General features: G+C 43.7%; 4 protein-coding genes across 8 annotated transcripts in view; 1 reads left to right on the top strand and 3 right to left on the bottom strand.

The window, feature by feature from the left end:
• Window positions 1-13,789, bottom strand: part of LOC311139885 (mitochondrial inner membrane protease ATP23 homolog) — a 22,398-nt gene extending 8,609 nt beyond the window's left edge. Inside the window, exons 1-2 of the mRNA XM_084174880.1 lie at window positions 13,542-13,789; window positions 13,207-13,252 (exon numbers count right to left, since the gene is read on the bottom strand). Of these exons, the coding sequence (XP_084031006.1) occupies window positions 13,207-13,252; window positions 13,542-13,692 (197 nt within the window). The 5' untranslated portion in view covers window positions 13,693-13,789. The remainder of the gene's footprint in view (window positions 1-13,206; window positions 13,253-13,541) is intronic.
• Window positions 12,817-23,601, top strand: LOC311139883 (RNA polymerase II-associated protein 3-like). Of its 4 annotated transcripts, none has more exons than XM_084174876.1 (17): window positions 12,817-13,311; window positions 18,332-18,487; window positions 18,585-18,728; window positions 18,894-19,013; window positions 19,399-19,526; window positions 19,624-19,745; window positions 19,889-19,959; window positions 20,044-20,178; window positions 20,373-20,500; window positions 20,580-20,701; window positions 20,886-20,956; window positions 21,063-21,155; window positions 21,260-21,495; window positions 21,638-21,833; window positions 22,184-22,281; window positions 22,369-22,469; window positions 22,576-23,601. In XM_084174876.1, exons 1-17 carry the CDS (start codon window positions 13,291-13,293, stop codon window positions 22,659-22,661), a joined length of 2,028 nt encoding a protein of 675 aa, XP_084031002.1. In that variant the 5' UTR covers window positions 12,817-13,290; the 3' UTR covers window positions 22,662-23,601. The 4 variants fall into 4 exon arrangements, with proteins under 4 accessions (XP_084031002.1, XP_084031003.1, XP_084031004.1 ...); XM_084174877.1 differs by lacking the exon at window positions 12,817-13,311 and adding an exon at window positions 17,830-17,966; XM_084174878.1 differs by lacking the exon at window positions 12,817-13,311 and adding an exon at window positions 17,833-17,878.
• A 36,196-nt stretch (window positions 23,602-59,797) lies between these two features.
• LOC311139780 (hemagglutinin/amebocyte aggregation factor-like) lies at window positions 59,798-62,682 on the bottom strand. Its single transcript, XM_084174728.1, has 5 exons — window positions 62,603-62,682; window positions 62,320-62,398; window positions 61,768-61,956; window positions 60,202-60,354; window positions 59,798-59,926 (listed from the first exon to the last, which is right to left on the bottom strand). The coding sequence occupies exons 1-5, from the start codon at window positions 62,658-62,660 to the stop codon at window positions 59,881-59,883; spliced, it is 525 nt and encodes a 174-aa protein (XP_084030854.1). The 5' UTR covers window positions 62,661-62,682; the 3' UTR covers window positions 59,798-59,880.
• Window positions 62,683-63,798: 1,116 nt separating this feature from the next.
• Window positions 63,799-69,214, bottom strand: LOC311140577 (mitogen-activated protein kinase 12-like). Of its 2 annotated transcripts, none has more exons than XM_084175695.1 (12): window positions 68,899-69,214; window positions 68,048-68,177; window positions 67,256-67,314; window positions 67,045-67,156; window positions 66,454-66,483; window positions 66,253-66,300; window positions 65,810-65,924; window positions 65,466-65,537; window positions 65,130-65,209; window positions 64,926-65,004; window positions 64,579-64,752; window positions 63,799-64,014 (listed from the first exon to the last, which is right to left on the bottom strand). In XM_084175695.1, the coding sequence occupies exons 1-12, from the start codon at window positions 69,015-69,017 to the stop codon at window positions 63,938-63,940; spliced, it is 1,095 nt and encodes a 364-aa protein (XP_084031821.1). In that variant the 5' UTR covers window positions 69,018-69,214; the 3' UTR covers window positions 63,799-63,937. The 2 variants fall into 2 exon arrangements, with proteins under 2 accessions (XP_084031821.1, XP_084031822.1); XM_084175696.1 differs by lacking the exon at window positions 68,899-69,214 and adding an exon at window positions 68,420-68,877.
• Between the last annotated feature and the right edge of the window lie 2,115 nt (window positions 69,215-71,329).

The raw sequence follows: 71,329 nt of genomic DNA, 5'->3' as shown, positions 1-71,329 counted from the left end.
CCTGATGTTGACATGACCATTCTTGATGCAATAAGGGCTAAGGACTTTGGAGAGCCTTCTCTGGTGGTTGAGGCCCATCTGCGGCAGGACTGGGGTCCCTACTTGTGCATCTTCACAGATGGATCAAAGGATCCAGGCAGTGGGAGAGCAGGGTTTGGGATACATGTTCCCCGGTTTCGGATACACCGGGGAGGCGGCTGTCTGATGGAGTTTCAGTCTTCTCTGCTGAAATGCTAGCACTAGTGTGGGCATTGGGATGGGTGGAAGAAGTGGGGCCTAAAAGGGTAATTTTGTGATCAGACTGCTGCTAGCCTGGTTGCGCTGAGAGAAGGGAAGTCAAAGGCACACCCAGACCTGATAATAGAGCTGTTGAAGTTTCTTTATAGGGTGGGGTAGAAAGGGTGTAAGGTAGGTTTTCTGTGGGTCCCAGCTCATGTTGGGGTAGGGGGAAATGACGCAGCAGATATGGTGGCGAAGGCCGCTTTGAGGAGGGAGGAGGTAGATGTGGTGGTCCCGTTAGGGGGGGATGGAATGTAGGAGCATCATAGCAAAGGGGTTGACCCAGGAGAGGCAACGTGAGTGGGAGAGAGAAGAGCGGGGTAGGCAGTTTTTCTCTATCCAGAATTCTGTAAGGAAGGGCAGTAGATATCTTGGGAAGGAAAGGAGGGATGGGGTTCTGTTGACAAGGCTGAGGTTGGGGCATTGTGGATTGGAAAATGGGTTATTGTTAGTCAGAGGTGGGTAGTAACGAGTTACATTTACTCCGTTACATTTACTTTATCAAATCAAATCAAATTTTATTGGTCACATGCGCCGAATACAACAGGTGCAGACATTACAGTGAAATGCTTACTTACAGCCCTTAACCAACAGTGCATTTATTTTAAACAAAAAAAGTAAGAATAAAACAACAACAAAAAAAGTGTTGAGAAAAAAAGAGCAGAAGTAAAATAAAGTGACAGTAGGGAGGCTATATATACAGGGGGGTACCGTTGCAGAGTCAATGTGCGGGGGCACCGGCTAGTTGAGGTAGTTGAGGTAATATGTACATGTGGGTAGAGTTAAAGTGACTATGCATAAATACTTAACAGAGTAGCAGCAGCGTAAAAAGGATGGGGTGGGGGGGCAGTGCAAATAGTCCGGGTAGCCATGATTAGCTGTTCAGGAGTCTTATGGCTTCGGGGTAGAAGCTGTTGAGAAGTCTTTTGGACCTAGACTTGGCACTCCGGTACCGCTTGCCGTGCGGTAGCAGAGAGAACAGTCTATGATTAGGGTGGCTGGAGTCTTTGACAATTTTGAGGGCCTTCCTCTGACACCGCCTGGTATAGAGGTCCTGGATGGCAGGAAGCTTTGCCCCAGTGATGTACTGGGCCGTACGCACTACCCTCTGTAGTGCCTTGCGGTCAGAGGCCAAGCAGTTGCCATACCAGGCGGTGATGCAACCAGTCAGGATGCTCTCGATGGTGCAGCTGTAGAATTTGGTGAAGTTTTTGAAAAAATTATACTTCTAGGAGTAGTTTTAAATCACTATACTTTTTACTTTTACTTGAGTAGATTTGTGAAGAAGAAACTGTACTCTTTCTCCGTTACATTAGGCTACAATGAGGTCGTTACTTTTCTTTTTACCTCTTTGGTATTCTACGCGGCATTGTCTTTATCCCCCCGCATACGCATTATTGTAATGTTTTATTTTGACAGAGAGAGAGAGACTTCCGCTAAGGCTCTACCACGTGACTGTGTTTCACCAATCAAACGTAGTTGTGCAGTCTCGTCACGTTACCATACTCAATCTCAGCGGCGGGACGGGTTAGCTTTACAGTCGTAGCAACACAAAAATGGCAGAATTAGCCGTCGGCAATGCAGACACAGACGAGGAACACCCGCACCCCTGGCCTCATATTGAAAGCATGTTTACCTTAGTAAAAGTGCAAAAGAGCAGCTACATTATGCGGTGTCTTCTGTGTCTACCAAAACAAACAGACATTTCAGCATTCAAGAACTCAACATCTAACTTGAGGAAACATGTAGCAGTAAGTTTCCAAAATTCGTTTTTTTTTGCTGTGGATAGGCGAATGTTTGTTTTTTAGGTTACATATGTTTTAAACATTTTCTATATATATATATCCAAATTTGATGTGATAATAAGTCTCTTTTAATGTCTTGATCTCCCTGTAGCCTCACAGATTATTAATTTTTTTCCACAGAGGGTTCTCCCCAACAAACTGGCAAAGTACACAGACTTACTAGAGAACCACAGAAAGCATAAGTCCTCCTCTTCCAGTGATACTCTTGTGAAAAATGAAAAAATCACAGCCTTCGCTGCCCCAGGGCGGGTAACAATCAATTTCAATCAATTTTATTTTATATAGCCCTTCTTACATCAGCTAATATCTCGAAGTGCTGTACAGAAACCCAGCCTAAAACCCCAAACAGCTAGTAATGCAGGTGTAGAAGCACGGTGGCTAGGAAAAACTCCCTAGAAAGGCGAAAACCTAGGAAGAAACCTAGAGAGGAACCAGGCTATGAGGGGTGGCCAGTCCTCTTCTGGCTGTGCCGGGTGGAGATTATAACAGAACCATGCCAAGATGTTCAAAAATGTTCATAAGTGACAAGCATGGTCAAATAATAATCAGGAATAAATCTCAGTTGGCTTTTCATAGCCGATCATTAAGAGTTGAAAACAGCAGGTCTGGGACAGGTAGGGGTTCCATAACCGCAGGCAGAACAGTTTAAACTGGAATAGCAGCAAGGCCAGGCGGACTGGGGACAGCAAGGAGTCACCACGGCCGGTAGTCCCGACGTATGGTCCTAGGGCTCAGGTCTCTCAGTTGGCTTTTCATAGCCGATCATTAAGAGTTGAAAACAGCAGGTCTGGGACAGGTAGGGGTTTCGTAGCCGCAGGCAGAACAGTTGAAACTGGAATAGCAGCAAGGCCAGGCGGACTGGGGACAGCAAGGTGTCATCATGCCCGGTAGTCCTGACGTATGGTCCTAGGGCTCAGGTTCTCAGAGAGAAAGAGAGAACGAGAGAATTAGAGAGAGCATACTTAAATTCACACAGGACACTGGATAAGACAGGAGAAGTACTCCAGGTATAACCAACTAACCCCAGCCCCCCGACACATAAACTACTGCAGCATAAATACTGGAGGCTGAGACAGGAGCGGTCCGGAGACACTGTGGCCCCATCCGAAGAAACCCCCGGACAGGGCCAAACAAAGCACAGCCCCCGCACCACTAGAGGGATATCCCCAACCACCAACTTACAATCCTGAGACAAGGCCGAGTATAGCCCACAGAGGTCTCCACCACAGCACAAACCAAGGGGGGGGCGCCAACCCAGACAGGAAGATCACGTCAGTAACTCAACCCACTCAAGTGACGCACCCCTCCCAGGGACGGCATGAAAGAGCACCAGCAAGCCAGTGACTCAGCCCCTGCAACAGGGTTAGAGGCAGAGAACCCCAGTGGAGAGGGGAACCGGCCTGGCAGAGACAGCAAGGGCTGTTCGTTGCTCCAGCCTTTCCGTTCACCTTCACACTCCTGGGCCAGACTACACTCAATCATATGACCTACTGAAGAGATAAGTCTTCAGTAAAGACTTAAAGGTTGAGACCGAGTCTGCGTCTCTCACATGGGTAGGCAGACTGTTCCATAAAAATGGAGATCTATAGGAGAAAGCCCTGCCTCCCGCTGTTTGCTTAGAAATTCTAGGGACAATTAGGAGGCCTGCGTCTTGTGACCGTAGCGTACGTATTGGTATGTACGGCAGGACCAACTCGGAAAGATAGGTAGGAGCAAGCCCATGTAACGCTTTATAGGTTAACAGTAAAACCTTGAAATCAGCCCTTGCCTTAACAGGAAGCCAGTGTAGGGAAGCTAGCACTGGAGTAATATGATCAAATTTCTTGGTTCTAGTCAGGATTCTAGCAGCCGTATTTAGCACTAACTGAAGTTTATTTAGTGCTTTATCCGGGTAGCCGGAAAATAGAGCATTGCAGTAGTCTAACCTAGAAGTAACAAATGCATGGATTAATTTTTCTGCATCATTTTTGGACAGAAAATTTCTGATTTTTGCAATGTTACGTAGATGGAAAAAAGCTGTCCTTGAAACAGTCTTGATATGTTCGTCAAAAGAGAGATCAGGGTCAAGAGTAACGCCTAGGTCCTTCACAGTTTTATTTGAGACGACTTTACAACCATCAAGATGAATTGTCAGATTTAACAGAAGATCTCTTTGTTTCTTGGGACCTAGAACAAGCATCTCTGTTTTGTCCGAGTTTAAAAGTAAAAAGTTTTCAGCCATCCACTTCCTTATGTCTGAAACACAGGCTTCTAGCGAGGGCAATTTTGGGGCTTCACCATGCTTCATTGAAATGTACAGCTGTGTGTCATCCGCATAGCAGTGAAAGTTAACATTATGTTTTCGAATAACATCCCCAAGAGGTAAAATATATAGTGAAAACAATAGTGGTCCTAAAACGGAACCTTGAGGAACACCGAAATGTACAGTTGATTTGTCGGAGGACAGACCATTCACAGAGACAAACTGATATCTTTCCGACAGGTAGGATCTAAACCAGGCCAGAACTTGTCCGTGTAGACCAATTTGGGTTTCCAGTCTCTCCAAAAGAATGTGGTGATCGATGGTGTCAAAGGCAGCACTAAGGTCTAGTAGCACGAGGACAGATGCAGAGCCTCGGTCTGACGCCATTAAAAGGTCATTTACCACCTTCACAAGTGCAGTCTCAGTGCTATGATGGGGTCTAAAACCAGACTGAAGCATTTCGTATACATTGTTTGTCTTCAGAAAGGCAGTGAGTTGCTGCGCAACAGCTTTTTCTAAAATTTTTGAGAGGAATGGAAGATTCGATATAGGCCGATAGTTTTTTATATTTTCCGGGTCAAGGTTTGGCTTTTTCAAGAGAGGCTTTATCACTGCCACTTTTAGTGAGTTTGGTACACATCCGGTGGATAGAGAGCTGTTTATTATGTTCAACATAGGAGGGCCAAGCACAGGAAGCAGCTCCTTCAGCAGTTTAGTAGGAATAGGATCCAGTATGCAGCTTGAAGGTTTAGAGGCCATGATTATTTTCATCATTGTGTCAAGAGATATAGTACTAAAACACTTAAGTGTCTCTCCCGATCCCAGGCCCTCGCAGAGCTGTGCAGATCCAGGACAGCTAAGCCCTGGAGGAATACGCAGATTCAAAGAGGAGTCCGTAATTTGCTTTCTAATGGTCATGATCTTTTCCTCAAAGAAGTTCATGAATTTATCACTGCTGAAGTGAAAGCCATCCTCTCTTGGGGAATGCTGCTTTTTAGTTAGCTTTGCAACAGTATCAAAAAGAAATTTTGGATTGTTCTTATTTTCCTCGATTAAGTTGGAAAAGTAGGATGATCGAGCAGCAGTGAGGGCTCTTCGGTACTGCACGGTACTGTCTTTCCAAGCTAGTCGGAAGACTTCCAGTTTGGTGTGGCGCCATTTCCGTTCCAATTTCCTGGAAGCTTGCTTCAAAGCTCGGGTATTTTCTGTATACCAGGGAGCTAGTTTCTTATGACAAATGTTTTTCGTTTTTAGGGGTGCAACTGCATCTAGGGTATTGCGCAAGGTTAAATTGAGTTCCTCAGTTAAGTGGTTAACTGATTTTTGTCCTCTGACGTCCTTGGGTAGGCAGAAGGAGTCTGGAAGGGCATCAATGAATTTTTGTGTTGTCTGAGAATTTATAGCACGACTTTTGATGCTCCTTGGTTGGGGTCTGAGCAGATTATTTGTTGCGATTGCAAACGTAATAAAATGGTGGTCCGATAGTCCAGGATTTTGTGGAAAAACATTAAGATCTACAACATTTATTCCATGGGACAAAACTAGGTCCAGAGTATGACTGTGGCAGTGAGTAGGTCCAGAGACATGTTGGACAAAACCCACTGAGTCGATAATGGCTCCGAAAGACTTTTGGAGTGGGTCTGTGGACTTCTCCATGTGAATATTAAAATCACCAAAAATTAGAATATGATCTGCTATGACTACAAGGTCTGATAGGAATTCAGGAAACTCAGAGAGGAACGCTGTATATGGCCCAGGAGGCCTGTAAACAGTAGCTATAAAAAGTGATTGAGTAGGCTGCATAGATTTCATGACTAGAAGCTCAAAAGATGAAAACGCCATTTTTTTTTTGTAAATTGAAATTTGCTATCGTAAATGTTAGCAACACCTCCGCCTTTGCGGGATGCACGGGGAATATGGTCACTAGTGTAACCAGGAGGTGAGGCCTCATTTAACACAGCAAATTCATCAGGCTTAAGCCATGTTTCAGTCAGGCCAATCACATCAAGATTATGATCAGTGATTAGTTCATTGACTATGACTGCCTTTGAAGTGAGGGATCTAACATTAAGTAACCCTATTTTGAGATGTGAGGTATCACGATCTCTTTCAATAATGGCAGGAATGGAGGAGGTCTTTATCCTAATAAGATTGCTAGGGTGAACACCGCCATGTTTAGTTTTGCCCAACCTAGGTCGAGGCACAGACACAGTCTCAATGGGTATGGCTGAGCTGACTACACTGACTGTGCTATTGGCAGACTCCACTAAGCTGGCAGGTTGGCTAACAGCCTGCTGCCTGGCCTGCACCCTATTTCACTGTGGGGCTAGAGGAGTTAGAGCCCTATCTATGTTGGTAGATAAGAGGAGAGCACCCCTCCAGCTAGGATGGAGTCCGTCACTCCTCAGCAGGTCAGGCTTGGTCCTGTTTGTGGGTGAGTCCCAGAAAGAGGGCCAATTATCCACAAATGTTATCTTTTGGGAGGGGCAGAAAACAGTTTTCAACCAGCGATTAAGTGCTGAGACTCTGCTGTAGAGCTCGTCACTTCCCCTAACTGGGAGGGGGCCAGAGACAATTACTTGATGCCGACACATCTTTCTAGCTGATTTACACGCTGAAGCTATGTTGCACTTGGTGACCTCTGACTGTTTCATCCTAACATCGTTGGTGCCGACGTGGATAACAATATCTCTATACTCTCTACACTCGCCAGTTTTAGCTTTAGCCAGCACCATCTTTAGATTAGCCTTAACGTCGGTAGCCCTGCCCCCTGGTAAACAGTGTATGATCGCTGGGTGATTCGTTTTAAGTCTAATACTGCGGGTAATGGAGTCGCCAATGACTAGGGTTTTCAATTTGTCAGAGCTAATGGTGGGAGCCTTCGGAGTCTCAGACCCCGTAACGGGAGGAGTAGAGACTAGAGAAGACTCAGACTCAGACTCCGACTCGCTACATAATGGGGAAAACCGGTTGAAGGTTTCTGTCGGCTGAATGAGCGACACCGGTTGAGCATTCCAACAGTATTTCCCTCCAGAAGCCATGAGAAAGTTGTCCGGCTGCGGGGACTGTGCGGGGGGGATTTATACTAACGTTACTGTCTGTACTTACTGGTGGCACAGACGCTGTTTCTTCCTTTCCTACACTGATATTACCCTTGCCTAACGATTGCGTCTGAAGCTGGGCTTGTAGCACAGCTATTCTCGCCGTAAGGCGATCGTTCTCCTGTATATTATGAGTACAGCGACTGCAATTAGAAGACATCATGTTAATGTTACTACTTAGCTTCGGCTGTTGAAGATGTTGATGAACCATGTCCAGATAAAGCGTCCGGAGTGAAAAAGTTGAATAAGGGAAAAAAGTTGCGATGGAAAAAAGGAAAATAACGTAAAGTTGGCAGCTAAAACGCACAGGAAAATGACTCTTCTGTCTCGGGATAAACGTCCGGGGTGAAAAAGTTTAACGAAAAAAGATGAGTGAGGACAAAACTAAAAAGTAACACAAGCAACGCTTGACAAACTGGTGCTAAATTTTGTATGTGAGGCCAACCAACCATTTTCTGTGGTTGAGACGCCATCCTTCAAGACTTTGATAGAAACCTTGCATCCTCATACAGTAATGACAAGGAAAACGTTATGCACAAGAATACAAGAAGCTGCAAAACACAAGAAGAGCATAATCATCAAAAATCTGAGTGCTGTGAACTATGTTGCTACCACAACAGACTGCTGGTCTGCCAGACAACGTAGCTACTTAGGTGTCACCTGTCACTGGATAGACAACACCTCACTGGAGAGGCACTGCGCTGCATTGGCTTGTAGACCTGTCAAAGGCTCGCACACGTTTCATGTCCTTGCTGCTGCATTAGAGGAAATACATTCGGAGTACCACATCAGGGAAAAAGTGACCAGGACGACAACAGACAGTGGCTCAAACTTCCTGAAGGCCTTTCGATTATATGGTGAGGAGAAAAAGGAGGAAGCCATCAATGTACAAGAGGAGAGTGACTCCACCCTTGATGATGCAACAGAAGATCAGAGTGAGTCAGAGGTGGAGTGTCAAGATGTGTCTGCTATTCTGGATGACAACACAGGCCTTGAGTACCAACTTCCAAGGCACCAAAAGTGTGCATGCCATCTCCTCAATCTTATATCCACAGTTGATGCCACTGCTGCAGCAGGAGCTGCAAACGAAACCTACAAGAGGCTGTCTCGGTCTGCTTTTGCAAAATGTCATGCTCTTTGGAATAAAACCAGCAGGTCAACCATGGCTCATGAAACAGTGGAACGTGAATGCAAGCTGCAGTTTCTCCGACCCAATCAGACACGCTGGAGCTCCCTGTTCCTCGCTGTAGAAAGGATTGTGCGCATTCACCGAGAGCAAGGAGAACAAGCAATTCGCAATGTCTGCACAGCATTAAAGATAAAGATGTAAGTTGACAAAATGTATATTTTGTTTTAAAAGAATAATAAAAATAAATAAGCCTTGCTGATTAATGGGTGAATCCACTTGTCTCAAGTAACTAAGTTTTCTTTGCATGGTGGTGTGACAATTGTGGATGACTTGAATGAAATAATTTAACTAATTTTTATTTATTTGTGTATTTAACATGTACAATGCATAATAAAGACATTGTACCAGAAATAGCTATAAGTAATTTTTTTATCGTTAATCCAGCTGAAATTGGGTTTTTGGTCCAGTATGCTGCTGTGATGAAGCCTGTTGCCATTGCCCTTAATATCCTCCAAGGGGAATCGTCTGTGCATATGGGCCTCCTGCTGCCAACACTTTACCAGTTGCGGGACAAGCTGAAGAGGTTGGAGTCAACTTGCAAAATGTGTACACCTCTTGTTCACGCCCTGCAGCAAGGGATCCAGAAACGTTTTGGAGACGTCATGAAAGAGCCTGAGCTGATTGCAGCAGCAATACTCCTACCAAGATTTAGAACATCCTGGACCACAGAGGAGAACATCTTAAATGCTGGTAAATATACTTGTTTATCAATTCAAATGTGAACCAGTAGACATTGACCTACAGTGGGGAGAACAAGTATTTGATACACTGCCGATTTTGCAGGTTTTCCTACTTACAAAGCATGGAGAGGTCTGTAATTTTTATCATAGGTACACTTCAACTGTGAGAGACAGAATCTAAAACAAAAATCCAGAAAATCACATTGTATGATTTTTAAGTAATTAATTTGCATTTTATTGCATGACATAATTATTTGATCACCTACCAACCAGTAAGATTTCCGGCTCTCACAGACCTGTTAGTTTTTCTTTAAGAAGCCCTCCTGTTCTCCACTCATTACCTGTATTAACTGCACCTGTTTGAACTCGTTACCTGTATAAAAGACACCTGTCCACACACTCAATCAAACAGACTCCAACCTCTCCACAATGGCCAAGACCAGAGAGCTGTGTAAGGACATCAGGGATAAAAGTGTAGACCTGCACAAGGCTGGGATGGGCTACAGGACAATAGGCAAGCAGCTTGGTGAGAAGGCAACAACTGTTGACGCAATTATTAGAAAATGGAAGAAGTTCAAGATGACGGTCAATCACCCTCGGTCTGGGGCTCCATGCAAGATCTCACCTCGTGGGGCATCAATGATCATGAGGAAGGTGAGGGATCAGCCCAGAACTATACGGCAGGACCTGGTCAATGACCTGAAGAGAGCTGGGACCACAGTCTCAAAGAAAACCATTAGTAACACACTACGCCGTCATGGATTAAAATCCTGCAGCGCACGCAAGGTCCCCCTGCTCAAGCCAGCGCATGTCCAGGCCCGTCTGAAGTTTGCCAATGACCATCTGGATGATCCAGAGGAGGAATGGGAGAAGGTCATGTGGTCTGATGAGACAAAAATATAGCTTTTTGGTCTAAACTCCACTCGCCGTGTTTGGAGGAAGAAGAAGGATGAGTACAACCCCAAGAACACCATCCCAACCGTGAAGCATGGCGGTGGAAACATCATTCTTTGGGGATGCTTTTCTGCAAAGGGGACAGGACGACTGCACCGTATTGAGGGGAGGATGGATGGGGCCATGTATTGCGAGATCTTGGCCAACAACCTCCTTCCCTCAGTAAGAACATTAAAGATGGGTCGTGGCTGGGTCTTCCAGCATGACAACGACCCGAAACATACAGCCAGGGCAACTAAGGAGTGGCTCCGTAAGAAGCATCTCAAGGTCCTGGAGTGGCCTAGCCAGTCTCCAGACCTGAACCCAATAGAAAATCTTTGGAGGGAGCTGAAAGTGCGTATTGCTCAGCGACAGCCCCGAAACCTGAAGGATCTGGAGAAGGTCTGTATGGAGGAGTGGGCCAAAATCCCTGCTGCAGTGTGTGCAAACCAGGTCAAGACCTACAGGAAACGTATGATCTCTGTAATTGCAAACAAAGGTTTCTGTACCAAATATTAAGTTCTGTTTTTCTGATGTATCAAATACTTATGTCATGCAATAAAATGCAAATGAATTACTTAAAAATCATACAATGTGATTTTCTGGATTTTTGTTTTAGATACCGTTTCTCACAGTTGAAGTGTACCTATGATAAAAATTACAGACCTCTCCATGCTTTGTAAGTAGGAAAACCTGCAAAATCGGCAGTGTATCAAATACTTGTTCTCCCCATTGTATATAACTCTGTATAATATTACTGTAATTTAGGATTATAGTGTGTCAGTGACAAACCACAGGGTGGCAATATAGTTAGAAGCTCAGGTAGCTTTTAATGTCAAACATCAGCAGCTTGACAGCCTATACAGTAGAAGGGTAAGAATAATGTGCAGACTTAATTCGTTTGAAAAACGATTTATCTTGCCCTAAAACCCACACGCCTTGACTACATCACAAATCACCTCGACACCGACTTGGATGATGTCACCAGCGCAAACAGCGGCCTCTCTGATGAAGACGACTTCTTTGCGTCCATGGAGTTGGGAAAATCACAAGTAGGAGAGCTGGAGAGGTACCTTTCATGTCTGTCCCCTGCAGGTATGGATCTACTCCACACCTTTCCTCGCATCAAGAAGCTGTCACTCAAAGTCAACACAGGTCTTCCTGCATCTGCAGCCTGTGAGAGACTTTTCAGTCATGCAGGACTCCTGTTCACTGCTAAACGATCACAGCTTCACAGCAAGAACCTTGAGAGCCAGCTACTGTTAAAGCTTAATAGTGACATCACTGAGTGATTCTTTGGTGAAATAGTTTGTTTCTGCATGTTTTGACACACACACACACTCCCAGTGGGGCCTTCAATATAAAAGGGTTTTCATGTTACTGTGCCAAAGAGTTCCTGGAGTGTTGACTGAAGTCAACCAGTCAAAGGGCCAGTGTCAACCTAAAGGTTAGAATATTGCCATATATGTTGTCTGTCTGTGGGAGTCTAGATGGGGGAAGCTGCTCCTCTCTCAGCTGCTTTTGAGCAAAGCGTTTAATCCACTTAACTCTGTAATGGCTGTGCTAGAGAGCGCAGAGCTATTAATGTATAACTCCATTGTAAAGACACAGACATACATGCTTTATGCTGCTTATCTTGGGGGGGGGGGGGGGGGGGGGGGGGGACAAGTGTGACTTTTTTTTGCTGACTTTTCTTGTTAGATATTGGAGCTGGAAGTAAACATAATGCCCCATCTACAACTACATCACTCTCCTCTGATGCCTTTTAGAGAACATGCATTCAGCTTAATTTGTGTTCTGGGATACTAGGCCTGCAATATTGTTTTATTTGGCCATCTATCATGGACTAGTGCTTTTTCAGTTGATGTGTACTGCTGCTCTTTTCCTCTGCTCAGTGAGATGTGCAGTGTGGCCTAATCACAGATCAGAGTATTAATTTCTAGGCACACAGAAAAAGGGCTGTTGCTTGCCATGCAATACAAAGGTACTGAGTAGGCCTAATCAACACCTATTGATTATTTTATGTTGACCGCTTCCTTCTGGTGTGCAGTTTTCTGTTCAGCATGCCTGGTATGAAATGTTTGTGTTTCCTTCTGTTGTTCTGTCACTGTGGAGACACTGTGGAGACACACACACAGTTTATGGGCTGCCTCGTTCTAGTTCTGCCTGGTAAAAAAAGTATAAAGGTTTGGAAATGTGTGTTACTTGTGCTTATTTATTTTTTATTATTATTTTATTTTTTAAGTACTTGAATTTACCTGAATTATTTTAATTTAAGCTATTTTGTAATTCATTTTAGTTTATTTTATTGATTGGATGAACTATAATTTGCCTAAAGATGATTATTTTGTATTTTTGTCTGTCTGATTGTTGTCTTGTGTTAAAAAAATTAACTCAAGTAACTCAACAGTTACTCAGTACTTGAGTAGTTTTTTCACCAAGTACTTTTTTACTCTTACTCAAGTAATTATTTGGATGACTACTTTTTACTTTTACTTGAGTCATATTATTCTGAAGTAACAGTACTTTTACTTGAGTACAATTTTTGGCTACTCTACCCACCTCTGTTGTTAGTGGGGAAACACCCAGATGGGAAGTGTGAGGAACGTGGGGAGGTAGACTGTACTACTGTGAAGCATGTTCTGTTATATTGCAGACAGTATGATGAGGATAGGAGGGTATTTTTCTGTGAGCTGACTGAGTTGGGAGTAACCACATTTTCGCTTGTAACTATTTTGGCCTCAAATGACAGGCAGCGCGAAATAGCAAGGAAGCTGTTGTGGTTTCTTTATTCCTCCGGCTTGCACCTAGGATATTTAGATAATTATGTGTGGATCTCACTCTCCAGCCTGAGAAAGGCAACAATACGCATTACAGGGTCTAGTCTGCCAGAAACTGATAGGAAGAAGAAGATTTATGGCAGCTGACAGCTGTGTTGAGTTGTGATTGATGAACATAGTGGCTGGCTGACACTTACCATCCTGAGCTTTTCATGGCTCCAAGGAGAAGCTTTGCATATGGACCTGAAATGGAGACAGACTGAGATTAGGCCTAACCGGTCATGCACAATGACAGCAATCAGGTAACACTCATTCAACAGTTAACGTTATAGCTGACTGGCTTACTCATGACAGTCTCTTTACTATTCAACGATAGCTAGCTAGCTAAGCTTGCTAGAAACATGGCCATGACGTATATGACAAATGTAAACATGGCATCAATGGTTACACGGTCATTTAGCTAACTATTGCAATTCGATATTTTTTGGAGGATGACCGACAGATCAGCTTGCTAGCTAGCCTGTTAGCTTACTTGTTTCCATTGCAAATTGTAGCATGACCTGACATTTGTGATTGAAAGTGAACAAGCTTTCTGCTATCGATCCCTTTTGGAACTTTCCCGAATTCCTCTCCGGAAATAGGTTATATCCGTAGTCCTCTTCTTGCTGTTTAGTTTGATCCATTGCATGGAAATTGTCTCTAAAATAGGCACTTTTGCTTCTAGGAACAAACACAGCCTAGCTACGAGAGGTCATTCTCTGTTTTCAAACCACTTGGTAAGCCAGACCGAGGTAAAATTAGTTGTATATTGGATATTCGGATTTCAATCTTCAATAGCTCTTACACAGTGTGACATGACTTTGATAATTATATACTGTATTTTGAATCAGGGCAGGATGGATGAATTTTTAAAATGTATTTTTTCCCGTTTTCAATCTTCAATAGCATGCCAAGACTATGAAAATTATATTCTTAATCAGGGGCGGATTAACAAAAATCCACAACTTTTTTTTGTGTATATATAAATCATACAGTGGAACCCGTTCTATTTCAGTGCCAGACATATGGGAGGGAGAGATTGTTATTAGATTTAAGGAGTAATGGTGTTGAAGAGCCAAGCTTAAATGAACTGCTGATAAAATCATAGTCATGGCATGCTTTGTGTAAGAGCTATTGAAGATTGAAATACAAAATCATATTATAAAATATATATATATATATATATAGAGAGAGTGAGAGAAAAAGGTGTAGATTTTTCTCCATCCACCCCTGATTCAGAATGTACCATTTTCATAGTCATGGCATGCTTGGATCAATAGCTATTGACAAGAGAAAACAGAATATCCAACATAAAACTAATTTTACCTAGTAAACCAAAGGTGAAAGATTCAATAAATGAATGTCTGCAACAACATTGTTGCTAGCTAGTTAACAGAAAATACATGAGCTTTTTCTAATATAATTACAAACAAGGTTTATTGAAAAACATTACTCCATGCATTGGCAAGTGACTGACTGCGTGCACGTTCGGTATAAAACAAAGCGCAAAGGCTGCTGGGACGGCCAAACGGTGGATGGTGGCTGGAAAAGCGCTCTTGTTTGAAATGGAAAAGCGTCGCGGTAGCAATTGATAAAGAACAACATCAAGACGAAGCAGTTGCTTTACAAGTGGGATGCACTGTTGAGCTCTACATCCCGAGGGGTTAGTGCTGATTGTACGGAGATTGTGGCAGCCGGTTAAATGGCGTCCCTTGAGAAGGCAAGAACAAGATGTATGTCAGGAGAAGTGCAGTATTATCATAAGGAGACGTATACCTGGAATAGGAGGGATGGAGGGGAAAAGAGAGGCAGGGGAGGTTTGAGAGAGAGGGAGGAAGAGGGTGAGCTTGAGTCGGTTAAAAATGGCGGGGGAAAAGGAGATGGTTTGTTAAAGAATGGTAGAAAGTGTAAGCAGAGTGAGCTGAAGACAGGATGAGAAATGGAAGTGAATGAAGGCGAAGTATCGGAGGTGGTAGGTGTGGTGAAGTTCTCGGAGCCCGAGGCTTTCACCGAGGGTCAGGATGAAGATGAGTCTGTGACAGAAGGAGTGAAGTTTTGGGAAAAAGTGGACCCTTGCCTTTTAGCTGATCCATTTGTGGTTTCAGGTTGGGTGAAAACAGAGTTTGGTGCTGTGGATTCGGTGAGAGTAATCAGAAGTGGTCTTTTGATAATTGTTTGTTTCTGCTGGTCAGAATGGGGGCAAGAAATGTTAAATGAATGGGGGCAAGAAATGTGAATCGTTTTGCTCTCAAGAAAAGGGTGCCATTGAAAGGAGTGATTACTAGTGTAGCAGTAAATGTGAAAGTTGACCAACTGAAGGATAAGATTCCCGGTGTTTGTGATGCTCGTCGTTTGGTGCGACGCAGACAGGGTGGCGGGAGTGGGGAAACAGAATAGTCGGTCTGTTCTTTTGAGTTTGGATGTTGAGTCTTTGCCCCACAAAGTGATATTAGGATATATAAATTATCCTGTACAAGCGTTTGTGCCGAATACGTTACGTTGTTACAGGTGTCAAGCTTATGGGCATGTGGCAGCAGTGTGTAGGAGGGAGGTTCCTACATTGAGGGAAAAAAGTATTTAATCCCCTGCTGATTTTGTATGTTTGCCCACTGACAAAAACATAAGTCTTTCATTTTAATGGTAGGTTTATTTGAACAGTGAGAGACAGAATAACAACAACAAAATCCAGAAAAATGCATGTCAAATGTTATAAATTGATTTGCATTTTAATGAGGGAAATAAGTATTTGACCCCTCTGCAAAACATGACTTAGTACTTGGTGGCAAAACCCTTGTTGGCAATCACAGAGGTCAGACGTTTCTTGTAGTTGGCCACCAGGTTTGTACACATCTCAGGAGGGATTTTGTTCCACTCCTCTTTGCAGATCTTCTCCAAGTCATTAAGGTTTCGAGGCTGACGTTTGGCAACTCGAACCTTCAGCTCCCTCCACAGATTTTCTATGGGATTAAGGTCTGGAGACTGGCTAGGCCACTCCAGGACCTTAATGTGCTTCTTCTTGAGCCACTCCTTTGTTGCCTTGGCCGTGTGTTTTGGGTCATTGTCATGCTGGAATACCCATCCACGACCCATTTTCAATGCCCTGGCTGAGGGAAGGAGGTTCTCACCCAAGATTTGACGGTACATGGCCCCGTCCATCGTCCCTTTGATGCGGTGAAGTTGTCCTGTCCCCTTAGCAGAAAAATTCACCCCCAAAGCATAATGTTTCCACCTCCATGTTTGACGGTGGGGATGGTGTTCTTGGGGTCATAGGCAGCATTCCTCCTCCTCCAAACACGGCGAGTTGAGTTGATGCCAAAGAGCTCGATTTTGGTCTCATCTGACCACAACACTGAAATCATTCAGATGTTCATTGGCAAACTTCAGACGGCCCTGTATATGTGCTTTCTTGAGCAGGGGGACCTTGCGGGCGCTGCAGGATTTCAGTCCTTCACGGTGTAGTGTGTTACCAATTGTTTTCTTGGTGACTATGGTCCCAGCTGCCTTGAGATCATTGACAAGATCCTCCCGTGTAGTTCTGGGCTGATTCCTCACCGTTCTCATGATCATTGCAACTCCACGAGGTGAGATCTGGCATGGAGCCCCAGGCCGAGGGAGATTGACAGTTATTTTGTGTTTCTTCCATTTGCGAATAATCGCACCAACTGTTGTCACCTTCTCACCAAGCTGCTTGGCGATGGTCTTGTAGCCCATTCCAGCCTTGTGTAGGTCTACAATCTTGTCCCTGACATCCTTGGAGAGCTCTTTGGTCTTGGCCATGGTGGAGAGTTTGGAATCTGATTGATTGCTTCTGTGGACAGGTGTCTTTTATACAGGTAACAAGATGAGATTAGGAGCATTCCCTTTAAGAGTGTGCTCCTAATCTCAGCTCGTTACCTGTATAAAAGACACCTGGGAGCCAGAAGTCTTTCTGATTGAGAGGGGGTCAAATACTTATTTCCCTCATTAAAATGCAAATCAATTTATAACATTTTTGACATGTGTTTTTCTGGATTATTTTGTTGTTATTCTGTCTCTCACTGTTCAAATAAACCTACCGTTAAAATTACAGACTGATCATTTCTTTGTCAGTGGGCAAACGTACAAAATCAGCAGGGGATCAAATACGTTTTTCCCTCACTGTAGGTGTGAGAAGTGTGCAGAAGGGCATGAGTCAAACTAATGTGTAGCATTGGGGAATGTAGTGGTAAGTGTTAATTGTAGGGGTGCCCATGGGGCTGGGGATCAGAAATGTCCGGTGCGAGAGAGGCAAGTTGAGGTTTCAAGGGTTAGAGTAGTGCAGAAGGTGTCGTATGCTGAGGCAGTGAAGAAAGTAGAGGAAGATGGGTGAGGGATCCTGAGAGGAGTGGTGTGAGTAGTAGATCTGTACCAATACAGAGGGATAAGCCAACAAGTGATATGTTTAAGTAATATTTGGTTTTTAACATTTATAGCAATGGTTATCAACTGTACTGATGGAACGTAAGTCGCAGAAAATTGAGGTTGTGGTGGCAGCTGCAGAGAGGTATTTGAGTGTGTGAGACTTGCCATCAGAAGAGTTAGTGTGTTAAGTGGTGGTGTCCTGTCCTTTCAGGCTGTTGGCCTGAAGTAGGACTAAATATATTTCAATAGAGAAATAGAGTAGGGTGTTTATTTTTTATGAGTGTTAGATGGTAGGGTATTTTTATTTTTTATTTTTCAAGCAAAGTATAAGGGAGTTATACTCCAGTCTAGTAGGTGGCGGTAATGCAACATTTATTGGATGCCAAACGCCGTTAAACCTCATCGAAGAAGAAATGCTGTCATGGCGCCGAACACAAACATAAAACGACAGTATGGTGATAGTTTGTAGCTAATATAAAATGCTAGTAAGACTCGTTTAAACGGATAAGTTATAATCATTTTGGGACGCAAGGGACAGGTACTCAAATATTATAATGTAATCTGCTCTTATTGGCAGGTCGAAGCTCGTTAAAAGCGTTGCGTTAGCTTAGCTTGCTACCAGCTATAAATTGCTGCTTTTGCGAGACAGCCGTGACTAGCTAACTAGCTAAATTCTCAACTGTAGCTAGCTACTTGGTGTTATAGTAGCTAGTCAACAGTAGCGTACTAGCCACACAGTTTTTGAGTAACATCAATAAAGAACTGACTGTTGGCTAACTAAGTTATTGTTTTATTGAATATCTGTCTCCGTTGACTAGCTAGATAGCTAGCTGACTAACATCTTAAATGAAAGTGATCCTATCTCCTGTTTTGTCAACCTAGTATATTCAATGTATTTGACAGGTAGACATGTCTGAAAACAAATCCATTGAACTCCAACTGCAAATGCGAAAAAATGCAGAGGACCTGCATAACTTCATGAAAGATCTTGACAGCTGGGAAACCGACATAAAGAAGAAGGATGAGCAATTAAGAACTGGGAGCATTGGCGAGTCTCAAGTATGTTACACTTGAAAATTGGTATATTTTATGTTTAACTATACAGTTGAGATTGTGCTATGTTAGAAACATCCTGACCTATGTATTCCTGCCTTAGAAAACCCTCCAACCAGTGCGAAACAAGGACTTCAAAAAGAAGAGGGAGAAGAAGAAGGCATCAGACAACAATGCAAAGACTGAACCAAAACAAGCACCCAGGATAAAGTCTTATGACTATCAGTCATGGGACAAATTTGATGTGGTAATGGATTAGGTGGATCTTGCCTGTTTCTCGTTTGATTTCAATAGTGAGTTTTAAACTAAGTCTATGGTTTTAAACTGAATGGCAGCAGTGCACCCTGTTAAACAGTATGTACTGCTTGCTGTTACACTAAAACATTTTGGGATGTTTTTTGTCTTCTGGTAGGACAAGGTTTTGGAGTCCATGGATAAAGAGGACAGCGCTGCTGAGTCCAATGACTCTGAATCTGAGGATTCTGGGGTTCCTGCTACTGACCAAGACAAAGCTCTTGCTGAGAAGGAGAAAGTACGTCTTCACACTCATAGTATTGCAGTCAGACTCAGAAACAGCAAACCTAACACAGACATACAGAAATATGAATTCTCGCGTATTTATGTCGTCATTTAAAATATTACTTATTATTATGATGACACAATGACCCCCATTGAAGGTGAATTCAATGAACATATTTGCAAACTGGGAATTTGTTTGCAGTATGCTGTGATTTAGATGTCTGTAGGACTAGAAAGTTGCCTCTGAAATCCTAGACAATTACCCATACAATATACCATTATCGGGTCCTTGTCAATAATACTCAGTCACCTGTACTCAGTAGATGTTACTACTTGACTGTATGTATGGATTGCAAAGTCTTATATTTGCTGTACTGAATTTCACAGTTGTTTTTCAGGGTAATCAGCTGTTTAAAGAAGGGAAGTATGATGATGCCATTGAGTGTTACACCAGAGGCATGGGCGCAGACCCTTATAACCCCATTCTGCCTACAAACCGAGCTGCCTGCTTCTTCAGACTCAAAAAGTAAGCAACAATCAGTCCATTACTTGAATATTCATGATATGTCATATTTTAAATGACAACATTAATGTGATAATTCATACTTCTGTATGTCTGTCAGGTTTGCTGTTGCCGAGTCTGACTGCAACTTGTCCATCGCACTGGACAGTAACTACTTCAAAGCATTTGCACAAAGAGGAGCGGCTCGATTCGCCCTGCAAAATTATAAATCTGCCCTAGAAGGTGAGGAGTAATGGTAACACAACAAAACATGTTTTCAAATGGGTAGAATGCCGGCAGAAGATGTATAGTTTTTATATGGCGTATTATCTTATAATAATAGGTCACTTAAAAACAATTTCTGCTTTCTTCCTCTACACAACTAGATTATGTAATGGTTCTCAAGCTGGATCCTGGGAACCTGGAGGCACAGAATGAAGTGATGAAATGTAAAGAGGTGAGACATTATCTGGTGCTGGATCTATTACTGTACCTCTGTATCCCCCTCCCTGATCCCCTCTAACCTCTCCTCTATCTGTAGGTCATTGCTAAACTGAGTGGGAAGGCAGAAAGCCCAGAGGCTGCAGTGGTGGCGCCACCTGTGGTGGACGTCAAGCAACAGCAGCTCATGGAGGAACAGCAGAGAAGACAAGAGGCGGTGGTGCAGAAAGACAGGGTAGAGCCACCTGCTACACTTATCTTTTGATGTTAGTGTAGGCCCACTACATATTGGGTACCAGTTACCCAGCGACTCTGAGACACTGCAGCTCTGAAGACATATCACAGTTGTACTACAGCATGTTATTTGCCTGTTTTTAAGTGCATTGTTTTCTAAATGGTTACCACCGCACTGAACCTCGACTCTTTCAGGGGAACGCATACTTCAAAGAGGGGAAGTATGAGGCAGCAGTAGAGTACTACACCAAGGGCATGGAAGCGGACAGCACCAACGTCCTTCTGCCTGCCAACCGGGCCATGGCTTACTTAAAGCTGCAGAGGTACGCATGATAAGTGAGTATTGGATAAGTGTAAATTCTGTCAACGCTGTGCATTGATTAAGCTTGATTCTCTCCTCAGATATATAGAGGCTGAGGAGGACTGCAGTAAGGCCATAGCCCTGGATGGCACCTACTCAAAGGCCTTTGCCCGCAGAGGGACAGCCAGGGCTGCTCTGGGACTGCTCAAACAAGCTAAAGAAGGTACAGTAGACAGGCATCCAAGATAGGCTATATCTTATTAGTAGATCACATGACATTAGCAACCATTTTGTATAGGCTAGGCAGGTTTCTATGTAACTACCTTGAGCAGGTTAAAGTATTTTAGTGTGAATGGTAGCAGTAGTCATGGAACTGTTTGTCATGGTTATTAATTTATTTATTGTAGATTTTGAGGAGGTCCTGAAGCAGGAACCGGGAAACAAGCAGGCATTTCATGAGATGAAGAAGATCGCCATTGTACGTATGTGGTTCCATGCTCACTAAGGCTTTTAGTGTTAATGTTCTTACACCTGTTGTCTTTGTTGACAAATCATTGACATAGCATCTCTCTGCTCCTGTGTAGGACATGGGCACAAGTGGTCTGCTGGCAACAGAGGAGCACGCACAGCGGAGAACAGTACAGCCAATTAACAAACCACCTCACCTGCAGTCAACCGTGAGTCACTCAGATAAAACAGGCTGTTTCGCTAGGCTGTTTCTGAACTTGGCTTGAGAGATTCACACATAGCAATGTTCCTATTGGATTTCCTTGTATCTCAGAAGCCGTTGAGGAGAGTGGACATTGAGGAGGTTGGTGGAAAGATCCTGGTCCAGAAGGAGCCCTCGGCTGTGTTGACCTCAACCACAGCCCCCCGTATTAGGCCCCAGAAGACCACCTCCATCGCAGACACTGTGAGAGAGGGTCAGGGTGAGGCCTCACCTCCCTCTACCTCCCCCAGCGCTAAGATCCTGAAGATTGAAGAGATATCAAACGTCTCCTCACATTCCCCTGTCAAGTAAGAGATACGATACTGTTTTATTGCTTAATCCCAAACCGATTGGCTCGAAGATTGTTTTTAGTTAGTTTATAATATAACTTTTGTCAACAGTTAGGCTTTCGTCAATAGCACCACTGATGAGGTTGTTTCCTTATTTCAGAGGGCTTGAGGGGGATGCTGTGAGAGCACGGACACAGAAGCACAGGGAGGCAACCGTCAGTGAACCAACAGAACCGCCTGCTACACCCTCCTCCTCGACAGAGGTCGTACCTCCTGCCCCCGCCAACAGCTTCCAGCTAGAGGCAGACCTCAGGAAGATTGGAAATGGCCCTGAAGTCATCTACAAGTATTTGAAGGTGGGTGTGGAATTAAAACGTGACTTAAAACACATTACACTCACAAATTATATATATATATATATATAATAAATAAACATTAAATATGGGTTGTATTACTGTCCATTTTTATTTAACCTTTTATTTATAGCCTATACAAAATGGTTGCTAATGACGTGACTTACTAATAAGATATAGCCTATTTTCTTGTGATCATCTTTTCTTCAGAGAGACCTGGTCTCTTGTTTGGGATTCTATTTGTACAAAAGCAAATCACCATACAACTAGATTAGTCTTTTCTGCTGAGAAAAACATGTAGATGCCACCAAGGACTGATGTTTATTTGTTGTGTGTCTGTGTTCTGTTTTTAGCAAATCGAACCTCAGGCGTACGCCAAGATCTTCCAGAGCTCTCTTGAACCAGACATGCTCAATCAGATTCTAAGGACGTTACAAAGCTTCTACATCAAGTAAGAACTGTACAAATACCGTGCTATTATGAATGTTATGGTTCATACAAGAAATGTGACTGAGTTATCACATTGTCCTTCTATGAGGAACGAAGAACCACCTGTCATACTGGAGATCCTCAGGAGTCTGGCCGGGGTGAGGCGATTCGACATGGCTGTCATGTTCATGTCCAGCCCTGAGAAGAAAGGTACCGATTGGTTGTTGATCTGGCACAGTTTCGGATACATTATTTAACCCAAATGCAAAATTATTATACGGCATTGATAACTGCTAACTTTTGTTTGTTTTTCTAGTTCTACAAGAACTGTTTGACTTTCTTCTTCAAGCTGGACTTGAGGACGCTTCAGTTGGAGCCCTGCGAAAGAAGTATGGAGTGTGACGTGATAAATTACTTTTTCCCTAAGCAAGCAGTCGATTTGAAGTAGTGTTTTTCAATGCTCTATTACATGTTACTAATCCAAACAGTGCTGTATGTACGCAACAATGAATCAGTTAATTTTGGCTGCCATATTGGAAGGTATGTAACATTTGATGTAATACTATAGTTTTTTTCTATGGCTCAAAGCATGTATAAGTTTCATCCTCGTATGAGAAAACAGTACTTACTATGCATGGCCAAAAACAGAATGTTCTATCTGACTGCGGCCCAACACACCCATATGGATAATAGTTCAAATATGCATCTGCCAGTCTCAGAAAGCCAGGAGAACTGAAATACTAATAGAGGCACCTTTTTTAGTTATTTTCAATTCTTCTGTCCAAGACTGTACATCTCATGTTCAATACATAAATTGCAGAGAATGAGTGTGAATACCTAAATACATTGGCTTAATCTTTATTGATGATTACTGAAAGTGCAGATACGGAGAAGATCATTTTCAGCAAATAGCATTTTTACAGGGATATACTCATGGACTAAGAGGTTGGCAAGAAAGTATACACAATGTGTGGAAAACAAACCAATTACTGAAAGTCTGTCAAATTGCATTAACAAAGCACACATTTTCCAGACAGCGGTACAAGAAAAGAAAGACGCTATTAGATTGCATTGTTGTCCCACCGCCATTGAATGGAATTCTTCTCGACGGTTCTCAACATCCACACCAGTGAGGATCTTTGGGAATAAGAGGAGAAATGTTAATAGCTGGCTGAATTTTGTGGCACGTCTACACATGATGTAGGGCTGGCAGAATAATTGTATTGGCGTGTAACTGACAATTATGGAGAGTAACTGTGAACTAAAAGAAAAGTGTCATAGTCGTCTTAATACCTTTATTTTAGGACTGGGGGATTAAACATTTTTCTCAAGTAATAGTTTACCCAATAGCAGTTTTTCATTTTTACATGAAGTGGGTAAAGTTAGTCATTTTACAAGCAGAACGGCATGGTCGGGAGGAGAAGCTTCCTTTCTGGAAGTTCGACGCGGTCAACACTAGTTATTGAGACGCGGGTTTCACCAAAGCTGTATTGTATTCATTAGTTTTGTTGTAGCTAATTTTCAAACATGCATTATGATACATTACAGGCTATTTTTTTTGTTGCTAAAATGACAATTATGGCAATAACCGTGGCCGGTTGCATGACAATCGTTACCCAAAATGCCTTCCCCAGTTGAAATAGAGAAGTAGAAAGTGTTATAAGATCAGCAATTAAATTGATGGATCATAGTAGTTTGACCATACCTGTGACACTGAGTGTCTCATTGGCTGTGGCCGTCTTCCCGGTGATCGTGTTGTGTGCCTCGCAGCTGAAAGACTCAGTGGCCACGTAACGGTTGACGGTTATATCGACCACACTGCCGTGCATGGTCCGGCCATACACACTCCAGGTGTAGCTGCAAGAGGGAGAGCACTGGGCCATACACTTGAAGCTGGCCTTTACCCCTACCTCTAGGGCACCTGGTCCTGAGATGGTCACGTTAGACGGTCCATCTGAGAGAAAGGTCAACATTAGACCTAGAATGGCTAATTTGTTCTTCGCTACCTATTTTTCGGGCTTTATACTTCATACAACAGTCACAAGACCACTCGGTTAGTTTCAAGGTCCACACAGAAACAGATTTTTTGACAAATACAATCTAACTGCTGCTCACCAAGTAACACTACTGAGGTATTGGCAGCGCTGTTTTCATTGGTCACTGAGTTGTAAGCCGCACAGCTGAGGGGTCCTCCGTCCATGGTGGTCTCAGGTGTGAGGGAGAAGGAGGCGTTCATCTCTGCCAGCCTCCCCTTGTATATCCAGGTGTAGGTACAGGTGGGGTAGCACAGGGCCGAACACTGAAGGACTGTCTTTGATCCAGGCAGGAGATACAGGACTTTACCTACTGGGCCTTTGCCAGATTGGATGATAACAGCTTGAAGTGGTCCATCTGTAAAATGTCATGAAATATCTTTTATGATTAGCTTGGTAACATTGATTGATATATATATATATCTCAATTATTTATTTATATATATATATATATATATATATATATATACACACACACACAGTGGGCGGCAGGTAGCTTAGTGGTTAAGAGCGTTGTGCCAGTAACCGAAAGGTCGCTGGTTCTAATCCCCGAGCCGACTAGGTGAAAAATCTGTCGATGTGCCCTTGAGCAAGGCACTTAACCCTAATTGCTCCTGTAAGTCGCTCTGGATAAGAGCGTCTGCTAAAATGACAAAAAATGTAAAAATACCAGTCAAAAGTTTGGACTCATTCAAGAGTTTTTCTTTATTTTTACTATTTTTCTACATTGTAGAATAATAGTGAAGATATCAAAACTATGAAATAACACATGGAATCATGTTGTAACCAAAAAAGTGTTAATATATTTGACATTCTTCAAATAGCCACCCTTTGCCTTGATTACAGCTTTGCACACTTGGCATTCTCTCAACCAGCCTCTCAATTGGGGGGGGGGGGGGGGGGGGGGGGTAAACATATGATACCCCTATTTGGTAAAATACCAAGTCCATATTATGGCAAGAACAGCTCAAATAAGCAAAGAGAAACGACAGTCCATCATTACTTTTAAGACATGAAGGTCAGTCAATATGGAATATTTCAAGAACATTTAAAGTTTCTTCAAGTGCAGTTGCAAAAACCATCAAGCGCTATGATGAAACTGTCTCTCATTAGGACCACCCCAGAGTTACCTCTGCTGCAGAGGATAAGTTCATTAGAGTTACGAGCCTCAGAAATGGCATAAGTTGCATAAATGCTTCACAGAGTTCAAGTCACAGACACATCTCAACATCAACTGTTCAGAGGGGGCTGTGTGAATCTGGCCTTCATGGTCAAATTGCTGCAAAGAAACCACTACTAAAGGACACCAATAAGAAGAAGAGCTGCTTGGGCCAAGAAACACGAGCAATGTACATTAGACAGGTGGAAATTTGTCCTTTGGTCTGGAGTCCAAATTTGAGATTTTTGGTCCCAACCGCCATGTCTTTGTGAGACGCGGTGTGGGTGAACGGATGATCTCCGCATGTGTAGTTCCCACCGTAAAGCATGGATGACGAGGTGTTGGGGTGCTTTGCTGGTGACTGTGATTTATTTAGAATTCAAGGCACACTTAACCAGCATGGCTACCACAGCATTCTGCAGCGACACGCCATCCCATCTGGTTTGCGCTTAGTGGGACTATCATTTGTTTTTCAACAGGACAATGACCCAACACACCTCCAGGCTGTGTAAGGGCTATTTTACCAAGATGGAGAGCGATGGAGTGCTGCATCAGATGACCTGGCCTCCACAATCACCCGACCTCAACCCAATTGAGATGGTTTGGGATGAGTCGGACGGCAGAGTGAAGGAAAAGCAGCCAACAAGTGCTCAGCATATGTGGGAACTCCTTCAAGACTGTTGGAAAAGCATTCCAGGTGAAGCTGGTTGAGAGAATGCCAAGAGTGTGCAAAGCTGTCATCAAGGCAAAGGGTGGCTATTTGAAGAATCTCATTATAAAATAGATTTAGATTTGTTTAACACTTTTTTGGTTACTACATGATTCCATATGTGTTATGTCATAGTTCTGATGTGTTTACTATTATTCTACAATGTAAATAGTAAAAAAAAGAAAAACCCTTGAATGAGTAGGTATGTCCAAACTTTTGACTAGTACTCTGTGTGTGTGTGTGTGTGTGTGTGTGTGTGTGTGTGTGTGTGTGTGTGTGTGTGTGTGTGTGTGTGTGTGTGTGTGTGTGTGTGTGTGTGTGTGTGTGTGTGTGTGTGTGTGTGTGTGTGTGTGTGTGTGTGTGTGTGTATATATATATATATATAGGCTGCAGGTAGCCTAGCGGTTAAGAGCATTGGGCCAGTAACTGAAAGGTCGCTGGTTCGAATCCCCGAGCCGACTTGGTGAAAAATCTGTTGATGTGCCCTTTGGTCAAGGCACTTAATCCTAATTGCTCCAGTAAATCGCTCTGGATAAGAGAGTCTGCTAAATGACTCAAATATAACTGGATCTTTTTATGATCTTTCTTGAAAAACTGGTATATGGTGAGAAAAAATGGCTGTTTAAATGTAATTTATCTCTGCATACTCACAATTTACATTCAGTTGGTACCCGACCCCTTTGATGGGTGCTCCCCCCTGAGAAACTATGCATTGGTACAGCCCATCATCAGACTGGAGCAGAGGACTGAAAGACAGAGTGATGTTGTTGGGGGAGAGACTGACCCTGCTGGACACAGCTACAGGGAGGCCATTTTTTAACCACAAAATGGAGGCTGGATTCTGAGAGCCCACACACTGCAGTGAGAAGGGCTGGTGTGCCAAGGGCTTGCCCTGGGACACCGGCTGTACAGAGATAGGGTCTGGAAGACAGGGGAGTGGAAAAGAGGTGAAAAGGACAGAAAGCAACATTTTTATTTTCAGAGATACAAAGTTAAATACTTTGAGTTTACTTTTACAAAATGGTGGGCTTTCACCTTCAAACATCTGATTCTAAATATTGACTTGTGTCAAATTATTTCTCACAAACTCTGACTTACCAATGACGGTCAGGATCTTGGTGCCAACAGCAGTGACCCCTGAGGCAACATTCTTGGCCTCACACGTCAGTGCCTCATTGTGCCTGTACTCATCAACAGTAACCACCAGTTTACTGACAACTATGGGCTTATCGCCCTTATGGAAGATGGGCAACTGGATATCGTCGCCATTGAAGATCTTTCCATTGAATGTCCAGATAAAGTTACAGGAGGGGGTGCAGTCAACAAAGCACACAAAGTTGTAAGTGTCTCCTACTGTCACTGCGCTGTCACCCATTATCAAAATGGCCCCCGGTCCCTCTGGGAAGAGGTGGAAGTAAACACATTACTATGTTTAATTGATTGTAAACTCTTAGAACTTTCTAGAATATATGACTAACATAATATAGTAATAATAATACTATATGCCACTTAGCAGATGCTTTCATCCAAAGCGACTTCAATGGACCACTCAAGTTTTAAAAAAGGACAAATTCCACTCACGGGCCACATAAGGTGTAACATAGGTTGAGATGTAGAGGAGTGAGACGGTGTCCTGAGCCTCGCAGATCAGTTCCTCTGCAAACTCCCATGAGTTAGGTGTGACTGAGATGGTTTGGCCATATTTGGTGGTCACGGTGCTTTGTCCTTCAGAACTAATCGTCCAGGTGTAAGAGCAGGACGGGTAGCAATCAGCAGAACAGGAAAAGTTGGACGTCACTCCACTGGACAGTGCATCAGGACCTGTGATTTTTATATTGGACGGTCCAGCTAGAAAAATAATTGTCATGGGTTGAATTAGGTTGGAGAGTGTGGAACAGAGCTCCATAAATGTGCAGTACAGAGGCACAAAATCATATATTTTGGCATAGGATGATTTCTAAATATTAATTTAGATTGATAAAGATTGATATCAACTGATTATAAGTAGCTTACATGTCACGTCGACTGTTTTGCTGACTGTCACTGACTTCCCGGTGGTGGGGTTTATCGCCATACAGATCAGGACCTGTGGAGGAACCTGCTCCTTCAGCTGGAGGTTGAGCTCTGGGCCCTGGGTGGTGAGCCCTCCTCTGGTCCAGGTGAAGGTGCAGGCTGGGAAGCAATTGGCTGAGCACTGGAAGCCATAGGGAACCTCCAACGTCACTGTGTTCACCCCACTGATCTCCACAGTGGATGGCCCATCTGACAGAATAGAAAACAAGCCACTGAGTCATACACATAAATTATTTTTTATTGTTCACCGTAATGTTATAATGTTAGCATAAGGATAAATAATGAGTGATTAATGCATATCGTTTTTTGGCAAACATTTATTTTGTACACTTAGAAATGATGCCAGAAACCTAATGTATCTTACATGGTGTGGTTTCCTCTGATGTCCTGCCCTGCTCTCTCTCACTGGCAAGTGTTCCTACAGAAACACAGAAAGAAAAGGAATCCCATGCCATCACAATTGTTCACTTTACATTAACTGGCTTATAAAGCATTAATAACACATTTATATGGCCTAGGCCCTAGATACACATTACATGCAGCCACTTTTCTCTGTTTAAAACATTTGGATTTTCATTACTAAACTATTTCTTATTGGCTACTTTGATAATTCAGAAAAATTCAGAACGTTTTTTCCCATACAAATTGCGTGAGCAAATGTAAATCCTGACTTGAAGTAGATTTGACCTCAACACTAACAGATTCAGTTGAATGTGGTATCTTACCTGCCAGGCAGGTGAGCAGCAGAGGCAGACTCAATGTGCAGAGGAGAACCATGGTGCTATTGCTGAGATCTGGGTGACAAAGTTGCTGAAATGTCCACACAACAGCTGTTCTCCTCTTATACCTCAGAAAAGTGAGACACAATCTTATCAGGAACCAATTCATAAACAAAACGATTATCCAACAGTGCCAGTTAAGCGCTGCTAGTGTTTGGACCTTTATGTGGGTTATCAGCTTTACGTCATTGTGTTCTGGTTAGGGTGTGTGTGCTAGTTTCTTGTGTTCGTAGGCGTTTATCTACTGTGGCTGAGCCTTTTGATACTGCCAAGTGACATGTCTCTGAGCTAGGGAGCATTCACATGGTTTGCTTCTTGTCCGTTCAGACGGGTGAAGGTTACAGACATGTTTTAATCTGTTTATCCTATTATGTAGAATAGCTCTTATGTAGATACAGAGGTTGTTGGTATAATAATAATATTAGTAAAGGATACTTATTATTTTTCCATTTAAAATGCATTGATTCACTTTGACCTAGATCATCACCAATGTAACTATAATTCAAGATGATAAGAGTGTTATAAATGACATGGAAAAACTTGAAAGATAAGGGTGTGTGTAGGTGATACCATTGCCTCTCTGGAACATTGATTGTTCTTATGTACCATAAAAGAAACTCCTGATTTATAATCAGTGATAATCAAAAATGGACTAATCGCACGCCATGATCAAGTGTGTTTTAATATTTACTCATGTTGATTGCATTCAAGATCAAAATGTAGATGCAGGGTGGGCCCCTCATCTGTTGTGAAGTTAATGCTACACATCAAACAGACAATATAATATAATATAATATAATATGCCATTTAGCAGACGCTTTTATCCAAAGCGACTTACAGTCATGCGTGCATACATTTTTTTAAATATGTGAACATAGCACTTCAACTACCAATAGGGAACTATTTCACATTTCACATATTTAATTCACTATGATGGTAATGGATTAAGATAATTGTTTCAGAATTTATTGGAGAGAAAACACTAAGAATTTCATGTATTTTATTGCAGATATGCAATTTGTAGACAAATATTGGGACTGTAAATTACTTGCGCAAACAAGATCTATATTACACTGATTTAATCCAAAGGCACAGACTGAAGTAATTTATTTTAAATGGTGTGTTGAGCTGGACCTGCCCTGCCTTGAGCCTGTCCACCTCAACACGCCATTTAAAACACATTACTTCAAAGTCTGTGCCTTCCATGAAGGTGGCATGCTTGCAGGTTTCAACTTCATCTCAAGTCTGGAAAAAAGTTACACATTGCAAAAAAGACATGTTACTAAATTAATGTAAATGTGTCTTTATTAAACATTTAATCCAAATAGGCTATACACGTGATGATGCTTGCACACTCACGTAGTGCTTTGTTATTGAAAGATTCAGCCAAGCCTTTCCACTTCATTTATTATCAGCAAATATGGTTAACATCCTGATATGGGAGGTACTTTGTTCTTTACCAATAAACCACATGTTCCATCACTGTAATAATGATGGATGTTTTCAAATTATTCAGATGTGCATGTGGAGAACCGCTCACTTCCTTGTACCAAACCGCCCTCTCCTGGATTATGGTGATATGATGGTGTAGAGTGAGAGTGTGAAGGCAAACAGAAGCAGGTCTAAACTCTGTTCAGCCTGTGTGGCCATGGATTTGACATCATCTGTAACACACAAAAAAAAACATTACAAAAGGAACATCTGTCACGTTTGTTGAATGACGGGTCAGACCAAGGCGCAGCGTGATATACGTACATGTTTATTAACTTATAAACACAACGACAAAACAACAACCGAAACGTGAAGTCCAAGGTAGAACACACAACATACCTTACAAGGAACAAGATCCCACAACTAGACAGTGCCAATAGGCTGCCTAAGTATGGTCCCCAATCAGAGACAACGAGTGACAGCTGCCTCTGATTGGGAACCACACCGGCCAACATAGAACTATACATACTAGATCACAAACATAGAAAATACAACATAAAACATTCACACCCTGACTCAACATATAAGAGTCCCCTGAGTCAGGGCGTGACAACACCAAAAAGCCAACTGACATTTACTCCTGAGGTGCTGACCTGCTGCACCCTCTACAACCACTGTGATTATTATTTGACCCTGCTGGTGATCTATGAATGTTTGAACATCTTGAAGAACAATCTGGCCTTAATGGCCATGTCATTTTATAATCTCCACCCGGCAAAGCCAGAAGAGAACTGGCCACCCCTCAGAGCCTGGTTCCTCCCTAGGTTTCTTCCTAGGTTCCTGCCTTTCTAGGGAGTTTTTCCTAGCCACCGTGCTTCTACATCTGCATTGCTTGCTGTTTGGGTTTTAAGGCTGGGTTTCTGTATAAGCACTTTGTGACATCTGCTGATGTAAAAAGGGCTTTATAAATACATTGATTTTGATTTTGATTTGTCTGGCATATTTATTTTATGACTAGTTACTAAAATGTATAATCATGAGATTTCTGCTGTACCTTCCACCCGTACGGTCTTGGTGACCACCTCAAAATGAGTTGAGACCGTATTCTGAGCGTGGCACATAATCTTCTCTGACTTCACATGCCGCTCGACCGTCATCTCCATCTCACTGCCATGAACAGTGTGACCATCAACGGTCCACCGGTAGTCACAAGCGGGAATGCATTTGGCAGAGCACCGAAACGTGGACTTGAAGCCGACTGCAACAGAGTCTGGGCCTCTGATGTGGACCTCTGATGGACCAGCTGATAGGAGACAAAAAGAAAAGGAAGAAACTGGTTCAAGTATCACTTCAACCAAAACCCCAACATCACTCTTGAATCATCAAATGTAGAATGTATACTGAATAAGGGAAGTGTGTATATTGATAGATCTAGCTATTGATGTGGACAGGGCCAGAATAATGCAGGGGTTTACAGGGGCCGAAGTCCCTGGGCCCAAGCCTGTATGGGGTTCGAGAGCCCCCCCCCCAAAAAAATCCAACCAGGGGGCCTTTAAAAAACCAAAGCCCCAGGGCCTATGATTTCTTAATCTGGCCCTGTATGTGGATATGGACAATTGCATTACACTAATGACAATAGAGAATCTACAATTGTTAGAGGAAGCTCTAAATCTCCCAATAACCTACATATAACAGGTATTGTCCTTGTTGCCATGTCATAGAGCCCAGACACACTGTTGATGGCCTTGCAGTTCAGGGTAACAGAGGTGGCCAACTCTTCGGGAGTTAGGGTAATCTCGTTCCCCTGTCCTCTGAGCCATCGGCCCTTTATCCCCCAGGTGTAGTTGCAGGAGGGACGGCAGTCGGCGTAACACTTGAAGCTTTGTGGGGCCCCTGGGATCATCAGGGCAGGGCCTGTGATCGATACGTTGGATGGTCCAGCTAAAAGGAGGAACACATACACATTTAGATAATAGTTTAGATCCTACAACCAATGTGAAAAACATTAGCAAAATAATTTCATCTAACTCTAATCCAGTAATCCAGACATCGTGTCCGTAAATTACAAGGCATTAAATTATCACTCCATTCCTAATATCTAATTTCAGGTGTAGTGGCATAAAAACCAACAAACCATCCACGCACCTAAAACCTGCAGTATCTTTGTTACTGTAGAGGACCTCCCAGAGTCATCATTCCTTGCAGTGCATGTGAGGTTTAGGGACTCCTCCCATTTGCGAGCTGTGAAGAACAGCTCGTTGCCCTGCCCAATCTGCCCGTCGATACTCATGCTGTAGCTACAGGAGGGAGAGCACTGGGCAGCACAGTCAAAACTGCATGGCACGCTGACAGTCACGAAGTCAGGTCCCACAATGTTTAGTTCCAAGGGACCATCTGAAAATTACAGTGCACAATCAGGCAAAGTAGGCCTACTGGATTTTCTGCACACAGGGTGTAAATTAACTTGTAACAGTGATAAATTACTACTAGAAGGCATTTCAAATAAACCCCTCACTTTTGTACAGTAGTTAGCTGCTAGCTGTTAGCACTACCGTCCTACCACAGGTACAATCCAGAGGACACAGAGTCCGAATAATGATGTTACCATACTGTAATACGTTGACTAGTATGTGTCTGTGGTTTACTTACTGGTACTGCCCTTCCCTCCATCGCTGGTCACAGCTGATCCTGGAAGTTCATAAAAACAGTCTATCATCAACACATTATAATGTATATGTATATGTAACACTAAAACTATCATTATGCTTAGACACATATGTTAGCCTATTGTCCGAACAAAAGTTAAACCTCAGCAGACACTGAACATATACATGGTTATAGAGCTTAACAGGTGTCCAGAACATATACACCTACTGACTGATGTCAAACTGAGTTCGGCATCCTCAAAAATACATTTTGACAAAATATTTGTTGTTTTTTCCATATCATATTACCTGCTAGGTACACGAGCATCAGAAGCAGATTGAGCAGGATGTGTGTATCCTTCATTGTCTCGCAGCGATGGAGTGAGGTGAATGGACACCAGGACATGTGGGACTGTTACAGAGTCAAGTAGTAGAGTGAGAAGGTACACACCTTATCAGTGAGAACAGACTGAGCAAACCTGCCCTGCCTTGAGCCTGTCCACCTCAACAAGCCATTTAAAATACATTACTTTTGTAGTGACCATTAAATAGGGCGATACAGAACTGGCAGCTTTTACATTGCAGAGGCAGTTGCGCAATATTGTAATTGCGCAAAATGGTACGCATCATCATCTGGACATGTGTTCAACACAAATTCTAGGTATGCACCACACAGAACGCACTGCAACTGCCTCTGCAATGCTGCAAGGCAAACGCAGCGTTCCATTGGAAATTAATGTACTTCTGGTGTACCAAAATGCAATTATGCTGTAGGTGTGATCGAGAGGTTAAACCCTCATATCCACCGCTCCATTTGTACTAGAGACTTGAAACTTTGTCTTTCCTCATGCTGAACAAATTTGCCTTAAGGACCCATAAGGTCCGTCAGGAAAGATTTCCTCCATCTTGAAATGTTAAAATAACACCAAATTCAGTATATATACCCATGGTTCATTTCTTAACCTTAGTTTGAGAAAAGCTAACGTATTGGTTAAGAGAGAGCTGAGTTATTGATAAATCAGGAAATTATATTTTACGTGTCCATTTAAATCCTTTGTAAATCAACTCCACAATGGCCTATAAACTTTTTAGGGTCAAAGACATTACCTGTTATATTTGGCATTGATATCTTAAAAATATATACAGTGAGGGAAAAAAGTATTTGATCCCCTGCTGATTTTGCCACTGACAAAGAAATGATCAGTCTATAATTTTAATGGTAGGTTTATTTGAACAGTGAGAGACAGAATAACAACAAAATAATCCAGAAAAACGCATGTCAAAAATGTTATAAATTGATTTGCATTTTAATGAGGGAAATAAGTATTTGACCCCCTCTCAATCAGAAAGATTTCTGGCTCCCAGGTGTCTTTTATACAGGTAACGAGCTGAGATTAGGAGCACATTCTTAAAGGGAGTGCTCCTAATCTCAGTTTGTTACCTGTATAAAAGACACCTGTCCACAGAAGCAATCAATCAATCAGATTCCAAACTCTCCACCATGGCCAAGACCAAAGAGCTCTCCAAGGATGTCAGGGACAAGATTGTAGACCTACACAAATCTGGAATGGGCTACAAGACCATCGCCAAACAGCTTGGTGAGAAGGTGACAACAGTTGGTGCGATTATTCGCAAATGGAAGAAACACAAAAGAACTGTCAATCTCCCTCGGCCTGGGGCTCCATGCAAGATCTCACCTCGTGGAGTTGCAATGATCATGAGAACGGTGAGGAATCAGCCCAGAACTACACGGGAGGATCTTGTCAATGATCTCAAGGCAGCTGGGACCATAGTCACCAAGAAAACAATTGGTAACACACTATGCCGTGAAAGACTGAAATCCTGCAGCGCTCGCAAGGTCCCCCTGCTCAAGGGCATTGAAAATGGGTCGTGGATGGGTATTCCAGCATGACAATGACCCAAAACACACGGCCAAGGCAACAAAGGAGTGGCTCAAGAAGAAGCACATTAAGGTCCTGGAGTGGCCTAGCCAGTCTCCAGACCTTAATCCCATAGAAAATCTGTGGAGGGAGCTGAAGGTCCGAGTTGCTAAACGTCAGCCTCGAAACCTTAATGACTTGGAGAAGATCTGCAAAGAGGAGTGGGACAAAATCCCTCCTGAGATGTGTGCAAACCTGGTGGCCAACTACAAGAAACGTCTGACCTCTGTGATTGCCAACAAGGGTTTTGCCACCAAGTACTAAGTAATGTTTTGCAGAGGGGTCAAATACTTATTTCCCTCATTAAAATGCAAATCAATTTCTAACATCCTTTTACATGCATTTTTCTGGATTTTTTTGTTGTTATTCTGTCTCTCACTGTTCAAATAAACCTACCATTATAATTATAGACTGATCATGTCTTTGTCAGTGGGCAAACGTACAAAATCAGCAGGGGATCAAATACTTTTTTCCCTCACTGTAGCTGCGAGCAGCAATGAGCGGGGTTTACAGGATGACAGAAAGGACACAATATCCGTTGGATAACAAAGCAGGCACTTTGTGTAGCCTAGTGGTTAATAGTGATGGGCCAGTAACCAAAAGATTGCTGGTTCAAATCTGTTAGCTGACAAGGTGAAAAATCTGTCAATGTGCCCTTTAGCAACGCACTTACCCTAATTGCTCCTATAAGTCGCTCTGGATAACAGTGTCTGCTAAATTTGTGTACATGACAGTGTCTGCTAAATGTGTACATGATTTGAATCTCAGTTGGTACACTCCATCTTAGTGTTCCAAAATACTTCAATAAACTCTCAAAGCTGTAATACGTTGACTGCACAAGCAGCAGGACTTCCGGTTTCTAATTTTCCCAAATAAAATATCCACTTTTCACTACGTTCAGACCACATTATACGGCAACAATATGTGATTATACAGATATGCTAATCACAATATTTCAAATTTTCTGCATAATTTAAATCTAACATTAATTTGCATGAGACAAAGTTCACTTGATCAATAGTTATTCCTCTAGTATCCTATGGTGCCACTGGTGCCAATGACATATATAGTGCCACCAACTGGTCTGGTGCAGCCATCTAAGGTTGCAGTGACTTTATATTCACACAGCTTCTAAGGACATATATGGATTTCACATGACTGGGCAGGGGCGCAGCCATGGCCCACCCACTTGGGAGCCAGGTACACCCACTGGGGAGCCATGCCCAGCCAATCAGAATTCGTTTTTTCTCCATAAAATGTCTTTATTACAGCCAAAAATACTCCTCAGCATCCCCCCTCCTCCTCCTCAGACGATCCCACAGGTGAAAAAGCTGGATGTGGAGGTCCTGGGCTGGTGTGGTTACACGTGGTCTGCGGTTGTGAGGCCAGTTGGATGTACTACTAAATTCTCTAAACCGACGTTGGAGGCGGCTTATGGTAGAGAAATTAATATTCAATTATCTGGCAACAGCGCTGTTGGACATTCCTGCAGTCAGCATGCCAATTGCACACTCCCTCAAAACTTGAGACTTCTGTGGCATTGTATTGTGTGACAAAACTGCACATTTTAGAGTGGCCTTTTCATTGTCCCCAGCACAAGGTGCATCTGTGTAATGATCATGCTGTTTAATCAGCTTCTTGATATGCCACACCTGTCAGGTGGATGGATTATCTTAGAAAAGGAGAAATGCTCACTAACAGGGATATAAACACATTTATGCTTAAAATTTGAGATAAATAATATTTTTGTGCGTATGGAACATTTCTGGAACCTTTTATTTCAGCTCATGAAAAATGGGACCAACACTTTACATTTTGAGTTTATATTTTTGTTCAGTGTGAAATGAAATTATTCCATGTGTGTTCTCATTCCCTATTCAAATACCCTTAGTATAACCTGATACATTATCTGACCACTGCTACAAAATGTACACTGAGCAATGTCTCAGTTGAGAATTTGTATTAATAATAAATCATATGTACAAATAAGATGAACAACACCTCTTATACCAGCTGGTCTTCATAGAAGGACACAAAGTTTATTGACCAATAAAATGAACAAGATATAGTTACTTGCAATAAAATGATTCACTCAACCAACAACCAAAACTGTAAGAATGGCAAGAACCTTTCTTTAAACCTGGCAAGACCTCCCGGTAAGAATGGCAAGAACCTCTCGGTTCGTGGTGCTCGAGCTGCCAAACGATGAAACTAGCTGAAGTCTTGAGCGGCCGCAGCACATGGTTGACCAATGAGCAGAATTAATCTAGTCAACCAATCAAACAATGTTTTTTTAATGACAACATTCAAGCTGACAAAAACCAGGACCTCTGGTCTCTACACATGGTAGGCGGATTTTTCCACAGTTCAATTGCCGTTTACTGCGGCCCGTCTGTAAGCACCTAAATCCAGCAACGCGCGGAGCTGTAGGTGCTATCTAGTCTCCTTTGGTAACTTAGAGTTGATTGAAGAATACGATTCCCACCAGGGTCAGTGGGCTACTGATCCTGATAATATAGAAACACACAGACTACTTACTCTAACTAGCTAGCTAGCCCTTAGCGGGATAGATGGCTTAGTGCATGCAGTCCTCAATTGAAACAGCCCGCTCGTGATAGCTAGCCATCCACTTAGCTAGCTAGATCACTGACAGGCTAACTAGCAACTCAAACCATGTGATAGGTAACAACTCGCTCTCTCCAAACAGTGCACACAACTAACCAACTCTGGCTGAGAAGGTTGGAAAATAAAACAATTGTAGATCATTTTAAAACATAGATACCTATGTACAAAAGTTGGCGTTAGTCTCTGCCTCACACACTCTAATTCTCCTCAGGCCTAACTCCCGCCCCCAGGCTATTCTCATTCATCTTCCTCACTCCCACTAAGTTCCCTCTGATCAGTGGTGTAGTGGTGCCTGGAGAAGTGGGTATACTCTAATAAAAATAAAAAAACGCCCCCCCTGGCGAAGGAAAGGCGCCCTATGTGAAAACTTCTATGAGAAACAGTGACATACTCTGAATGATCTAAATTGATAAATCCCATATTGGTCTTTCACAGTCAGGCCGATCCAAGCTGAACTGTGCAGTAGGCTAATAGTAGGCCTACTATTGAAACAAATAAAATGAGTCATAAATTCATAGGTTTCAGATTTTCCCCAATTTTTTCAGGTTTTCGTTCTCAAACACACTTTTTGTTTCTTTGTTGAAAAACAACAAAATTGTATGTTCTAAGTCCATAACCATGCTTAAACCACATCAGGAGACTCTTGCGGTCTGGGTAAAATCTACGTTTTGTTTTGTTTTTGAGTAGTAACCCTTTAATTCAAGTGTGCAGGCACCTAGCACTATTGTTTGGTTAGCAGTGTTTCTGTAGCACATGAGATGGAGTTAGCAAAATAAATGGCCACTGGATTGACCGCAAATTATATGATATCATTCTGACAGGTAGTCATAGGCTACTTTGTAGCGAGTTAACATTACATAGAGAAGGTTTTAGGGAAAGCCTTTCCATCTACCAGAAAACGGTTAGGCCTATCATTAGCATTGCTATATTTTTCCTGTTCCTTAATTCTTTGAAACCTGGATACTTCATATTTTGTCTTATCTTGCTTGCTTCAAAGCAGCCTATAGCCAAAATCCCACCATAGAAACGTGGAGGCAATTATTTTTTGAAAAGACCTACTCATTATGCGTTCTCCTGTTCTATTGGTTTATTTAAACTTTCTTTCATTGTCAGTTTGGTTTTTATTTGCCATATATTTCTCAACTGTGCTGTGATGTTTCACAAAAGTTCTGAACCTTTCTATTTTCAGTTTCCACAGATTGTAAATTAAAGAAAATAGTATTATTATATTATTGATTGATTGACTATGACTTTTTAAATCACCCAGCAGTGCTATTTGCAGAGTTATCTCCAGGTAAATGTTGCAGTTCTTCAGCCATTCCTGAACCTGCGACCAAAACAGTACCAAAACAAATTATCCAATGATTCTGTCTCTTCACAGCAAAATCTGCAGAGCTGGGATGGTTGTATCCCCCATATATAGAACATTCTATTGAACTCGTTTACATGACCCATCAACTTAGCCATGTGTGTCTGGGTAAGCCTCATATTTTACTAAGATTTTTTGGTCTGGAATTTGTCTTTCAGCAGAAAGACCAGAGTGAACACTTTGTGACAGATTGCTGGCGTGGTGAAGGACAGCACTGTGACAGGGGTCAACTAATGATTTATATATACAGTAGATGACTGATAGGGGGCGCTGTGTTGAAGCCACCGTGCCTCCATCTTGGCACTCCCTCACCATTGTAAAAAATATTTTTGGGAAACTATAGAAATTTATTTATTAATGTCTACATTCGTTTTTGCCACATTTTTCTATTGCAGAGCTAAACATAAAAAATTGAACATATATATACAAATATACAAATATATACAAAAATCCTTAAACTATAATATTTTGAGACTACTAATGTTACTATCCCCACTACTACAAAAAAATACTTAAATACATGTAATTTTGTCCTTGAAACAATTAATTGAAATGGAGGACTGCTCCTACTGGGGATTGCCAATATGGCCTCTCAGTGGCTTCATAGCCTGTCAGTGGTCAATACATAGCATCAGCAATCCAGGGTTTATATACAGTCGTGGTCAAAAGTTTTGAGAATGACACAAGTATTGGTCTCCACAAAGTTTGCTGCTTCAGTGTTCTTAGATCTTTATGTCAGTAGTTACTATGGTACACTGAAGTATAATTACAAGTAATCCATAAGTGTCAAAGGCTTTCATTGACAATGACATTCAGTTTATGCAAAGAGTCAATATTTGCAGTGTTGACCCTTCTTTTTCAAGACCTCTGCAATCCGCCCTGGCATGCTGTCAATTAACTTCTGGGCCACATCCTGACTGATGGCAGCCCATTCTTGCATAATCAATGCTTGGAGTTTGTCAGAAGTTGTGGGTTTTTGTTTGTCCACCCGCCTCTTGAGAATCTACCACAAGTTCTCAATGGGATTAAGGTCTGGGGAGTTTCCTGGCCATGGACCCAAACTGTTCTTGGATGGTTGGGAGAAGTTGCTCTCCTAGGATGTGTTTTTTGGGGATTAAGTTCATTTTCATGGCAAAGAGGGACTTTGCAATTAATTGCAATTCATCTGATCACTCTTCATGACATTCTGGAGTATATGCAAATTGCCATCATCAACACTGAGGCAGCAAACTTTGTGGAGACCAATACTTGTGTCATTCTCTAAACTTTTGACCACGACTGTACATCATTGGGGTCAACGTCCCACAGCTGGTTGGACTGGAAGACAGTACAGTGCGGTACAGTGCTGGTGGAAAGTACGGACTAGCAACAACAACTGACTCCGTACTTCAGGCCTCTGCCACAGATCAAGCAGGACCAGTAATTATCATTGTCATTGCATTGTATGAGCTTATTCGTTTCAGATGAAAATGGAGGTCAATTTATGTTATACAGTGTCTTCAGTAAGTAGTCACACCCCTTTACTTTTTCAACATTTTGTTGTGTTACAAAGTGGGATTAAAATGGATTTAATTGTCATTTTCTGTCAACGATCTACACAAAATACTGTATAATGTCAAAGTGAGAGAGAAAAGTCTAACATTTCTAAAAAATTATTTATATATATAGAAAAATAAAACACAAATATATCTTGATTAGATAAGCATTCAACCCCTTGAGTCAATACATGTTAGAATCACCTTTGGCAGCGATTACAGCTGTGAGTCTTTCTGGGTAAATCTCTAAGTGCTTTCCAGACCTGGATTGTGCAACATTTGCCCATTATTATTTTCAAAAGTCTTCAAGCTCTGTCAAATGTGTTGTTGATCATTGCTAGACAACTATTTTTAGGTCTTGCCATTGATTTTCAAGCAGATTTAAGTCATAACTGTAACTTGGCCACTCAGGAACATTCAATGTCTTCTTGGTAAGCAACTCCTGTTTAGATTTGGCTTTGTGTTTAAGGTTATTGTCTTGCTGAAAGGTGAATTCATCTCCCAGTGTCTGGTGGAAAGCAGACTGAACTAGGTTTTCCTCTAGGATTTTGCCTGTGCTTAGCTCCATTCCATTTATTTTTTATCTTGAAAAACTCCACAGTCCTTAACGATTACAGTGAGGGAAAAAGTATTTAGTCAGCCACCAATTGTGCAAGTTCTCCCACTTCAAAAGATGAGAGAGGCCTGTCATTTTCATCATAGGTACACGTCAACTATGACAGACAAATTGAGAAAAATAAATCCAGAAAATCACATTGTAGGATTTTTTATGAATTTATTTGCAAATTATGGTGGAAAATAAGTATTTGGTCACCTACAAACAAGCAAGATTTCTGGCTCTCACAGACCTGTAACTTCTTCTTTAAGAGGCTCCTCTGTCCTCCACTCGTTACCTGTATTAATGGCACCTGTTTGAACTTGTTATCAGTATAAAAGACACCTGTCCACAACCTCAAACAGTCACACTCCAAACTCCACTATGGCCAAGACCAAAGAGCTGTCAAAGGACACCAGAAACAAAATTGTAGACCTGCACCAGGCTGGGAAGACTGAATCTGCAATAGATAAGCAGCTTGGTTTGAAGAAATCAACTGTGGGAGCAATTATTAGGAAATGGAAGACATACAAGACCACTGATAATCTCCCTCGATCTGGGGCTCCACGCAAGATCTCACCCCGTGGGGTCAAAATGATCACAAGAACGGTGAGCAAAAATCCCAGAACCACACGGGGGGACCTAGTGAATGACCTGCAGAGAGCTGGGACCAAAGTAACAAAGCCTACCATCAGTAACACACTACGCCGCCAGGAACTCAAATCCTGCAGTGCAAGACGTGTCCCCCTGCTTAAGCCAGTACATGTCCAGGCCCGTCTGAAGTTTGCTAGAGTGCATTTGGATGATCCAGAAGAGGATTGGGAGAATGTCATATGGTCAGATGAAACCAAAATATAACTTTTTGGTAAAAACTCAACTCGTCGTGTTTGGAGGACAAAGAATGCTGAGTTGCATCCAAAGAACCCCATACCATCATGCTTTGGAGCTGTTTTTCTGCAAAGGGACCAGGACGACTGATCCGTGTAAAGGAAAGAATGAATGGGGCCATGTATCGTGAGATTTTGAGTGAAAACCTCCTTCCATCAGCAAGGGCATTGAAGATGAAACGTGGCTGGGTCTTTCAGCATGACAATGATCCCAAACACACCGCCCGGGCAACGAAGGAGTGGCTTCGTAAGAAGCATTTCAAGGTCCTGGAGTGGCCTAGCCAGTCTCCAGATCTCAACCCCATAGAAAATCTTTGGAGGGAGTTGAAAGTCCGTGTTGCCCAGCGACAGCCCCAAAACATCACTGCTCTAGAAGAGATCTGCATGGAGGAATGGGCCAAAATACCAGCAACTGTCAGTGATGCTGTAGGTGGGTGTGGTGGTGGAATCAGGCGCAGGACGCAGAAGTACAGTCCAAAGACTTTAGTGAAATATCCACAAGAGAAACGCACAAACTAGCCCGAAGGCGAAACTCCGCACGCAGGCGAAAACAAAACGGGCGCACTACACAGGTGCGACAAAACACTCCAACACAATGGAGAACAGCTCAACCGAGCAAACAGTAATACGTCCAGCAAAACGCACGACAGTAAAACAATCACACACAACACTAGACAAACACAACGAGAACTTATAGGACACTAATTACACTAAACGATAACAGGTGTAACAACAATCAGACAAAAGCAAACGAACATAGAAACATGCAACGGTGGCAGCTAGTATTCCGGAGACGACGAACGCCGAAGCCTGCCCGAGCAAGGAAGAGAGGCAGCCTCGGCCGAAACCGTGACAGTACCCCCCCCTTGACGCGCGGCTCCAGACGTGCGCCGACTCCGGCCTCGGGGACGACCAGGAGGACGCGGAGCAGGGTGCGTCGGGTGCCCACGATGGAATTCCGTCAGGAGAGACGGGTCCAAAATGTCTCTCCTCGGCACCCAGCACCGTTCCTCCGGGCCGTACCCCTCCCACTCCACTAGATATTGGAGACCCCCCATCCGACGTCTCGAATCCAAGATGGACCGCACGGAGTACGCCGGTGCCCCCTCGATGTCCAATGGGGGCGGAGGAGTCTCCCTGATCTCACTTTCTTGGAGTGGGCCAGCTACCACCGGCCTGAGAAGAGACACATGGAACGAGGGGTTAATACTTTTATACTCAACAGGTAGTTGTAATTTGTAACACACCTCGTTCAATCTTCTCAGGACTTTAAATGGCCCTACAAACCGCCGACCCAGTTTCCGACAGGGCAGGCGGAGGGGCAGGTTTCTGGTAGAGAGCCAGACTCGATCACCAGGTGCGTACACCGGTCCCTCACTGCGGTGGAGATCGGCGCTCGCCTTATGACGATGGAGGGCCCGCTGCAGGTGGACGTGTGCAGCGTTCCATGTCTCCTCCGAGCGCCGCACCCACTCATCCACCGCAGGAGCCTCGATCTGGCTCTGCTGCCAAGGTGCCAGAACCGGCTGGTAACCTAACACACATTGGAAAGGGGTTAGGTTAGTGGAGGAATGGCGTAGGGAATTCTGGGCCATTTCGGCCCAGGGAACGTACCTTGCCCACTCCTCCGGCCGGTCCTGGCAGTATGTTCTAAGAAACCTACCCACATCCTGGTTCACACGTTCCACCTGCCCATTACTCTCCGGGTGGTAACCCGAGGTGAGGCTCACCGAGACCCCCAACCGCTCCATAAAAGCTCTCCAGACTCTGGAGGTAAATTGGGGACCTCGATCAGACACAATATCCTCGGGTACCCCGTAGTGCCGGAACACATGGGTGAATAGTGCTTCGGCAGTTTGCAGGGCAGTAGGAAGGCCCGGCATAGGGAGCAAACGACAGGCCTTAGAAAACCGGTCCACAACGACCAGTATAGTGGTATTCCCCTGTGAAGGAGGAAGGTCAGTGAGGAAATCCACCGAGAGGTGAGACCATGGTCGTTGTGGAACGGGCAGGGGTAGTAACTTACCCCTAGGCAGATGTCTAGGCGCCTTACACTGGGCGCACACCGAGCAGGAGGAAACATAAACCCTCACATCCCTCGCCAACGTGGGCCACCAGTACTTGGCACTAAGACAGTGCACTGTCCGGCCGATACCAGGGTGTCCAGAGGAGGGTGACGTGTGAGCCCAATAGATCAATCGATCCCGAACCTCGAGCGGAACGTACTTCCGACCCTCCGGGCATTGAGGTGGACTAGGGTCGGTGCGTAACGCCCGCTCGAGTTCAGCATCGACCTCCCACACTACCGGTGCCACCAGACAAGACTCCGGCAGTATGGGAGTGGGCTCCACGGACCTCTCCTCCGTGTCATACCGCCGAGACAGTGCGTCTGCCTTACCGTTCTGTGACCCAGGGATGTACGTGATCTTAAATGTGAACTGGGTCAAAAACATATTCCACCTCGCCTGGCGAGGGTTCAGCCTCCTCGCTGCCCGGATGTACTCCAGGTTACGGTGGTCCGTCAAAATGAGGAAAGGGTGTTGAGCCCCCTCAAGCCAGTGCCTCCACACCTTTAGGGCCTGTACCACGGCTAACAGCTCCCTGTCCCCTACGTCATAGTTTCGCTCCGCCGGACTGAGCTTCTTGGAATAAAAAGCACAGGGGCGGAGTTTAGGTGGCGCGCCGGACCGTTGCGAAAGCACGGCTCCTATACCGGCCTCTGACGCGTCCACCTCTACCTGAAATGGTAAAGAGGGATCCGGATGCGCCAGCACCGGGGCCGAGGTAAACAGGTCCTTCAGCCTCCCAAACGCCCTGTCCGCCTCGGCTGACCACTGCAGACGCACCGGACCCCCCTTCAAAAGAGACGTTATGGGAGCTGCCACCTGTCCAAAACCCCGGATAAACCTCCGGTAGTAATTCGCAAACCCCAAAAACTGCTACACCTCCTTCACAGTGGTTGGCGTTTGCCAATTACGCACGGCTGACACCCGGTCTACCTCCATCTTCACCCCTGACGCAGACAACTGATAACCCAAAAAGGAGACCGACTCCTGGAAAAACAGACACTTCTCTGCCTTGACATACAGGTCGTGCTCCAACAGCCTCCGCAACACTCGGCGCACCAGGGCCACATGCTCGACTCGGGTAGGCGAGTACACGAGAATGTCATCTATGTACACGACCACCCCCTGCCCCTGCATGTCCCTGAAGATCTCATCCACGAATGATTGGAAAACTGAAGGAGCGTTCATCAACCCGTATGGCATGACAAGATACTCGTAATGGCCCGAGGTGGTACTAAAGGCTGTCTTCCATTCATCGCCCCCCCTAATGCGCACCAAGTTGTACGCGCTCCTGAGATCTAATTTAGTGAAGAAACGCGCCCCGTGCAATGACTCCGTCATGGTCGCAATCAGTGGGAGTGGATAACTGTACTTCACCGTGATCTGATTGAGACCACGGTAATCAATGCACGGGCGTAACCCACCATCCTTTTTCTTCACAAAAAAGAAACTTGAGGACGCAGGGGAAGTGGAGGGCCGTATGTATCCTTGTCTCAGAGATTCGTCTATGTAAGTCTCCATAGCTCTCTTCTCCTCCTGAGACAGAGGATACACATGGCTCCGTGGGAGCGCAGCTCCTGCCTGGAGGTCTATCGCACAATCTCCCTGCCTATGGGGAGGCAACTGCGTCGCCCTCGACTTACTGAACACAATAGCCAAATCCCCATACTCAGGGGGAACGTGCAATGCGGGCACCTGGTTTGGACTCTCCACCGAGGTAGCCCCTACGGAAACGCCTAAACATCGACCCACACACTGGGCAGACCACTCCATCAGAGCCCTCTCCTGCCACGAAATAGATGGGTTATGGGTACTCAACCAGGGCATGCCCAGCACCACCGGATACGCAGGCGAGTCGATCAGAAATAGCTGGATCATCTCCTGATGACCCCCCTGCGCACACATCCTAAGTGGCGCCGTGACCTCCCTGATCAAGCCCGCACCCAACGGACGGCTATCTAGGGCATGAACGGGGAAGGGGACGTCAACAGGGAGAAGGGGAATCCCTAAGGCTAAACCAAATTTCTTATCAACAAAATTCCCAGCCGCGCCTGAATCTACCAGCGCCTTATGCTGGGAATGAGGTGCTACCTGTGGAAAACGCACAGGTATACAGAAGTGTGCAACAGAGAGCTCTGGGTGAGTGGGGCGCCTACTCACCTGGAAGGACTCCCCAGTGCGGGACCTGTCGTCCTCTCCCCTAGGAGGCCATCCCCAGCACCTAGCCGCGGTGTGTCCTCCCCGACCACAGTTGGTGCAGGAGATGGACCCCTCGTAATCCGACCCCTCCTCTCTCTAGCGCCAGCGCCCCCGAGCTCCATGGGGCACGGCTCGGAGGCGCTGGAGGGTGAAATGGACGGACCCCCCTCGGGACGTCCGCGGGTAGCTAGCAGGGTATCCAGCCTGATGGACATGTCGACCAACTGGTCGAACGAGAGGCTGGTGTCCCTACAGGCCAGCTCCCTACGGACGTCCTCACGTAGACTACATCGGTAGTGATCGATGAGGGCCCGCTCATTCCACCCTGCATCCGCCGCTAGAGTACGGAATTCCAAGGCGAACTCCTGGGCACTCCTCTTCCCCTGCCGGAGGCAGAACAGACGCTCCCCCGCCGCTTTCCCCTCCGGGGGATGGTCAAACACCGCCCTGAAGCGGCGGGAGAACTCGTCGTACGTGATGGTGGTAGCGTCTATTCTCCTCCACTCTGCGTTGGCCCATTCCAACGCCTTGCCGGAAAGGCAGGAGATCAGGGCGGACACGCTCTCGTGTCCCGAGGGCGCCGGGTGCACAGTGGCCAGGTAAAGCTCCACCTGGAGAAGGAATCCCTGACACCCGGCAGCGGTCCCATCGTAGGCCCTCGGGAGCGAGAGTCGAACTCCTCTGGGTTCCGGAGCGGGAATGGGCTGACTTGCCGATGGTGAGGGCAGGGAAGATGGCGGTGGAGGTGTCCCTCGGGTCTCCCAGCCTCGGATGGTGGTGATCACCTCCTGCAGGGCGGACCCCATCCGCAGGATCTGGTCATTCTGCTCGCGGACCCTGTCCTCCAGCGTCGCCTGTGCTGCTGCGGCTCCTGCTGATTCCATTCGAGCAGGTGTGTGATTCTGTCAGTGATGCTGTAGGTGGGTGTGGTGGTGGAATCAGGCGCAGGACGCAGAAGTACAGTCCAAAGACTTTAGTGAAATATCCACAAGAGAAACGCACAAACTAGCCCGAAGGCGAAACTCCGCACGCAGGCAAAAACAAAACGGGCGCACTACACAGGTGCGACAAAACACTCCAACACAATGGAGAACAGCTCAACCGAGCAAACAGTAATACGTCCAGCAAAACGCACGACAGTAAAACAATCACACACAACACTAGACAAACACAACGAGAACTTATAGGACACTAATTACACTAAACGATAACAGGTGTAACAACAATCAGACAAAAGCAAACGAACATAGAAACATGCAACGGTGGCAGCTAGTATTCCGGAGACGACGAACGCCGAAGCCTGCCCGAGCAAGGAAGAGAGGCAGCCTCGGCCGAAACCGTGACAGCAACAGTGTGTGAAAACCTTGTGAAGACTTACAGAAAACATTTGACCTGTGTCATTGCCAACAAAGGGTATATAACAAAGTATTGAGAAACTTTTGTTATTGACCAAATACTTATTTTCCACCATAATTTGCAAATAAATTCATTAAAAATCCTACAATGTGATTTTCTGGATTTTTTTTTCTCATTTTGTCTGTCATAGTTGACGTGTACCTATGATGAAAATTACAGGCCTCTCTCATCTTTTTAAGTGGGAGAACTTGCACAATTGGTGGCTGACTAAATACTTTTTTCCCCACTGTAACAAAGTATTGAGAAACTTTTGTTATTGAGCAAATACTTATTTTCCACCATCATTTGCTAATAAATTCATTAAAAATCATACAATGTGATTTTCTGGATTTTTTTTTCTCATTTTGTCTGTCATAGTTGACGTGTACCTATGATGAAAATTACAGGCCTCTCATCTTTTTAAGTGGGAGAACTTGCACAATTGGTGGCTGACTAAATACTTTCTTTCCCCACTGTACATGCATACCCATAACATAACACCCACTATGTTTGAAAATATGGAGAGTGCTACTCAGTAATGTGTTGTATTCAGGACAAAAAAGTTAATTGCTCTGCCAATTTCTTTTGCAAACAGGATGCATGTCTTTTCACTCTGTCAATTAGGTTGGTATTGTTAATTACAATGTTGTTGATCCATCCTCAGTTTTCTCCTATCACAGCCATTCAACTCACCATTGGCCTTGTGTTGAAATCCCTGTGTGGTTTCACTCCTCTCCAGGAACTGAGTTAGGAAGGACACCTGTATCTTTGTAGTGACTGAGTGTATTGATACACCATCCAAAGTGTAATTAATAACTTTACCATCCTCAAAGGGATATTTAATGTCTGCTTTTTATTTTATTTTTACCCATCTACCAATAGGTGCCCTTCTTTGTGAGGCATTGGAAAACCTCCCTGGTCTTTGTGGTTGAATCTGTGTTTGAAATTCACTGCTCAACTGATGGACCTTACAGATAATTGTATTTGTGGAGTACAGAGATGAGGTAGTCATTCAAAAATTATGTTAAACACTATTATTGCACACAGAGGGAGTCCATGCAATTTATGTGACTTGTTAAGCAAATTTACTCTTGAACTTATTTAGGCTTGCCATAACAAAGGGTTTGAATACTTATTGACTCAAGACATTTAATCTTTACATTCTTAATTAATAATACAAAAAAAAGGTAAAAAAATACATAATTCCACTTTGACGTTATGGGGTATTGTGTGTAGGCCAGTGAAAAAAAAAATAAATTCCATTTTCAAAAAGTAAAGGGGTGTGAATACTTTCTGAAGGCACTGTAGCTGGTATGCAAGGTTCTAATGTCTTGTCTACTTTCGGTCTATTTTCCTGTTTTACAGCTTTAATGCTCTGGAGTCTGTTGTTGTCAGCAAGGAGTGTTTGGACTCAATCGGGACCAGGTTTCAGCTGCTGTGCAATGCTGACATTTCCTCCCAGAGATGGTCTGTTTGTACAAACACAAACTGGACACAGCTTGACAAGCATATTTTTTTGAGAGGATCTTTTTTTTTGTCATGTCAGACAGTAACACGCACAAAAACATTCCAAAAGGAACACAAGAAAAACAAGATATTAGGTCAGATAATGTTTATGACAGCATCATAAAGACCATATATGTCAGGTAAAGATGTAGTCTTTCCTCAAATTAAGGTAGTTGCTAAAATGTATAATCATGAGATTTCTGCTGTACATTCCACCCGTACGGTCTTGGTGACCACCTCAAAATTAGTTGAGACCGTATTCTGAGCGTGGCACATAATCTTCTCTGACTTCACATCTTGCTCGACCGTCATCTCCATCTCACTGCCATGAACAGTGTGACCATCAATGGTCCAGCGGTAGTCACATGCGGGAGTGCATTTGGCAGAGCACTTAAACATGGACTTGAAACCGACTGCAACAGAGTCTGGGCCTCTGATGTGGACCTCTGATGGACCAGCTGATAGGAGACAAGAAGTAAAGGAAGAAACTGGTTCAAGTATCACTTCAACCAAAACCCCAACATCACTCTTGAATCATCAAATATAGACTATATACTATATAAAGGAGCATATGTATATTGATAGATGAAGCTATTGATGTGGATATGGACAATTGCATTACACTAACAGCAAGAGGGAATCTACAATTGTTAGAGGAAGCGCTAAATCTCCCAATAACCTACATGTCACAGGTATTGTCCTTGTTGCCATGGCATAGAACCCAGACACACTGTTGATGGCCTTGCAGTTCAGGGTAACAGAGGTGGCCAACTCTTCGGGAATTACGGTAATCTCGTTCCCCTGTCCCCCGAGCCATCGGCCCTTTATCCTCCAGGTGTAGTTGCAGGAGGGATGGCAGTCGGCGTAACACTTGAAGCTTTGTGGGGCCCCTGGGGTCATCAGGGCAGGGCCTGTGATCGATACGTTGGATGGTCCAGCTAAAAGGAGGAACACATACACATTTAGACAATAGTCTAGATCAGTGTTTCCCAAACTCGGTCCTGGGGACCCCAAGGGGTGGACATTTTGGTTTCTGCCCTAGCACAACACAGCTGATTCAAATAATCAACTCATCATTAAGCTTTGATTATTTGAATCAGCTGTGTAGCGCTAGGGCAAAAAACAAAACGTGCATCCCTTGGGGTCCCCAGGACCGAGTTTGGGAAACCCTGGTCTAGATCCTATTACAAATGTGAAAAATATGAACAAAATAATTTCATCTAACACTAATCCAGTAATCCAGACATCTTGTCAGTAAATTACATTAAATTATCACTCCATTCCTAATATCATAAAGACCATGCACCTCTAATTTCAGGTGTAGTGGCATAAAAACCAACAAACCATCCACGCACCTAAAACCTGCAGTATCTTTGTTACTGTTGAGGACCTCCCAGAGTCATCATTCCTTGCAGTGCATGTAAGGGTTAGGGACTCCTCCCATTGGTGAGCTGTGAACAACAGCTCCTTGCCCTGCCAAATCTGCCCGCCGATACTCATTCTGTAGCTACAGGAGGGAGAGCACTGGGCAGCACAGTCAAAACTGCGTGGCACGCCCACTTTAACAAAGTCAGGTCCCACAATGTTTAGTTCCAAAGGACCATCTGAAAATTACAGTGCACAATCAGGAAATGTAGGCCTACCGGTTTTAGAATGAAGGATTTCTTTGGATACAGGGTGTAAATGTATTCTTATAACAGTGATAAATGACTACAGTGATAATCCAATAAAAGGCCTTCACTTCTGTAGTTAACTGATAGCTGATAGCACTACCCTACTACCACAGTCATTATTCAGAGTACCCAACACTCCCAACAATGCAGAGATGTGGTCCATCCTGTAATCATTTGGCTTGGCTAGTATGTGCTGTGGTTTACTTACTGGTACTGCCATTCCTTCCATCAGTGGTCAAAGCCGATCCTGGAAGTTCATCAAAACATCCACAGTCTATCATCAACACATTATAATGTAACACTATTTTCACCCAAACAAAAGCTGGACCTCTGTAGACATTGAAAGTATATATAGTTATAGAGCTTAACAGGAAGTGTCCAGACCTACTGACTGATATCAAACCGACTTTGGCATCCTCAAAAATAAATGTTCACAAAATATTCTCATAAAACAATGTTGTTATATATTTTAATCATATTACCTGCTAGGTACACTAGCATCAGAAGCAGATTGAGCAGGGTGTGTGTATCCTTCATTGTCTCGCAGCGATGAAATGAGGTGAATGGACACCAGGAAATATGGGACTGTTACAGAGTCAAGTAGTAGAGTGAGAAGGTAAACAAACACAGCTTATCAGATGGAACAGACTGAGAGCAAACCTGCCCTGCCCATTTAAACCTGCCCATTTCAAATACATTACTTCTGTAGTGACCATTAAATAGGACGAAACAGAACTGGCAGCTTTTACTGTGAACTAACATGTCTCTACATGCAGTGTACTGATGTATAAAATAGGAGGTCTCTAACTCTCCATCTCTGGTCCTGGGGAGCTGAAGTCAATTAATTTACTATTTTTAATAGACATAACCAATTGGAGGGAAAGATTAGAGACCATATGTGTAATACATGAGTGACGAATATAGGAGTGTCGAGAACGTGGTTTCAGGGCATGGCTTTTACCAGAATCTCTTATCGAAAGTCAAATACAATGCAATGATGTCATACCTTTGGTTCGTTTAATGTAATTACATTTGACCTCAAAAAGTTATGTATGAAACAGGCTTTTACTTTAGCGTTAGGAAAGCAGACTGAACCAGATTTTCCTCTAGGATTTTGCCTGTGCTTAGGTCAATTCCGTTTCTTTTTTATCCTGAAAAACTCCCCAGTCCTTAACGATTACAAGCATAACTATAACATGATGCAGCCACCAGTGGTACTCAGTGGTACCAGTGGTACTCAGATTTGTATTCAGGACAAAAAGTGAATTGCTTTGCAACATTTATTGCAGTTTTACTGTAGTGCCTTGCTGCAAACAGGATGCATGTTTTGGAATATTTGTATTCTGTACAGGCTTCCTTCTTTTCACTCTGTCAATTAGGTTAGTTTTGTGGAGTAACTATAATGTTGTTGATCCATCCTTAGTTTTTTCCTATCACAGCCACTAAACTCTGTAACTGTTTTAAAGTCACCATTGTCCTCATGGTGAAATCCCTGAGCGGTTTCCTTCCACTCCGGTAGTGACTTGGTGTATTGATACACCATCCAAAATGTAATGAATAACTTCATCATGCTCAAGGGTATATTCAAATTTACAAAGTATTGACTCAGGGATGTGAATACTTATGTAAATGAGATATTTCTGCACGAACAAGGAGAGGAGGCAGCTTCGGAGGAAGTCGTGACAGTACCCCCCCCCCCCCCCCCCCCTTGAGGCGCAGCTCCAGCAGCAAGCCGACACCGGCCTCGAGGACGGCCAGGAGGACGCAGAGCAGGGCGAGCCGATGGCAACGGTGGAAATCCCGCAACAGGGAGGGATCGAGGACATCCCTCACCGGGACCCAGCACCGCTCCTCCGGACCGTACCCCTCCCACTCCACGAGGTACTGAAGGCCCCCCACCCGACGCCTCGAATCCAGGATGGAACGGACGGAGTACGCCGGGGCCCACTCGATGTCCAGAGGGGGCGAAGGGCCCTCCCGCACCTCAGACTCCTGGAGCGGTACCAGCCACCGCCGGCCTGAGGAGAGACATGTGAAACGAGGGGTTAATACGGTAATCAGGAGGGAGTAGTAACCTATACGTAACCTCGTTTACTATCCACAAACCGCAGGCTCAGCTTCCGGCAGGGCAGGCAGAGGGGCAGGTTCCGGGTCGAGAGCCAGACCCGATCACCCAGTACAAAGACCGGGGCCACACAGCGGTGGCAGTCAGCGTTGGCCTTCTCCTCCGTGCGCCGAAACCAGTTGTCCACCGCAGAAGCTTCGGTCTGGCTCTGATGCCATGGTGCCAGGACCGGCTGATACCCTAAAACACATTGAAATGGTGATAGATTAGTGGATGGTTACGGTGGTCAGTCCAGACGAGGAAAGGGTGTTTCACCCCCTCGAGCAAGTGCCTCCACGCGGTCAGGGCTCTTACAACAGCCAACAGCTCCCGATCACCAACGTCATAGTTCTTCTCCGCTGGGCTGAGCTTCTTACAGAAGAAGGCACAGGGGCGGAGCTTGGGTGGTGTGCCCGAGCGTTGGGATAGGACAGCGCCTACACCTACCTCGGATGCATCCACCTCCACCACGAACGGTAATGATGGATCGGGATGGGCCAGTACTGGGGCTGAGGTGAACAGAACCCTCAGGTTACTGAAAGCCCTGTCAGCCTCAGCAGACCAGCGGAGCCGGGATGGCCCACCCTTCAACAGAGAGGTGATGGGAGCCAAAGCCCCGAATAAACCTCTGATTGTAATTGGCAAAGCCAATAAAGCACCTCCTTTACCGTGGTTGGAGTCAGCCAATTACGCACGGCCAAACCTGAAATGGTGATGTGGTATCTGAGGAAGAAGATGGACTGTTGGAAGAACAGACACTTTTCTGCCTTGGCATATAGGTCATGCTCCAACAGTCAGCCCAGCACTCTGCGAACCAGGGACACATGCTCGGCGTGCGTAGCGGAAAACACCAGAATGTCATCGATGTATACCACCACACCGCGACCAAGCATGTTCCGAAACACTTCGTTCACAAAGGACTGGAAGACTGATGGAGCATTCATCAACCCGTACGGCATCACCAGGTATTCATAATGCCCTGTGGTTGTGCTAAATGCTGTCTTCCACTCATCCCCTTCCTGGACACACACCAGGTTGTACACACTCCTGAGATCTAATTTCGTGAAGAAGTGCGCCCCATGCATTGATTCGATGACAGAGGAGATGAGGGGTAGAGGGTAACTATAGCGAATGGTAGTTTGATTAAGTGCACGGTAATCAATACAAGGGCGCAGACCTCCGTCTTTCTTCTTCACGAAAAATAAACTTGAGGAGGCAAGCGAAGTGGAGGGACGTATGAACCCCTGGCGCAGGGACTCAGAGACGTATGTCTCCATAGCCTCCGTTTCAGCCTGTGACAGGGGATATACATGACTCCTGGGAGGCACAGCGTCTAACCTGAGGTTTATCGCGCAATCACCTGCCCGATGGGGTGATAATTTGGTCGCCTGCGGTTTGGAAAACGCGTGCGCCAAGTCGAGGTATTCGGGGGGTTGCACCAACGGAAACAGCTAGACACCTACCCTGGCACTCTCGCGACCACCCCGTGAAAACCCTCTGCGGCCATGAAAAGGTGGGGTCGTGTAGTGCTAGCCAGGGAAGACCCAACACAACATGGAAATCAGCGGACTCAATAATATAAAAGGTGATTTGCTCTCTATGGGTCTCTTGCGTAATCATAGTAACTGGTGGTGTAACCTCCCTAACAAAACCTGACCCTAATGGTCGACTGTCAAGTGCTTTGATGGGCAATGGAATGGATAGGGGAACCAATGTAATACATACACTATTAGCTAAAGACCTGTCCATAAAGTTCCCAGCTGCGCCTGAATCAACCAGCGCCTTACACTGGAGAACTACCGTGTAATCAGGGAAGTTGACGTGTATGGTGAAGTGCGCAGCAGAGGGCTCTGAACAAGTTTGGGTTTGCGCTACCTGGGGTGACGCGAGAGTGCCCCTGCCTGCCGCCTCCAGACCCAGAAGAACTCTGACGACAGCGTGCAGCAGAATGTCCTCTCTTGCCATAAGAGTGACACTGGATCTGTCGTCCTCCGTTCTTCCGGATCGCTGCACCACCGAGCTCTATCGGAATGGGGGTGGGGGGTGAAACGGGCAGGCCTCTTCCAGGACGTCCTCTCAAAGCCAGCAGGTTGTCCAACCTGATGGCCATGTCCACCAGTTGGTTGAAAGTCAACGTGGTATCCCGGCAGGCTAGCTCCCTTCGTACATCCTCACGCAGGCTGCATCGGAAGTGGTCGATGAGGGCCTCGTTCCACCCAGACCCAGCCGCTAGAGTTCTAAACTCCAGGGCAAAGTCTTGTGCGGTCCTCGTCCTCTGCCTCAGATGGACCTGACGCTCGCCCGCCTCTCTTCCTTCGGGGGGATGATCGAAGACTGCCCGGAAGAGGCAAGCGAATGCCCCGTTGTTGTCCAACGCGTCTCCTCCTTCACTCCAGACCGTGTAGGCCCACTCCAGGGCTTTCCCCAAGAGGCAGGAGACGAGGGCGGACACCTTCTCCCGCTCCGATGGAGCCGGGCTGATGGTGGAAAAATAGAGGTCCAGTTGCAGGAGGAAACCCTGGCAGCGGGCCGCTGTCCCGTCGTATTCCCTTGGTCGAGATAGGTGAATAGCTTTGGGCACTGGGCGGCTGGATCCGGTCGCTCAGCTGGTTCCGAAGGGTTGGGTCCTCTCCTCTCCAGGCGCTGGACGACCTGGAGAACCTGATCCATCCCTTCGCCCAAGCTGGCTAACATGTTGGAATGCTCCCGGACCCGCTCCACGACTCCAGGCATATTCCCCACTCCTGCTGACTCCATGCTGTTGGGTGTGTGATTCTGTAGCTGGTGATTTTGACGGAGTCAGGCGCAGGAGGGTAAATCACAGAATAAATGGTTTATTCGGCAAATACAGCAGTACGCAGCAATGCGTAAAACACTACAGCACGGTATAACGGCGCACTGGAGAAAACAAAGCACACAGGTGAATATCCCGGCGATACAAATATATAAAGTTCCACCAAGCTATCGTCACCTCCACAATAAACAATCACACACAAAGACATGGGGGGCAGAGGGAATACTTATACAGGTACTGATGAGGGGATATGAACCAGGTGTGTGTAAAAACAAGACAAAACAAATGGAATGATGAGATGAGGAGCGGCAGTGGCTAGAAGGCCGGTGACGACGAACGCTAAAGCCTGCCCGAACAAGGAGAGGAGGCAGCCTCGGAGGAAGTCATGACAGTAATCATGAAGTACTTTGAAAGGCTGACTATGGCACACATCAACTCCATCATCCGAGACACCCTAGACCCACTCAATTTGCATACCGCCCCAATAAATCCATAGACGACGCAATCTCAATTGAACTCCACACTGCCCTCACCCACCTACATAAGAGGAATACCTACGTGAGAATGCTGTTCATTGACTACAGCTCAGCGTTCAACACCATTGTCGCCTCTAAACTCTGCACCAAGCTTAGGACCCTTGGACTGAACACCTCCCTCTGCAACTGCATCCTGGACTTCCTAACGGGCCGACCCCAGTTGGTGAGGGTAGGCAACATCACCTCCGCCACGCTGACCCTCAACACGCGGGCCCCACAGGGGTATGTGCTTAGTCCCCTCCTGTGTTCCCTGTTCAACCACGAATGCGTTGCCACGCACGACTCCAACACCATCATTAAGTTTGCTGATGACACGACAGTGGTAGGCCTGATCACTGGCAACGATGAGACAGACTATAGGGAGAAGGTCAGAGACCTGGCAGTGTGGTGCCAGGACAACAACCTCTCCCTCAATGTCAGTAAGACCAAGGAGCTGATCGTAGACTACAGAAAACGGGGTCTGAGCACGCCCCCATCCACATCAACAGGGCTGCAGTCGAGCAGGTTGAGAGCTTCAAGTTCCTTGGTCTCTAAATCACTAAGGATTTAAAATGGTCCACTCACATGCGCACAGTTGTAAAGAAGGTCCGACAGTTCCTCTTCCCCCTCAGGAAGTTGAAAAGGTTTGGAAAGGGCCCTCAAATCCCCCAAAAGTTCTACAGCTGCACCATTGAGAGCATCTTGACTGGTTGCGTCACAGCTTGGTATGGCAACAGCACTGCCCTCGATCGCATGGCGCTACAGAGGGTGGTGTGGACAGCCCAATACATCACTGGGGCCGAGCTCCTTGCCATCCAGGACCTCTATATCAGGCGGTGTGAAAGGAAGGCCCAGAAAGACTGCTCTGCTTACGCACGGCAAGTGGTACCGGTGCATCAAGTCTGGCACCAACAGGCTCATGAAACGCTTCTATCCCCAAGCCATAAGACTGATAAATAGCTATAGTGCCTTCAGAAAGTGTTCACACCCCTTGACCTTTTCCCCATTTTGTTGTGTTACAAGGTGAAATTAAAATAGATTTAATAGTCTTTTTTTCCAACAATCGACACAAAATAATCTGTAATGTCAAAGTGAAAGAAACATTCTAACATTTATAAATAATTAATGAAAAATAAAACACTAATATATCTTGATTCCATAAGTATTCAACCCCCTGAGTCAATACATGTTAGAATCACCTTTGGCAGCGATTACAGCTATGACTCATTTCTTTTTTATCCTGAAAAACTCCCCAGTCCTTAACGATTACAAGTGTACACATAACATGATGCAACCACCATTATGCTTGAAAATATGGAGAGTGTGACTCAGTAATGTGTTGTATTGGATTTGCTCCAAACATAACACTGTATTCAGGACAAAAAGTTAATTTCTTTGCCACATTTTTTGCAGTATTACTTTTGTGCCTTGTTGCAAACAGGATGCATGTTTTTGGAATATTTTTATTCTGTACAGGCTTCCTTCTTTTCACTCAATTAGGTTAGTATTGTGGAGTAACTACAATGTTGTTGATCCATCCTCAGTTTTCTCCTATCACAGCCATTCAACTTCATGGTGAAATCCCTAAGCGGTTTCCTTCCTCTCCGGCAACTGAGTTAGGAAGGACACTTGTATCTTTGTGGTGACTGGGTGTATTGATACACCATCCAAAGTGTTATTAATAACTTCACCATGCTCAAAGGGATATTTAATGTCTGCTTTACATTATCTTTACCTATCTACCAATAGGTGCCCTTCTTTGCGGGGCACTGGAACACCTCCCTCGTCTTTGTGGTTGAATCTGTGTTTGAAATTCACTGCTCGACTGAGGGACCTTACAGATAATTGTATGTGTGGGGTACAGAGATTTATGTTAAACACTATTATTGCAGACATAGTGAGTCCATGCAACTTATTGTGTGACTTGTTCAGCACATTTTTACTCCTGAACTTATTTAGGCTTGCCATAACAAAGGGGTTGAATACTTATTGACTCAAGACATTCAAGCTTTTCATTTTTAATTAATTCGTAAAAATGTATAAAAACATAGTTCCACTTTGAAATTATGGGGTATTGTGTGTAGGCCCGTGACACAAAATCTCAATCTCAATTTTTAATTCAGGCTATAACACAACAAATTGTGGAAAAAGTCAAGTGGTGTGAATTCTTTTCTGCAGGCACTGTAGCTTCTCAGAGGTGTGTGATCTGACCAAAGCACAACCAGCAGGGCTAAATATATATTAATAGAAACAGATAGGATGACTGAACTAAAGACCTTGGTGGTCTTTCAGCAACGTACATGGGTAATCTCAGTGTTTGAACAGGTGTGCTGCAATGGAAAAGTTTAACATAAATACACTAAATTACGGATGGTTTTTGTTTTGTGTGCTAGAAATGTTGCCAAACTATTTTTTATTAACCTCTGTGTTACAGTGAGAATCATGGGTCAAGTGTAGATAGGTCAGGGGTTACTTGGCTGCTAGTTTGGAGAGAAAAAAACAGATACCATTGGGAAGATCTTTGAAAATGAAAAGGTTTAAATGGGTTAAATTCATAACCAATAAACCAATAAATTACATTATGTACATCACATTCACATTTTTTCCAGTGATGTGAATGAGAGTCCCACAAGATCTGTCCAAATATGATCGATGTGTGAAAACAATCAACAGAATTTGATGTTTTCCTAACAAGCTGAAAGGGTTCCTGCTGCCCAGATATACATTTTTATATTACCAAACTGGGGGGAAATCAACGTTATATCAGGTCAGTGTAGGACCGTTAGGCAGGCTCGAGAGGACACGGCCAGACTAGAACAGCATACACTTTTCTCAATGGGTAGAAGCCTGACTGCAGTAGCTCAGTAAATGCCTTAAAGGGGAAGTTCAGTATTTTACACCTTCATGTTAGATGGTTCCTCCCCTTGAAGGTTGTCTATGGGCCAGGAGAAACTGTAATCCATGGATAAGATTTTGAAGAATTGAAGAAGCCAAATTACTTAAAGTAACGTCAAACCAAATAATTCAGTTAATTTGGCTATGGAATTTTTTACGGCCACTGCATGCCCACATCACTCCCATTGATTTTAAGCTAGCGGTGGCTTAAGTTAGCTGAAGTTTGTAGTGGCTCTTAGAAGAAAACCATGTATTACAGTTTCTCCTGATCCATAGACTACTTTCAGGGACAGGAACCATCTAAAATGAAGTTGTAAAAAACTTCCCTTTTAACCCCAATACTAACTAACCCTAAACCTAACCATAGCAAGTTGTTGCATATCAACAGAGTTGCAGTTGATAGTCTGTTGATGGTTTGAGCATCTGTAGATCATCTATAGGGGACTATCCAAATAAGGTGTGACCCAATGTTTTAGTAATTATTGTCTGAGATAAGCATTTGCCCTCCATTAAAGTACTGTATAGAGTTTATATCTTGACCAAAAACCAAGCATAATCAATTATTTATATTTTAGAGCAGTGAAATGAAACACAAAAATCTGATGCAGTATCTTTAATCATGAAATTCTTTCAAGATTATCAAGAGGCAACAATCGATAAAATAATCTGATTGTAGCTAGACTCAGTTATAGAATCAGCATGACCTTCTGGTACAGTATTGGTATTTCCAGCGACGATCTCTGATAGTACACAAGACAAACAGACATTTTGTTCTTGTTAGTTTTGTTGTCAATTCATCCTTTGCTGAAGCTTGTTTAATCCAAAAGCAAAAATATGACACAAACACACACACACACACACACACACACACACACACACACACACACACACACACACACACACACACACACACACACACACACACACACACACACACACACACACACACACACAGACAGAAAATACTTGGAATCAGCTACATTAGAATACAGTACCAATGAATAATTGTACTCACTCATGCTTGTTTTCATGGAAGCTTTCAACTGCAATCAGGTAGGAATTTGGTGGGACATTAAAAGTGAAGGCCTCATCAAACCAGTTTACGTAGTTGGTCCACTGGCAACTATCGGTACAGAAGTTGCTGGCTCCACAGCAGGTGAACTTCCATCTGTACAATGGTGGAAATGAGGGTTTGAATAATGATATATTTTTTGGATTGACCTTGCAATTCGCATTATAGTAGGGTTGTTCCACAAAAAGAGTGCCTTTTTGTGTAGCTTTTAAGTAGAAATGATGCACCAATATTGCATTTTAAAAGCCTGTTATATTAAATGAAGTTCCCTTTAATAGAGACCACAGGTAGAATTCAATAAATCTGTTTTTATAAGGCTTGCTAAAGTGCAAAAATTCAGCATTTTGACATGTCCCTCCATCAACCCTGTGTCACTTCTAGGAAGATTTTATACCACTAAATCCCAACATTTCTCCAAGTTTCACCATCATTGTAAAGCCCTAGTTATTTTGTTTGATTTGACAAAGTCATTTCTGAAGATTATTATTTATTTCATATGATTAGTGATTCATTTACATCTGTCCCTCATTTCAAGGTCAACCCTGTTAGGTGAACTGAACTCTTATTTTAATATGGTGAAACTATTCCTTTTTAAATATATTTTTTCAAAAGAAACATTGAACATCTAATAGTCAAATCATAGAGTAAAAGCAGGTGAGCTGGTTCTACTCTTTTTGCCAATTTGCTGGTGTTTTGTGGTGGAAAACTGAGTGGGTTGAGCATAACACATCAACCCTGTTACCCATAGATAGACAGGCTAGAAATGTTTTAACATTCAATTGCCACTCCCTGTTGCAAACAAAACGCTTCCATTCCCCCTGTCATAAGGGGATTTATGGTTGATTTAAGAAGAAATGGTCAACCCTGTTACGATCAACCCTGTTACGATCAACCCTGTTACTTTATTTGGCACTTAATAGGCACTTACTATTGTCATTTTTTTATTTAACCTCTTGGGATGGGAAAACTTTTTTATGAAGTTGAACAACAGCTCTTTATGACAGTATGTAAAAATTTGGTGAAATCACATTTTTTGGGGGGGACCAAGTTACACTTCTAAAAAGGCACCGAATTGGTGGAACAACCCAGTAGCAACATCTTGAAGCTACTCCCTCCATATTGTGCATAGCCAAAACAGAACATAAATACCCCCAAACAAACAACAAAATCATAATCTGGATGTTTAGGGATGCTGACATGGATGAACAACATATGAAGATCTTTTTAATCATGTTTTTATCTCATGTAAGCTGCATTGCATTTACATTTTTTGTATTGCAAACCGCTAAAGTGCATCATTAAGGCACATGTAGTTGTTTGTGTACATAAAAAACAAACATCTATGATGAGGTCATACATTTCAATTTACAAATGAAATCACATGTTGAGTTATGAGCACTGTTTCAACCAACCCATGTAATAACCAGGCAAGGTCTCTCCTACAGCTCAGCTGCCATTGACAATAAAAGGGAATGTCAGTCACCTTCAAAGGCAATGGCTTTATCTCACCTTCTGTCCTCATGTTTGTTTTCATGATAGCTGTGCATCCCTGTGATGACCTGGTGGCTTGGGCATTGGTAGCTGAAAGGTTTGTCGAAGTCATTTACGTAGGAAGACGTGAAGCAGTTAGTCGCTGAGTCAAATGTGGTTTTGCACCCAAAGTCCCACAGACGGTCTTCATGTTTGTTGTGATGCTCACTAAAATTTGATAAATACATTACAATGCACAAATTAATAGTTGAATTTATACGAAAACAAACATGAATGCAGTTTGAAAGTTTATTGTTGCCCAGCAAATTTAGTCCGGAATTCAATTGCAAATACCTAAATCCAAAATACAGAGTTAAACCAGAGTTTAATTTCACAAAATGGAAAATTACAACTCTAAATCAACAGCAACTCTGTTGATATGCAACAGCTTGCTAGAGTTTGAATTAGGGTTAACTCAGCACTGCAGCAGTAAAAAGCACACTTTGATTTGGAAATCTGCGCTTGTGAGTCAGTGAAGATTTCAGATGTAAAAAGATTAGGTTTTGCAGAAGATTGGTTGTAAGGAATCACCTCACTATGCGAGAGATGGATTGTCCTGGGGGGCAATTAAAATCTAACGGCTGGTCATAGCTGTTCTGCCAGCGGAGGTCTGCAACACACAAACAACGGTACAATAAAAACTGAACTGATTACCGTAGTAATCAGCACCTCCTTTTCCTTTAAAAAATATAGATTTCTGACCTCACACATTACTTTTTGGTAAAATATTAAGTCCACATTTTGAGTTACTCTACTACACATATGCTCAGGCTTTAATCCTCAACATCAACCTCACACGTGACATAAAGCATACCTTTTCCGTTGACCAACACACCAGCAAAAAGCAGAATAAAGACTTCGGCTCTCTTCATGGCTTCTCAGAGGCTTGTGAAGGGCCCAAACTAAAATCAGCAAGGTTGATGCTCCATTTATAGACAGTCACGATCTGTGTCCTTGCTGGCCCTTAGGCCACGTACGTGGGTAATATCAATGTTTGAGCAGGTGTATTGCAGGCTAAAAATATTGCAGTCAATTCATGTTATACTGAACAAACATATAAACGCAACATGCAACAATTTCAACGATTTTACTGAGTTACAGTTCATATAAGGAGATAAGTCAATTGAAATAAATTTATTAGGCCCAAATCTATGGATTTCACATGATTGGCCGGGGGTGCAGCCATGGGTGGGCTTGGGAGGGCATAGGCCCAGCCAATCATAATTAGTTTTTCCCCATAAATTGACTTTATTACAGACAGAAATACTCCTCAATTTCATCAGCTGTCCGGGTGGCTGGTTTCAGACTATCTGGCAGGTGAAGAAGCAGGATGCGGTCATGGGCTGGCGTGGTTACATCTGGTCTGCGGTTGTGAGGCCGGTTGGACGTAATGCTAAATTCTCCAAAACGACGTTGGAGGCTTATGGTAGAGAAATTGACATTCAATTCTCTGGCGGACATTCCTGTGGTCAGCATGCCAATTGCACTCTCCCTCAAAACTTGAGACATCTGTGGCATTGTGTTGTGACAAAGCTGCATCATTTTAGAGTGGCCTTTTATTGTTCCCAGCACAAGGTGCACTTGTGTTATGATCATGCTGTTTAATCAGCTTCTTGATGTGCCACACCTCTCATATGGATGGATTATCTTGGCAAAGGAGAAATGCTCACTAACAGGGATGTAAAAAAAATGTGCGCACACAATTTGAGAGAAATAAGCTTTTTGTGAATATGGACAATTTCTGGGATCTTTTATTTCAGCTCATGAAACATGGGACCAACACTTTATATGTTGCGTTTATATTTTTGTTCAGTATAGTTTGCAACATCATCTCACAAAGAAAGGGTTTTCATTTTTGATGAAGAGTTGATGACATTTTGATTAACTATCCCTCTAAACCCTCAGTTTACAGTCATTCTCATGGTTTACGGGGAAGCAAGTAAGAATTTCTTTCCCAGGGGCTCATTGGTTGGCTGTTACAGTAGTTCCACAATTACACAAGACTGACAATATCTTTGAAAATGTTTATTTGGCAGAAAATCAATTTATAATCAATAAACTACATTCTGTACATTGCATTCGCATTACATCTGTACAACAATACAACAACGCCTTATAATAATAATTGACAGGTATTTTGTGTGTACTCTCAGAGTGATGTCTCTTTGGGGTCCTTGGTCTCTGTTGCTGCAGGCCTGAAGGACAGAATCTCTGTGAATGTGTGACCTGTAGAATATATTATCACAAGAAATGACTAATTAGTTACTCTGTAGACTCTATAGCTTTTTCTTCCTCTTTCTTTCTCTCAAGCTGAATGTGTTATCACCCATCCATCTCCCTCATCTCTTCCTTGTCTTCTTCCTCTCCCTTTATCATGATCGAAGGAATGCTTTTCCTTAAACCCTCTTCCTAGGGAAAGGGGATACCTAGTCAGTTGCACAACTGAATGCATTCAACCGAAATGCATTTTCCGCATTTAACCCAAACGCTCTTAATCAGAGCGGTTCAGGGGTCTGCCTTAATCGACGTCCACGTCATCGGCGCCCGGGGAGCAGTTGTTGTTGGGGGTTAAATGCCTTGCACGAAGGCAGAATGGCATAATTTTCCACCTTGCTGGCTTGGGGATTCAAACTAGCGACCTTTCGGTTACTGGTCCAACGCTCTTAACCGCTAGAATACCTGCCACCCAATCCTCAATCTCTCCCCTTTTTTCCCCCTGCCTGTATCTCTTCCCACTCCCCCTCCCTCCCTCATCTCTTCCTCCGCCCTCTCCCTCCATCCATCTCTCACGTTTCCACTGTTCCAGGGGCAGGTCTGTGTTGTCCATGGAGTGATCGTAGGGCTGGGCCTCAGTCTCCTCCTCTGGTTCTCTGAACTCGCTGAAGAAGGGCATGGCCAGCGCCTCCGAGGCACTCACCCTCCGCTCAGGGTCCAGCAACAGCATGCGCTCCAGCACACACACCGCTGCCACACACAGAGGTATACAGTGTCTTTAGTGGTGTTATGGTCAGAAAAACACTCCTAACAATAGTTAAAAACAGTTGCTGTTTGTAAACCACTGTTTTTGATCCTTTAGTAATAGACTGTCAAATTCAACTAACTGTGTCTTCACATCATAGTATTGAATGTCTGCTCACCGTCTGAGCTAGCTTTGGAAAAAAGAAAGTGCAAATCTTTCTTCGGTACTTTGGGAAGGCTCCGTATGTAGTTTTTGGCCTGTTAGAAGAGGAGCAGATTTACATGGGAGTGTATGTGGTATTATGTTTGCATGTGCACTAGTAGGATATGCTAGCTTTGAATATGTACTATCTGAATGTATTTTGAGTGCCCACATGACTTACATCTTGGCTTTGTAGCTTCGTCACAAAGTCTGCAGTGGGTGTACCAGTGATCTTCATGATCTCTTTCAGTTGGTCCAGGTCTGTGCTCACCCAGGGGTCAAGGGTCATAGCTCATGTGGTACAGGAAGTCACATTCACATGCTGCTCATTCTAAATATATTCTTAGCCATAATAAGCTTATAGAACTAGTCTTTGACTGGTCGAGAACATATAATTATGCCTAATGCACACGCTGATTTGCCTGACAGGATCATTATTAGTACAAATACTAGTGTCTCTCTGTGAAGTAGGTGTGTGGGGTGAAGACAGAGAGTAGTAAACAGTGAAAAAGGCTACGGTCATTTCCTTTGAACAGCGGCTTTCCCAGCAGCATCTCTGCCATGATGCAGCCCACCGACCAGATATCCACTGACGATAGGGGAGGACAAAGACATACATAGGATTGCATTATCTTTCAGTACCACGTTTCTACCAAACCAGTTGTTTAACAAAGTTACGAATATATTGTACACAAATTGTACAAAGAGATAGATCTCCACAGGACCTCATACTGTAGGATATTTTTCTGTTTACAATAGCATGACTAATCATAGCGATAACACTGTTTGTTGACATTAGCAAGTACTGCCATCTTGTGGACAAAGAAGTCAGCCATGAATGAGTGTATGAGAGAGACTCACCTGTCTGGGTATAGTGCATCCAATTGAGGATTACCTCGGGGGCTCTGTACCAGCGAGTGACGACGTACCCCGTCATCTCTGTGTCCGTCTGCCGAGCCAGCCCGAAGTCAAGGATCTGAGACAGAGAGAGAATTGCTTTGGCTACATTGGATTGTCCCTTTCATGACAATAAAGCACAGGAAGGAGGTTGGCGGCACCTTAATTGCTGAGGACGGGCTCGTGGTAATGGCTGGTGCGGAATAGTGGAATAGTATCAAATACATGGCTTCCAGGTGTTTGATGCCATTCCATTTGCTCCGTTCCAGCCCTTAGTATGAGCCGTCCTCCCCTCAGCAGCCTCCACTGCAATAAAGTGTATTTCAGTTAAATCGAGGGAGAGTGAGACTGAACAGGGAGAGCACAGTGCTCATCACAGGTCTGGTAGTATTATGTATATGTAGTACCTTCAGCTCACAGTCTTCGTTGACAGACAAATTTCCAGGTTTGAGATCCTGTTGGTATGTAGAAAAATTATCATGCTGCCAGACTGATGCAAACACACAAAGAGCTTCTGATATGGAAAACGGGATGAATAGTAGTGGGCGTGAAAAAGAGCAAGGGCCCCACCCCCAATGCACATAGTTGAAAGGTCAGAGGTTACGCACCCTGTGGATGATCCCTGCAGAGTGGATATACTGTGGGAAGACAAGAAAGACCAGGAAAACAGACAGTCATAAAATTAGAAAAAGAGTGTATTCTGTGAAATATTTTAACCTTCTGTATAAACTGTCTTTATTTTGTTTCATATTTGAATGTTGGAGATAAAATGCATTTGTAGGTATATCTTTTTTGGAAAATATTTTAAACTGCTTAGAATTGTATAGATTGTTCTTGTGAGTGCATGTGTATGTTTGAGTGCCCACCTGACTTACATCTTGGCTTTGTAGCTTCGTAACAAAGTCTGCAGTGGGTGTATGCAACAGTGAAAATGTATGCAACGGTGACCTTCATGATCTCTTTCAGTTCCCGCGTGGGGCAGCGGTCTGCATCTCATTGCTAGAGGCGTCACTACAGACCCTGGTTCCATTCCAGGCTGTATCACAATCCGGCCGTGATTGGGAGTCCCATAGGGCGGTGCACAATTGGCCCAGTGTCGTCTGGGTTTGGCCGGGGTAGGCCGTCATTGTAAATAAGAATTTGTTCTTAACTGACTTGCCTAGTTAAATAAAATAAATAAAAATGTATGCAACTCTAACCTTGAGTCCTTTCAGCATTTGATAGACCAGGAATTGCACCCTGTCCTGTGACAATCTCTCCATCTTCATCAGTTTCCCCAGATCAGTACCCATGAATGGCATTACCAGGTAACTGAGAATGACAGGAGAATACTTCATTGTGAATAAAAACATTCAGTTAAATAAAATTAAATATATGAACAGGGAGGGTATTGGACAAAGAAGTACTTACAAGTCATGAAACCTGTCCAATGAGATCTCAGAAGTGAACACATCCAGCAATCCAATCACCTAATCCAAGCCAATCAAAGAATAACAGAAAATAAATAGAATAGCTTACCTGGAAAGAAAATGTTTGCATCATGTAGCTCAATTACAGTATCAGGAAATGATTCCCACTTGAAGTCACACACAATTGTGATATGGGGTGTGTCTCTGTCTTTCTAGTGTGAGCCACTGACTACAGTAGATGTTGCTATGAGGCTATTTTTACATAACATGGATTGGTTTCCTTCTCAGACTTTCCTTGTGTACCTCTATTAAACTCTACCTACTCCCAGTAGACATCTTAAAGCAGTGGTCACCAAGTTCAACCCTGGCCCAGGAGCACAACAACATGTACATGTTTAAAATGCCTGATTCACCTTCTCAAATCAAGACTCAGAACCTGTGCCTGCCTCAAATTAACATCTCTATAATCTTGATATTATGTGTTTATGTGCAGTATTATGGGTTGTGATGTGAATATTACCAATGTGATCTTTCTGACTACTCTGCTACTGACTAATTGCCAATCGTAAGGAACAGCGGTGTTTGTCTCACTGTGTGCAAAAAATTAACTGTCACTGCAGCCTAGGCCATAAGGATTTAAACAGTTGGTGCTATCGATAAAAGTGTGTTTTAAATGTACTGTAGAGTTGTGCCCTTTCATTTTTAGACTAGGCCTAATTAGTGGTGTGAAACAGACACCTTTTCTGTTTATGTGCATTAATCATGAGGTGTGTATTTCAGGAAAGGCACTCACATTTTCGTGCTTCATGTGCTTGAGAAGCCGGAGCTCTCTGTAGGCCCTCTTGGCGAAGAGCTTTGACTGGAAGGGTCTGTGGAGCTTCTTGATGGCCACCCTCACCCCAGTCCTGTGGTCCTGGGCGGAGCTGCAGCAAGACATGTAGGTACAGGGAAGAAAACACTTTAGCAATGTTGATCATTGGTGGTAGCCTACTGAAGAAGGACCCAACTCTTATTTTTTTTTATTTACAATCATTTACATCCAAATATCATGTTTTGTTATCAAGTGGTTAGGCCTACTTCAATGACATTCTTGGGTATTTCTGGAATTCAAGTAGAAACATTTGGTAGGCATTTCCCAAGAAACATTGTAGCATTGCGCACAGACCCAAAGACCCTGAACAGATGTAGCCTAGGAGGGCCGATGCACTTCATTCTACATCTTCTGCTCACTAAAATCCAACAAACAATGAGGACAATGGGGGTTCTTTGTTATGCTTTTCCCGACTAAACAAAGCCAAAAAAGTCCCTGCCGTGTAAGCTATGTTTAGGAATGATACAGAAACCGCATAATGTAAAAGTGATGTCTTCACTATTCATCAAATAGCACCGATGTTTGTTGATGACTTAATTCGGACACAATCCAGCGCTTCACTGCACAAAAACTTCCTTTTGATAATAACCACATGAAGAATGCACGAGATGAACAGTTCCTAAAAAAAAAACGCGATGCATATTTTGGGAACGAGTCACGTCTTCTTGTGGCTTGGTTTGTATTGCCTTCATATAGGCTATTGTTAACTCCAAATTCGACACTTACGAAGCGTAGCCTACCCATGTTTGATGATTAAAATGTCTCAAACTCACCATACTGTCCCATAGGCGCCAGTCCCCACCTGCTTTAGCTCGCGGTATCGCTCTGGTACCTCCCATGCGGTTTTGTTTACCTCCTGACCGTAAAATCCTGTCCGCGTGCGGACCGACATATCCAAATCGATATGAGGGTCAATGTATCCCCAGCTAACTCTTAATTCAGGGATAATAACCCGTTGTTGTGCATGAGACACTTCGTTCGCTCGCTCTCATGTAGCCACCACCACCTACACACTCTCTGGCACTCGGCAAACGCGCAATGCGTTCGGTTGCTAGAGTGGTCACTAGTGATACGACTAAACAACTGTAACCAGTGGCTGGTCTCACTGGTCTCACTCGTTTTTTATACCTCAATGGTATCACTGGTGAACACACCATCGCCTGGTGGCATGACCTCTCTGGCTTTTGTCAGAAAAAGGTCAACACGAGAGTCGCCCTGTGCTATTGATGGGTGTGTCTGTGTCCAGCAGACACACCCATTTTTTAAAAGTAATTTAGAAGATGCTCTTTATCCAGATGAAGGTTACGCGCCTTGCTCAAGGGCACATCGGCAGATTTTTAACCAGCAACACTCTTAACAACTAGGCTACCTGCCGCCCTGGTTCTTTATTGTCTTACAATCAAGTCACAAGGAATGTTGCCAAAATGCTGTCTGTTGCGATGAAATAGCAAAGAGAGCTAGCCTAGCCTAAAGATAGGGATGAAAGTTATTTGACTGTTTTCCTGGCCTCCCTTGGTCACACTTCCTTTCTGCTTTGCTGATAGTGTTGTTGCTGTTTCTATGCAGGCTCAGAAGTAAAAATGTACATGTAGGCTACACACACACACACACACACACACACACACACACACACACACACACACATACATACACAATTATTATATGTCTATGACACACACAGTAAGAGAACTGGTGAGGAATTTCGTTTTTTATTGATGACAAGAGGAAGAAGAGGATACACGTGTCGTCATGATGATCAGAAGAGTGGTCTCTCATAATACTGTATCTATTCTGTGGCTGAGAGATTATGACATAGTTCAATGTCTGCAGGCATGTTTGTTGGAAACATGCAAGAATGGACCTTGAAGGCAAATTGACACACACAAACACACACACAAAAGGCCATGTATACTCAGACTTAGAACCCAGAAAGCACTGGAAAGCTACTGTGTGTGTGGGCTGGGAGTATTGATGGAACTTTGGCCATGTGGAGGAGGAATGAGTAGGCTGTAAGTCTGGAGTAAAGTCTTTCATAATGCCACAACATGCTATGCCCAGGACAGATTCTCACCACTGACATAGTGCTGCAGACCTGCTGATAAGCTGCTGCGTGATACTTGGAAAACATACATTAATTTATGCATAAAACTTAATAGACGTAATTATTTTGGGAGAAAACAAGACTGGATTGATGCACGCATCCTATTCATGATGTTAACAAGACAGGGAATAGATTGATTTTATGTAGTCTGAATATGTGTAACCAAATGTTTACTTGTTCATGCTGCATAATAGTGTCATAACTGTTGTAATAGAGTTGAGTTGGTTGACATCAACTGTCATGAGTTGTCATGGCATTATGACACAGAGTTGACATTCAGTTATTGATTGGAAATGCAATGGCAGAAATTTTACGGTTAAAATCCATGCCACCTTGGAATGAAAAGACACTTGTTTTTTAAACATACAGTTTTGTATACATTCATCTTGTTGCAGTTTCTATTTAAATCCACCAAGTTTCCAATATCAACATTTGTACATGACAAATACAGGACCGTAAATAGTCAAACATCAACCGAGAAAGAGTATTTTGGATTATCTGTACTGTAATTGAGGCATTGTGTATATGATTGTTGTTGTAGTTCTTGGGGTAGTATATGTTTCAATTCCAGAACATGTTTTTTTATTGAAAATTGAATGATTTTACTCCCCTGTAATTTGTAAAACATGCTGTATATTAGACCTCTGAAACTACAACATCCAGACCTATTGTAAATCCAATGTAAACAGGCAGAAGCTACTCAGTTGAGGTGCTTATGATAATGAGTACATATTTTCTTGTTGCTGTTTGTCTGTTGTTATTCAGCTGCATAATGCGTCTGGGAGTCATTGTGGGTAATGGTATCTGTGGGAGTCACTGTGGGTAATGGTCTCCAGCTATAGGTTTGGGTTGCTCAACAGAGCAAAATCTGTTGGTCTGGAGCCAAGTGGAATCTGAAATGGGTGATACCAGCAACAAATGCATAGCCTACATACAGGTAACTGCCAAAATAATGGAAACACTTGAGTTAATAAGAGATACAATGCATATTGACAGCAGGTGCTTCCACACAGGTGTAGTTTCTGAGTTAATTAATCAATTAACATCCCATCATGCTTAGGATCATGTATAAAAATGCTGGGCAGGCCATCATTCTGGCTATT

Source organism: Coregonus lavaretus, assembly GCF_964263955.1.
Source record: "Coregonus lavaretus genome assembly, chromosome: 13".
In the NCBI taxonomy this organism is placed as follows: domain Eukaryota; kingdom Metazoa; phylum Chordata; class Actinopteri; order Salmoniformes; family Salmonidae; genus Coregonus; species Coregonus lavaretus.
This window is presented reverse-complemented; position numbering and strand designations above follow the sequence as displayed.

Bases quoted from the DNA above. Each gene is read 5' to 3' on its own strand.
- LOC311139883 (XM_084174876.1), top strand. From the start codon at position 13,291: ATGCACAATGACAGCAATCAG. The intron at 18,488-18,584 runs GTATGTTACACT...TTCCTGCCTTAG, and splicing joins GGAGCATTGGCGAGTCTCAA to AAAACCCTCCAACCAGTGCG. The intron at 20,702-20,885 runs GTACAGTAGACA...TATTTATTGTAG, and splicing joins GCTCAAACAAGCTAAAGAAG to ATTTTGAGGAGGTCCTGAAG.
- LOC311139780 (XM_084174728.1), bottom strand. From the start codon at position 62,660: ATGAAGAGAGCCGAAGTCTTTATTCTGCTTTTTGCTGGTGTGTTGGTC. The intron at 61,957-62,319 runs GTGATTCCTTAC...ATCAAATTTTAG, and splicing joins TCCATCTCTCGCATAGTGAG to TGAGCATCACAACAAACATG. The intron at 59,927-60,201 runs GTGAGTACAATT...GTGTACTATCAG, and splicing joins TTCCATGAAAACAAGCATGA to AGATCGTCGCTGGAAATACC.
- LOC311140577 (XM_084175695.1), bottom strand. From the start codon at position 69,017: ATGTCGGTCCGCACGCGGACAGGATTTTACGGTCAGGAGGTAAACAAA. The intron at 64,753-64,925 runs GTGAGCAGACAT...TGTGTGTGGCAG, and splicing joins TTCCAAAGCTAGCTCAGACG to CGGTGTGTGTGCTGGAGCGC. The intron at 64,015-64,578 runs GTGAGAGATGGA...TATATTCTACAG, and splicing joins GCCCCTGGAACAGTGGAAAC to GTCACACATTCACAGAGATT.